This window comes from Euphorbia lathyris, chromosome 3 (assembly GCF_963576675.1).
Source record: "Euphorbia lathyris chromosome 3, ddEupLath1.1, whole genome shotgun sequence".
Taxonomy (NCBI): domain Eukaryota; kingdom Viridiplantae; phylum Streptophyta; class Magnoliopsida; order Malpighiales; family Euphorbiaceae; genus Euphorbia; species Euphorbia lathyris.
The window spans coordinates 10,350,332-10,406,619 of NC_088912.1; the positions used below are offsets into that span (position 1 = coordinate 10,350,332).

General features: G+C 34.7%; 2 protein-coding genes across 2 annotated transcripts; one reads left to right on the plus strand and one right to left on the minus strand.

The window, feature by feature from the left end:
- Positions 1–26,527: 26,527 nt before the first annotated feature.
- Positions 26,528–31,376, minus strand: LOC136221769 (uncharacterized). Its single transcript, XM_066009200.1, has 5 exons — positions 31,087–31,376; positions 30,884–30,990; positions 28,019–28,472; positions 27,011–27,129; positions 26,528–26,926 (listed from the first exon to the last, which is right to left on the minus strand). Exons 1-5 carry the CDS (start codon positions 31,318–31,320, stop codon positions 26,719–26,721), a joined length of 1,122 nt encoding a protein of 373 aa, XP_065865272.1. The 5' UTR covers positions 31,321–31,376; the 3' UTR covers positions 26,528–26,718.
- A 5,696-nt stretch (positions 31,377–37,072) lies between these two features.
- LOC136222090 (protein SUPPRESSOR OF K(+) TRANSPORT GROWTH DEFECT 1) lies at positions 37,073–44,434 on the plus strand. The gene is made up of 8 exons (XM_066009563.1): positions 37,073–37,857; positions 40,433–40,538; positions 40,770–40,968; positions 42,377–42,445; positions 42,521–42,595; positions 42,690–42,788; positions 42,894–43,049; positions 44,091–44,434. The coding sequence occupies exons 1-8, from the start codon at positions 37,389–37,391 to the stop codon at positions 44,214–44,216; spliced, it is 1,299 nt and encodes a 432-aa protein (XP_065865635.1). The 5' UTR covers positions 37,073–37,388; the 3' UTR covers positions 44,217–44,434.
- The last annotated feature ends 11,854 nt before the right edge of the window (positions 44,435–56,288 follow it).

Below are 56,288 nucleotides of genomic sequence, written 5' to 3' on the forward strand. Positions count from 1 at the left end.
ACCGGCTCACGGTGGTCAACTACCCGGACCAAATAGATTTAAAAAGCCTTCAGAGCATGTTATTCGAGAGAATGGTGAATGGGAAGTGGGTCTGGATGTCAGATTTTGTGGAGGCTAAAAAGGTTGAAAGTAGGAAGAGGAAAAATGAGCCAACTGTATCGGTGTCATCCAAGTCTGAGCAAATCGAGCAAGCCAGAGATCTGGGCTTTTACCAGAAATGTGCCAAGCTCTCCAATGAAGACATCCTGTCCAAGCTCAACGCCCTGTTTGCACAAACTCAAGCTTGCAGGGAACAGATCTTTGCTCTGGAACATACAAATGTCGTGCAACAAGGCGAGATTGACTTACTCAAACATCTCTGTGTAGAGGAGCATGGGAAGGAGAGTCCCTCTAGTGCCTCAATCAAGAGTCCGGTAAGAGCTAAAACTGAAACAACTGCCAACGCCGTTGCCTCCTCGAAAGGGGATGGCGCTACTCCTGCTGCGGATAGAGAGGTTGATTCCTCTCTTTCCCCGCCTGTCTGATCATTCAATATGTCGCTATCCTAGCATCTGGTAACACTTATACCCCTTCTTTGCATTTGTTTACACTCGTCTTTTATCATGCTTATGTTGTTTCCCCTATGCTTTTGTTCGTAATAACATTGAGGACAATGTTCCATTCTAATTTGGGGGTGGGAAATTACAAATTACAATATCTGTGTGCATAAACATGATAAAAGCTTGCACAAGTTGTTAGTGTAGTATAATTTTCTGAATAACAGGTTACCCCCCCTATGATCTTTGGTTTGTACAAAAAGAAACCTTTAACTGTCCTTAGTAAATATTCTTCATTTGTGTTCCTTTCCTTGTAAATATTCTAGTGTTTCGATTCTTTAGGTTCTGCAGTAATCACTAAATAGACTGCGCTTGTTTTGATTAAAATGTGTGGTGATAGCCTTGTGTTGATCTTAACTACCCGAGTCTTGAAGTTCCAAAAATTTTGAAGTTCTAAATCAACTTTCACGAGAGGGACCTTTTGCCTTAAATGCATAAAACCCCCAAAATAGTGAGAACTTGAGCCTGCAATTGCATTTAAAATGCATTGTTTCTTTAAAGAGTGGGCCATTACTTACTATCCTTAGGAAGAATTTGCTTTGGTATGCCCTATTGAAATGGAAAAATCTTTGACAAACCTAGAATGATAAAGGCATTAGGCACCTAACTCAACCATGACAAAGACTTAACCCGTGCATTGCACTCACATAATAGGATGAACCATTTGAGCCTTACCCATGTTTTTTCGTTAACATAGCCTGTGAATAACCATAATTCCTTCACTTTGAGCTTAAAGAGCAGAGAATCTGCCTCATGCAAGCAGTACCAGTTGAAAATATAAATTGGATGAGGAAACTCGGGCGCATACTAAAATTAAATGGTGAAATAAAAGAAAATGAGTAAGGGGAAAAAGAAAAATCTGTAAAGAACCTCTTCATTCATGGCACAATATCACAAGGGTGTGCCCAAATCATTGGAATTGGTTGTTTAGTGGTAGGAGTTAATAAAAAGTGTGGGTAAGTCATTTGTTAAAACAAGTTGTGCAAAGTTGTATGTGAAAAATAAAGGATTGGTGGAAAGTGCATGAGGACAGAACTCTTACACACAAAAGCCGTTCACTCCCACACCTGAACCCTAACCTTACTCTACAACCATTAAAATACCTTTGGACTTTGTTTGGAAAATTTTGATCTATAGAAATGGGACCAAAAAGCAAACTCACACCCTACTGGTGTATTTACTGAGCTGAGGAGTGAAGTTGCATTCCATTCTTCATGGCAAAAAGAGCCATATGAGAGTGAGTGAAATGTCCATTCCTTAGTGAGGCATAACAGGCAAACAGGTTGTTCATCTTGAAGGTTGAGGTTTAACTTTAAGCTTTGAGGAATTTCTTGAGTAGGGTTACACGATCAAACACTGGCATAACTTCATTAAAAATCGTGATTTGCGTTTGTATGTTGATATTTTTTGAGAACAAAATGATCTGTTATAACCCCTTCCTCTCCGTGATCTCCTCAAAACCCGTCCTCCGTATTCTTTCATTCCTAACTCTGTCCCTATAGTTAACTTGTTTTCTATCTGTTGTTTACTTGAGGACAAGCAAAGATTCAATTTGGGGGTATTTGTTAGACATGATTTTGACTACAATTTAACATGTTATTTATAATGAATTAAGGGTGTTTTTAGGGTTAAAATACAAGAAAGAAGGTCTTATAAGTGTTTTTGTGCAGATAAGAAGAGATTAAGTCGAACAGATTGGAAGCAGCCTGTTTCGTGCATACCATAAGGAGTTGAGCCTTCTTTGATCCAACGGTCTAACGCTGCAATTTCTGATGATGGATAGCAACAGGACAGAAAGCAGGAGCGGCAGGCAGGAAAGGCGGATAAGAGCAGTTTAAAAGTAACATGATGACATGAAAGTTCGACCCTTGAGTGTTCAATGTTCAAAAGGATTTTAACCATTTCTAGCATTCTAGGATTTGTGAACAATTTGGTTGGTTTTTGTAATATTTTTCTCGGATACTTTATGTAGCGTGTTGACCTTTTCCTTTTCCCTTAAATAGACGTAGTGGGGAAAGGAAAGAGGATTATCATCTTTTGTTGAACTTAAAAAGAAACGCTTTGGTAGAGCGAAGAGCTCTCGAGGAAGATGACTCCATTGATAGAGCTCTGTAGAATAGAAGCAGACTGTTCACTCGGCAGTATGAGTGAGTAGTCATTTTGAATAGGTTCGGCCAGTTAGGGCCGGTTATGTAAGTTCTCTAATTTCTATTTATGAATGAATGGTGTTAATTTATGAAGTGTTTGATGAAGCTTTTTACTCACTGCTTATGCATGTATGCTTGTGTTAGATGAATGATAGGGAACTGCTTTCATCTTCATCGACTGTTTATCAAACATCCAACCCCGAAGCAGGAATGTTAGGAGGTTGTATCAAGGGTTTTCTTTATTGAAATGTTGTTTCGATCGTAATGCAAGAAAGAACCAACCTTAGGGACGCTTATGGTTGTAGTAAGTCTTAGAATCTTAAGAACACACGAGAGTTGACTTAAGTGAGCATTAAATCAGAGACATTGACTTCACTTTGCGTCATTCATGAATAAATAGAGTGTTTAGGGACTTAAGGTAACCTGTTCCACTGTGCCTAGCCTGTTCTACCATTTTATCATTATCAAGTAATCGTTTTTATAAGCTAAATCAGTGACTTTGTTACTTATTCACAATATCTCTCAATATAAAGAATTCACACACACCACAAACGCCCTGTTCTACAAGGTTTTTCTAGTAAAATTTGGTCATCAATCCCTGTGGAGACGATACTCGACTTATCACTTTATTACTTGTATCTAGTGCACTTGCTAGAGTATGTTCAGAAGACAACAGTAGGCTGCTAAACCAAAGATCAAAATTGGATCAATATTTGGATGAGCCAAGACTGGAAATTAATGATTTGGATGTGATGTCCTATTAGAAGGCCAATTCGTTTCGCTATCCTGAAATTGCAGCAATGGCTCGTGATGGTGTTAGCCATTCCGGACTCGACTATTGCATCAAAGAGTGCTTTTAGTGTAGGAGAAAGAATGTTAGCTCAATACAAGAGTTCACTAAAACACGACACAGTTGAGGCCTTGATTTGTACACGAGATTGGTTATTTGGTGACCAAGGTAATATTTAGTAACATGTCTTTGTCCATTTTCAATATGATATGCAATTTTTTTTGATATTTTTCACTTAATAATAATTTCAGAATCGAGCAAAGATTAACTTCTTGAAGATATTATGGAGAAGGATGACACAATTGCTAGTGTTTCTATTGCAGAAACTTCTGGTTCAAGTGTAATTCAATTAGATTGAAATATCTACTTTAATTTTCTATTTAATGAATGTTAAAGCTTTAATATTTTACTTTGAATTTGATAAATGTTTTGGATTTAGTTTAATGAATTTGATGGATATTTTAGAATGTTTGTAGTAGATGTTTTATGGAAAATTCGGAGACTTTTATATTGATTGTTATATGAGTTTTTGGATTTAATTTAGGTGTGGATTTTGTTAGTTGAGTTTTTTTTATTATCCTTTGGATTATTCAGTAGGTCGGATCATGTCAGCATGCTAGGTCGTGTCGTGCCAAATAGGTCAAGTCGTGTCAAATTAACACGTTTATCTATTTTCATGTAAAATTCGTGTTGTTCGTGTCAATAGCAGGTCATGTTCAGGTTTTATATTTTGGCACGAAATCATTTTCGTGTCGTGTTCGTGTTTGGGTTTTTTACACTAACCTGAAATTAGACACATCACGAATACGACACGAACACAAAAATTGCCATCTCTAATACATAGTTCACGTGTTTCCAATTTCTACAACAAACCTTCGAACTGATATCTTGACAAAACCCTCGGCCAAACCTTTATTTCAAGACATCGTATGCAAGTTGGGATTGTTTGTTGGAAAATTTTGAATAAAATTATATATTAATTTAAATACCAACAAACACCTCCTTTCATAAACTTTTGTGTCTGTCGTGAACAGTCGTGTTCGTTCGTGAAAAGACATATCCTTTCAAGTTCTATTTATATAGAATGAATTGTCAAATTCATAAGTTGTTGAAAAACTCTCTGTCTATTAATAATGTTCTTGTTTTCCTACTCCGGTGATAACGAGTCTACACACGATTTGAGTTCGCTTGTGTAATCTGTTGTATCCCGAGAGACGATCGTCAATAACGATGAGATCTGTCTTAAGAAAACTGTTAATACAAACTTCAGATTTGTCTAACTCTTCCCTTTCGATTTCTAGTTTTATAATTCATATGTTTTCTGTGTTCGATTTGTTTTTTGGTTAATCACATCTAACATTTGTTTACTCCATATCCTCTAGCTTGAAGGGAAGATATTAGAGAATAAAATGTTCATTTCAATTAATTCAAATACTTTCAATTGTATCATTTTGATTAGTTTAAGATACTTTCAATTATATATCTATACTAGAAAGATATCCTTGCTTCGCTTCGGGAAAGAAATAACGTATTATTTTTTATTAAATTGATTTGTATTTTAACCACTTGAACCACGTGATTGGTAGTAGTATAGTTATGTTTCTAGTTACAATAGATATATAATAACTAAAAATACAAAGGTTTTCTACACTGAACGCCTACTTAACCAAATCAATATTCGAACTTAAAAACCTGACAGTCCAAAAATTAAAAACAGCTAGCACAAAAATTAAATTATGTAAATAATTTTGTTCTTAGTTGAAGGATTGGGCTGGGCTGAGAAAACTTTTAAAGTAGAAATTTTTAATAAGATCAGAAAACCCGAAGTAGTAATAATAATAAAAAATTCCAATTCGAGTTATAAAATTATGATAAAATTAAGGAGCGCATTTATATAAAAGTAAATTATTAATATTAGTAGTAGTGTTCATTGGATATTGTATAACCAAATAAATAAAATTGGTTATTCATCTTTATACTCTGACTTATTAAATGTAAGTCTTATAATGCTTAGAATTTTCACCTTAAAATTTTAGTAAGTTTGGATCTAATAGTAAATATTCAAAAATAAGATAAAGGCTTAGAATGCGTAACAATATGATTACTGAACTTTACACTTTTTAACATCGGTAGTCACTCAATTTTAACTAACTCCTCAAAATGACCGTTAACGACCACAAAATGAAAATATTTAAGAATTAAAGTTGTTCAGAATGAAATTTACCATCAAATGACATTTTTTTTATCCAAAATCACATTTTTTTGAGCTTTCTCTTTTTAAAAATTTAGTTTCTCTCCTAATCAAACAACACCTAAATGACCTCAAAATAAAAAAAAATTAAGAGCTGAAGTTCCTTTGAATATCATTAACTCTTCGATTTATTTATTTTGAGACCGTCAACAATCGTTTTGAGGTGTTGAGTGACCACTAGTGTTAAAAAGTGTAAAGTTCGGTGGTCATACTGTTAAGAATTGAAATTAACCCTCTTGCAAAGCAAAAAAAACGCGCCGTCGTTTTTTTGTATGTAGGTGGAGATGCTTGTCAAATTAAATGGAAGGGTGAGATAAGAATAAATTTAAAAAAAAATTGGGCAAAATTGGAAAATGAATTGAATGGTACTATAGGAACAAATTGAAAAAAAAATTGGAATTGACACTGTTCATTGTCAAATTAAATGGAAGGGTGAGATAAGAATAAATTTAAAAAAAAATTGGGCAAAATTAGAAAGTGAATTGAAGGGTACTATAGGAACAAATTGAAAAAAAATTGGAATTGGCACTTTTCATTGTCAAATTAAATGGAAGGGTGAGATGAGAATAAATTTAAAAAAATTGGGCAAAATTGGAAAGTGAATTGAAGGGTACTATAGGAACAAATTAAAAAAAATTGGAATTTGCACTGTTCATTGTCAAATTAAATGTAAGGGTGAGATGAGAATAAATTTTAAAAAAATTGGGCAAAATTGGAATGTGAATTGAAGGGTAATAAAGGAACACATTGAAAAAAATTGGAATTGGCACTGTTAATTGTCAAATTAAATGGAAGGGTGAGATGAGAATAAATTTAAAAAAAATTGGGCAAAATTGGAAAGTGAATTGAAGGGTACTATAGGAACAAATTGAAAAAAAATTGGAATTAACACTGTTCATTGTCAAATTAAATGGAATGGTGAGATGGGAATAAATTTTAAAAAAATTTGGGCAAAATTAGAAAGTGAATTGAAGGGTACTATAGGAACAAATTGAAAAAAAATTGGAATTGACACTGTTTATTGTCAAATTAAATGGAAGGATGAGATGAGAATAAATTTAAAAAAAATTGGGCAAAATTGGAAAGTGAATTGAAGGGTACTATAGGAACAAATTGAAAAAAAATTGGAATTGGCACTGTTCATTGTCAAATTAAATAGTATGGTGAGATGAAAATAAATTCAAAAAAAAATTGGGCAAAATTGTAAAGTGAATTGAAGGGTGCTATAGGAACAAATTGAAAAAAAATTGGAATTGACACTGTTCATTGTCAAATTAAATGGAAGGGTGAGATTGGAATAAATTTAAAAAAAATTGGGCAAAATTGGAAAGTGAATTGAAGGGTACTATAAAAACAAATTGAAAAAAAAATTGGAATTGGCACCGTTCATTTCTTCCACTTTTATTTATAAGTATATATAATGTTACACGTGTATTATTAATTAGCTTAGGTTTGTTAGTTTTTGGTTAATTAATTAATTAATTAACCATATAATAAGATTAGATTGGTTAATTCAAGTTAGTTAAGTGAGTCTTTTCCTTTTTCCTTATAAAGAAAAGAAAATGAGCTGTATAGGTAAGATCCATTCCAACCCTACCTTCAATTATATAGAGTCTAGCCTTAATGTCATTTGTAGTTTTTGCCTATTATTTTATGGGACAATTACAAAACTAGCACCTTTTAAGGGGTAGTTTTCTTTTCTAACTCATTTTGAGAAACTCACCAAAACTAACACATTTCATTAACAAAATTCCAACATTGCCCTCCTCTCTAACACTCCGCTCCCGCTCTTTAACATTCGAACTTCCATCTCTCTAACCTAACACCCTGCTATTCATCTCTCTAACTTTCCGGCGATTCATTGCCCGATTCTGTACATTTCATCCGACGAATCTCTGTTACTTCGAGTGGACATGGCGAGAACACGAAGCTCAGACAACGAATCGAATTCAGAAGGAAGGACGAAAAAGAGGGTAAATAACTTGACTTTACATTTGCGTTTCTCTCTTGTATTGTATGTACATTTGTTGTGTTTGAGAAGGAATATTTCGTTTCGTTTCGTTTCGTTTACTTCTTCTGGTGTTAGGGTTTATCTGGGTTCGTCTGGTGTTAGGAAATCAATCGGTTTGGTTGAAATTCGTCGATGTGTATGTTCATTGGCAACCTAATTGTAGATAATACATAGATATAGACAGACTAATGGCTGATAGAACATCCATATCGACGATATATTGCCGATAGAACATTCATATCATCGAGCTAATTGCTGATAGAACATTCATATCGACGATCTATTGCCGATAGAACATTCATATCGACGATATATTGCCGATAGAACATTCATATCGTTGAGCTAATTGTCGATAACTCTCTTATTTTAGCATACGCTAGCTCATTCTAGCTCAATGTTATAATTAGCTTAATTGTATGTTCCCTAATGATATGTCTACAACATTTTTCAGCATGATCGTGTAGACAAGAGGAAGAGAGATGAGCATGGCTCTCCTTCGAAGAAGAAAGCCAAGAAGAAATCTGAATATAAATGCAAAAAAGCATTTGGAACGGAAAGCGTCATCACAGTTAGGTGTAACCTAGAAGCAGGAAAACATATAAAGGATTGTTTAACACCAAACCAAGTAAATCTATTTAGGAAGAGTTGCTTCGGGCAGTATTTGGATATGACTAATACAGTATTTGCAGGAGTCCTCTGTCATACCCTTTTAACAAGGGAGATCATACGTGAAGACCTCAAACCCAGGGAGCTTTGCTTCAAAGTTAGAGGTGTTGAGTTAAGATTTGTGGATTGGGAGTTTGGACTCCTAAGTGGGTTACGGTTTGGAGACATGGAAGCATTTACCGAAAGGTTTAGTGCGATAAATAAGCCATATAGATTTAGGAATAAGTTTTTTCCAGGCATCCCTACACCAACCTTTAAAGACGTGGAAACAATTATGCTGCAAACTGTTTGGAATGATGAATCTGATCAGGATGCAGTTTCATTTGCCATGTTGTATTTTGCCATTGGCTGTGTGTTGGATAACCCTGCCACGAAAAAAGCTCTTCCTTGGGTGTTGGAACTTGCTGGATTTCCAAGATTGTTTAACGAGTTCCCGTGGGGTGTTTGTGCCTGGGATGTGACCTACAGGTCTCTTGTTAATGGGATAATTGGTGGAAATAGTTGTCCACCCCTATCATAAGTGTGACTGTCCATACTGTCAATTCTCCGGAGCATGAACATATCTGAACCTAGTATGACTCCACCTCTAGCCCGCCACTTGCATGTGTCAACATGCTTGCATCGGACCTCAAACAAAGACTTAGTTGATCTATGCACCTTCCATTCGAACATATTATCAATTGAATATCTCCCAAGTGCATTTTGCAGTTCTCGTTTGTTTTTGAACATATCATGCGCCTTCAAACCACCATCCCCCGAAGATTCTGTAGTTTTCATCAGAATGTCTCCCTCCTCTGGTACTTGTGGAACAAACCGAAATGGATCCGTTCTCCTTCTCATTCTTTCTTCATCATCAATCTCATTCAAACTTGGTTGAACATTATCAACCGAAATGGATCTTTGGCGATCATCATTATCATATACGTGATCATCATTGTCATATCCATTGTAATCGTTATCATATCCATGATCATCGTTATCACATCCATTACCATATCCCTGATCATCCCTGTTCACTACATTATCATACCCACAATTGTGATCCAATGTAATATCGTCTAGCCCAAGAGGAGATGGGGTATATGGATTCATGACATGTTTTGCCGAAGCACGAGTCTCAATTGCTATGTTGGGAACACAAGAACTTATTCTGGCTGCCTCTACTTCAGCAACATTTTGTGGCCATAATTCAGCAACAATTGGTCGTCTTACTTCGGCAACAATTGGTCGTCTTACTTCCGCAACACTTGATCGTCGTACTTCAGCAACCATTGGTCGCCTTACTTCCATAACACTTGTTCGAGGAGTCATGGTAACATATAATGGCATCACATCGGGTTTATTCCATCGATAAAACTCAACGAATCTAGCAATATCACTGTCATCCACTATGTGTGCTAATCTTCCAAAAAGTTTATTTGGACCGTATGTTGTGTGCATTTCCATTTGTATGTCAAAACAGGCTGCATCAACGTTCAACGAAGCGTGAATTCTATCTCTCAAAGTTTGATAATCAGTTGGCGTTGAAAAATGGAGCACCTTCGATTGACCACCAACGTATATCATTGTGTCCATGGGCCCTTTTTTTTTCCATTCTCCATCCCACGAAAGCATACACAGACAATTATTCAGGATGGACATATTTCTGCATTATCATAAAAACAGAAGTAAATTATATATTATTTGTAACTTAACGAAGAAAGCTACCAAAGCATATCATGGTATACACATTTCAAACTATAAGATACATCGATATATGTCGATACAACATGAATATCGACACCTATTGGCACATATCGACACATAAAATTGGCTACTCCGTCGATATTTGACCTATATCTACGATGCATTCTCGATATAGCTGTCGATAGTGATCATATATCGACTGATATCGACGGAAGATCAAAAGATGTTTTTCTAGAATGATCTGTTAATGAGCATTAAATGCAGGTAATGATCACTTTGACTTTCACTCTTCTTTGAATATCACTCTAAGCATTAAATATGAGGCTTGTCTGTTGAGATTCCCCATGAACAATACGGTTCTTTCTCCTATAAATAGACGTTTTGTCTGTTCATAGTATATTCATTCTAGTAAACTCTCAAACACTCTAGTTTATCCAAAAATGGAAGCGCCATCACCACCACCTCCTCTGCCTGAGTTCGAAGAATTAATAGCTACATTCGGCGAATCCTTCCGTGAAGGTGACACGGACGAAATAGTCCGATTCATGAGGGGCATGGCGCACACCATGTCTTTTGCTGCTGAGGCCATGGCTGACCATCTGGAGTCAGTTATGAAAAAAAACAGGCGGCTCAGGAGGACAATTAGGCGCCTCAAAAGGCAGTTGGAGAAGTCCAAGATAGACCACGCTGACGCCCTTTTGGGTCCTGAGTACCTGAATGTTTAGTTTATGTATTTTTTGTCTTTAATGTTTATGTACTTTTGTTGTTTTGTGTTTGTTTCTCTTTTCTTTATGTGTTTTGTGTTTGTCTATTATGTTTTATTGTGTTTTTTTCCGTTTTTTTTTTCGTTTTGTGTATTTTTTTCTTTATTTTAATATAAAAATATTGTTCTCATCTATGTTTTATGTGTTTTGTGTTTGAATATTATGATTTAGAATGGAAAATCTCATTTAACCGAGGTCGATATACGTCGATATTCTTCATCTATCGACGCCGATATGTCTGTCGATATTAATAAGATATCCACCTTTTCGGTAAAAAATCGATGAGTGAAGTTCCAAACGAAATGCATCTTCCTACAATAATGTCACTGTTTTTAGGGATTCGCACGAACAGGAAAAACATGAAAATGCAACAACAACAATATACATTGGGTTTTAGAGAAACAAAATGCTACATCTTAACCATGAATATGACGAAGCTTTAAATATTGTAAATAAATGAAAAACTTACATGATTGTGTATAAAATCTTAAAGCACAAACTGTGGGTTGGATTGATTGTTGTTCGTTGTCTGTAAATTGATTTGTTCTTTAGAGAGAGAGAGAGTGAGTGAGAGCGAGGGCGCAAGAAAAAAGAGGAAAATGGGGGAAAAGACAACGTTATAAAAGGATAGAGAGGAGGGTAAGGTTGGAATTTTGTTAATGAAATGTGTTAGTTTTGGTGAGTTTCTCAAAATGAGTTAGAAAAGAAAACTAGCCCCTTAAAAGGTGTTAGTTTTGTAATTGTCCCTTATTTTATAGATGTTAAATATTGATGTTATTGTAGAATTTGTTTAATACGTTGTAATGCAATGTAATGAAATCAAGGTTGTAATTTAATCAATTGTATAATATAATGGAACGGAATAATTATTCCACTACCATGTTCGGTTGATAAATTTTAATAAAATTGATAAAGGGCAATTATCTTTACAATACATATGTTTATTTAATTAAAAGTAATTTTCATGTTTTTCATATTTTCTCTTTTTTTTCGTTTTCATATTTTTTTTTTCGTGTTTTCATGTTTTTTCCCTTTTTTTCGTTTTTCGTTTTTCGTTTTTTCCATTTTTCTCATTTTTCGTGGTTTTCATTTTTTTCTCATTTTCATGTTTTTTCGCCTTTTCCCGTTTTTCGATTTTCAAGTTTTTTCATTTTTCTATTTTTTCTCATTTTGGTTTTTTCACATTTTTTTCTTTTTCGATTTTTATGTTTTCATATGTTTTTTTTCATATTTTGCTATTAGTAATAAAAATACAAGGGTTAATCGTAATATGGATTCATGTCTCTTTTGTTCTTAATGCCCATTATATAAATTTGCAAATAAAAATTAAATAATGTAGTTATGATTTCATTATGAAAAAATGATATGATTAACCAAACATGGTAATGAACCACTATTATAATGGACCAGTAGCATTTACCTGGACCTTGAATGACTAAATGAATTTGGTCATTCTTATAATCCTACGGTAGATATCCAAAGTATCATAGGGTGTAGATTTAATGAGCATAGATCTTATGATGAATACGGTCCTGGTGAATGCTACTGTGGAATGAACATTCCATTATAACGTACCGTTAGTAATTAATTACTTTAAGTAGTCATCCAACTATTCCAAACTCAATTGAAAGTTAATGGCGAGGTTTGGCTAGCGCTTTTGCAAAAAAAGTCATCATAGTTGAATTTAATTTTTTTTCTTGCAAAACGCATCATTTGATCATTTGATCTATTCAAAATTTATGTATTTGACCCTAATCTATTATTTGGTCATATATGGTCCCACTTATTTTGTTTAGTAAAATCACACTTAAAATGGATAGAAAGTTAACTTGGGTTAATTCTGTTGATTTTGTTAGTGATATAGCAATAAAAACCAATGAGAAAATGATATGTGGCTAAACAAGAAAACTTAACTACCAAATGGACAATCTGATGTGGCATTAGTAAAAAATTTCAAACCCCATTGAGTCTAAAACGACGCATTACATCCGAACCCACCCAGTTGAGTCTTCATATGCGATTCTGCAACCACTTCAGTCGTCTTTTGTGATTCCTTCTTTCCCGACGTCTTCTTTTCCATGTTTCCTTCGTTCCCGTCGTGTCCTTAATGAGCATCATGTTAATTTGCAGTACTTCATTCAAAACGGAGGAAAAGCAATTAGACAGACTTATGTTTAGTTTTTGTATCAATTGAAACGTCAGCATTGTATGAAAGAAGTTCTCATAATGTTACTACTTTCTAGAATTAGGGACAGTTCCAAAATTTTTGAGATCCTAGGCAACTCACATACTCCTTTTTTATATAAATTTAAATTTTATATATATATATATATATATATATATATATATATATATATAATATAATTAATTTTTGACTCAACCAAAAAGAACCAATTGAAAATCAAATTTTTTGGTAATTTGCAAAGAACGAAGCAATTAACCGTTATATTATTGTTAAATAAGGTACAATTTTATCCATATGGGGAGAAAACAAATTTAATCTCGTATACAAAACCATGTAATTTCAAAACTTATTAATGAAATATGAGTTTTTTTCCTATATACAATTTTATGTTCTGACGATCCTCCAAACTCTAGCATTTTGGCCATCCAGTAATCCTTGAAAATGCACATATCTTTTAATGAAAAAACTCATCTTCCGTTAATGAGGTCGAACATTACCCTCTAGTAGGGGCGGATCCAGCCTAGAGCCTGGGGGGCCCAAGCCCCCCCGGCCATCGGCTCCGTCCTTGAGTACCGTTATTTTTATCCCGTGTAGCCCCCCCCCCCAATGTTAGTATATATTTAACCTATGTAGTATTATCTCTAATGCTTAAAGTAGCTGAGTTGGTTAAGAGCCTTGTTTTAAGGCGAAAGGTTATGGGTTCAAACCACACCAAACTCATTTTTTGTTTTATATGAAGTTATTTTTATTATATCTCTTTTTTTTAAGAATTTATTATCTCTTTTCTATAAAAAAAAAAAAATCAATTTCTTACTTTTGAGATTCAATTAACTTAATTTCTAAATTTTTTTTGATTAAAGATCGGTTAGCGAGGAAGGGTAAGCGGCGGACATCCCAGCTATACTGGCACCCCCAGCACAGACCCAAAAAAGCCCCGAACCAAATTTATTAAAAGAGTAAATAAATGTCATAATACAAAAAGAATAAAGAATAAAATGAAGCCAAATAATTAGAAAAAGCGATAAACGCAACGTCCTCACGATCATGAGAAAAGACCGATCCACAAAAATCTGGGACAACATCCCACCAAGTCGAAGCTGTTGTCGTCCGTCCATAATTTGCAAGCGAATCCGCAACATGATTTCCTTCACGAAAAATATGAGACACCACAAAAGCCACAGAATCGATCTGATTTAAAGAATTGAACCATTTTTGTCTAAGCAACCAAGGAACCGAACAAGATTTAGATTTGAACATCTGCACAACATACATTGAGTCGCTTTCAAGCCAAATTTTCCGCCAACCTTTGCTGATAGCCATGTCAATGGCGTAAATAGCAGTAGATAGTTCAACAAGATAAGCAAAGGAACTTTCAATCGGAAAGGCAAACGCACCAAGGCATATGCTAGTATGCGAGCGATAAATACCTCCGCAACCCGTAGGACCAGAAGCACCCGTGACATACGCATCAGTATTGATCTTAATCCAATCCCTCGGAGGTGGTTGCCAAAAAATCGGAGTAATGTGCGGAGCCTTAGCAAGACGCTTTTCAATCCCGAGCTCACCTAAGATTTGAAGTTCAACTAGCGAATTCCAAACGGAGCCCCGTCCAGTGTGAGCAGATTCACGAACAGCTCCCCAAATCCATCTCAGCGTGACGGAAGTATCAATCCTCTCATCCTAAAAAATGGACCTATTCTGAGCAAGCCATAGAGCCCAAATTGTATTAACAATTGCTGCCGCCCATAAATCAACGATTTGAGTACTGAAACATTGAATAACAGCATGATCAATTAGATTCTTAAGAGTTGAGTCTATGTTAATTCGTCTTCCAAATAATGAGCTAACACCATGCCAAATAAATTTGGAAAACCGACAGGAGACAAAAAGGTGGTCCAACGTTTCAGAATCTAACGAGCACAAACTGCAACGAGAAACAACTTGACAGCCGTGCAACTGAAGCTGATCATATGTTGGCAAATACCCAAGATAAGACCGCCATCCAATAAGCGAGTGTGCAGGAGGAACACTCTGACACCTTAAAAAATGACTCCAAGGCTGTTGAGTAGGAGGAGATCTAAGCCAAGCGTACAGGAGCTTAACAGTTAAAACCCCACTCGTAGCAAGCTTCCAAACACAAATATCAACATCGTCCCTATCCCGTCTAATATTCCGCAATCTATTCTCCACATTTGCAGGTAACACGGGCAGATTATGCCAATTATTACCATCCAAATAATCCTCCACCAAATCAAAACAACGACGCTGTTGACTAGCAGATAGGCCAACATGTGCAGCCAGTGAAGGACACATCCAGGCCCCATTCCAAAAATTAAGTTCAGAGTGCTGACCAATCCACCAAAAACAGTGATGCTCAACTTCAGAATAAATGGATTTTATCGAGCCCCAAATAGAAGAATTCATGATATAATGTCGTGACTGTCTCGCTTTATTGAGAAAACGAGTTCTAAGTAAGTTAAAGCAGGGAGACTTTTCTTGAAGAAGACCCCAAGCCATCTTTCAATTCAATGCCTTGTTTAGAATAGACAGATTCTTGATTCCAAGACCTCCATCCTTGAAGTTTTGACAACAAATTTTCCAAGGGACAGTGACAAGCTTCTTGCAATTAATGGACCCAAACCAAATAAAATTCCTCATATGCCTAGTCATACGTGTAAGCAGCGCAGAGGGGCACTTATAAATGCTAAAAGAGTGAATGAAGCTACCAGTAATTACAGAATTTACCAAAGCCACTCTCCCAGCCATAGACAAACAATGCCCTTTCCATTTAGCAAAGTGAGCAAGCACCCTATCCATCAAACTAGTCAGATGTCGTGTCTTTGGTAAACTAAAAAATAAAGGGACTCCAAGATAGAGAAATGGAACAGACCCTTGACGAATACCAATAATATCAGCAAGACGATTGCCACGTTGAGAAGAAACAAAGGAGCCTAGAAATAATTCAGATTTTTCCAACTAACACACTGACCCGAGATAGATCCATACAACTCAAATACACCCTTAATAACATCTAGATTACCCGAAGAGGCCATGCAGAAGAGAAGAATGTCATCAACATAAAATAAATGAGTCGGAAACACCTTTGCAGAAGTATATTGCATTGGAGCAAGTCACCCAGTATCCACGAGGTGAAGCAACCAACGGCTAAGAAAGTCCTCGGCAATACCAAACAATATAGGAGACAATGGATTGCCTTGTCGAACCCCTCTTGAACATCTGAAATATCCACTAATGGCTCCATTGTTCAAAATTGAAATCCGAGATGCAGATAAAACATTCAGAATCCAGTCTCTGAATTGAATAGAGAAACTAAAAGCGTCCATCACGGCAAGTAAAAAATTCCAATTTAAAGTGTCAAAAGATTTCCCGATGTCAACCTTCAAGGCTAAGTTCCCTCCAAAACACTTTTTACGAATCATATTAGTGCCTTCAGAAGCAAGCGAAATGCATTGGTGAATACTTCGTCCAGGAATAAATCCAAATTGATTCTAAGAAACAATGCGAGATGCAATAGAAGCGAGTCTATCAGCCAAAATTTTTGCAATTATTTTATAACTAAAGTTGCTCATTGCAATAGGCCTATACTGATCAAGAGATATCGCACCCTCCACCTTCGGGATAAGGACCATAATACTGGAGCACAGGCCAGGATGTATCATGCCACTCATAAAGAAGCTTTTGACAACAGCAAACACATCAGCACCAACAATATCCCAGAAAAATTGAAAAAAGACCCCAGAAAACCCATCAGGTCTAGGAGAACTACTGCTATCCATTGCAAAGACTGTCATACGAACTTCATTCATATCCGGGCAACGAGTAAGCAAATTATTAAATTTTATGAAAATTATAAAAAAATTATAGCTAAAAATAAAAAAAAATGTGAAAATGTTACAATTTTTAGCTAACATACAAAAACCTAAGTGTGCTAGAAGAAGGTAAAAAAAATTTGTCCAGTCCTAACAATCTGGACTTCGAAAAATTAAAAATCGGACTAAAATTAGCCCCCCCGAACGTCAACTCCTGGATCCGCCACTGCCCTCTAGTAAATGTTAGACTTAAAATTATATTGTTTTGTACGTAAAGTCTAAATCTGCTCTCCCCAATAACCATATGGCTACATTTATAACTTATTTTTATTATTGTTAAGAGAAAAATTGTGAAATAAATTTTGGAGTCTTTTGTTATGCTACTATTGTTAAGAGACGATAATTAATAATAATAATAAAAGACAATGTGTATTATTGTTGTCGATTGTTGATTCCATTTAGCACAATGTATTCTTGTTTTCTATATATAGTTATTATTAAATTTAGATACGGTATAATAATTATTTATGAGAATAATTTTTAACAATTGAGATCTCGATAATTATTATATTATAATTGAAATTAGTTTTATATTTTATAAAAAAAGGACCGGAGACCCTAAACAGGAGGCCTTAGGCGAAATATATATACTTTAGCTGAACAGAATCGTAAATCAATTTAAGAAATCAGACTAAATTACTATCAAACACAAAATTATTAAATGTTGAGAAATTTGAAACTTGGAGAAGCTTAGAATCTGGCTCAAGGATGTCTGAGGATTCGAACAAGTTAGGTTTGGCTTGGGATTCAAACAATTTCAGACTGTGAGGTTTAGGACGACGCGAAAGAAGGAAGGTCTGAGAATTCAAAGACGGTTGAAAGGATTGCTCGTGGACGACATGAACAAGTGAAGTGGAAGACAATAGGAAGGATTTCTCGTAGGAATTGCAGACGAAGACTCAATTGGATTGGGATGTAATGTATCGTTTTAGACTCAATGGTTTTGGGGAATTTTTACTAATGCCACGTCAGATTTTCTAGGTGTTAATTAAGTTTTATTGTTCAGCCATATGTCATTTTCTGATTGGTTATTATTGACATATCACTAACTCTTCATTCATTGTGGGTGTGATGTTACTATTTCGAATAAATGAGAGACCAAATATAACCAAATAATAAATTAGGAACCCATTTCATAAATTTTTAATATATCAGGAGCCAAATGGTGCGTTTTGTCTTTTTATTTTTTAAAGCATAGTTGAATTTAATTAATTAAGCTAGTCCACGGTAATGGTAGGGGGTAGGGGTAAGGGTAGTAGGTTACGCTTTGGGACATGGAACATAGGTTCTTTGACAGGAAGATTAGTTGAAATTATAGAAGTTATGAAGAGGAGGAGAATAAATATAACGTGCCTACAAGAAACCAAGTGGGTTGGAGCCAAGGCTAGAGAGATAGCTCATTGGGGTTATAAGCTTTGGTACTCAGGAAAGGATAAAGGTAGAAATGGAGTAGGTATTCTTATTGATCGGGAGTATACTGATGATGTAGTAGTGAAGAGCGATAGAATTATGAGTGTTAAGCAAGTGATAGGGGATGAGGTTGTGAATGTCATCAGTGCATATGTGCCACAAATAGGATTAGATGTCTCTATAAGACAAACTTTTTGGGAGGACTTAGAGGAAGTGGTGCAACAGGTTCCTAGGGATGAAAAGATGGTACTGGGGGGCGATCTCAATGGACACATGGGTTCTAGGCGAGATGGGTTTGAGAGTGTTCATGGAGGGTATGGTTTTGGAGATAAGAATGAAGTAGGAAATGATATTTTGGAATTCGCATCAGCCTATGACTTGAGTATCATGAACAAATGGTTTATGAAGAGAACATCCCACTTAGTGACTTATCGGAGTGGCGGTAATGCGAGCCAAATTGACTTCTTCTTAGTAAGGAGTGCTTGGAGAAAGAGTTATATTGATTGTAAGGTGATCCTTGGTGAGAGTACGACAACCCAACATAGAGTAGTGGTGCTTGATTTTCGAAGTAGGAAATGTATAAGAAAACGAACACCACAAGTGGAGACTAAGATTAAGTGGTGGAAATTGCAAGGGGAGAATCAACAAAAATTTGTGGATGAGATGACCAAAAAAGACATTTGGACTTGTAATATGGATTTAGATATAGATTCGATATGGACTAAGATGGAGCATAGTATAAAGGAAGTAGCGAAGGAAGTTCTAGGGGAATCTAAAGGTAGCATGCCACCGGGTAAGGGCACATCTTGGTGGACAGAAGAAGTACGACAATCAGTAAAGAGTAAGCGAGAATCCTATAAAATATTGGGGAAATGTAGGAGTGACGAGAACTACGAAAAATACAAAGAGGCTAAAAAGGAAGTAAAGAAGGTCATACGAGATGCTAGAGCAAAGATGAATCGGGATCTGTACACAAGATTGGATACGAAAGAAGGGGAAAGAGACATATATAGAATTGCTCGGATGAGAGATAGGAAGACGCGAGATCTCGGAAAAGTTAAATGTGTGAAGGATGTGGACCAGAATGTCCTAGTTGGAGATAAGGATATCAAGGAACGATGGAGGTCATATTTTCATGACTTATTTAATGGAGATCACAGACAAGATGTTGGAGATATAAGTATCCCTCATGATATGATAAATCATGAATGCCTGCGGAGAATTCAAAAGGGTGAAGTCAAAATGGCATTAAATAAGATGAGGTTGAAGAAAGCAGTAGGACCTGATGGCATCCCTATTGAGATTTGGAGATGTTTAGGAAAGAGAGTAATCGAATGGTTGACGACGTTCTTTAACAAAATTTGGAGAAACAATAAGATGCCATCAAAATGGAGGAAAAGTATCTTAATCCCTTTGTATAAGAACAAAGGCGATGTCCAAGATTGTGCCAACTACCGAGGAATCAAATTAATGAGTCACACTATGAAACTTTGGGAGCGAGTGATCGAACAAAGGCTAAGGAGGATGGTGAAGATCTCGGAAAACCAGTTTGGCTTTATGCCGGGAAGATCAACTATGGATGTCATCCATCTAATGAGACAATTAATGGAGCATTATCGAAATAAGAAGAAAGACTTGCATATGGTTTTCATTGACTTGGAGAAAGCATATGATAAGGTACCAATGGTGGGCCTTGATAAGGAAAGGCATTTCGCGGAAATATATTGACATCATAAAGGACATGTATGAGGGAGCATGTACGAGTGTACGTACTAGTGTTGGGAAGACTAAAGAGTTCCCTATTATGATTGGAGTGCATCAAGGTTCCGCACTAAGCCCATTTCTTTTTGCCATCGTTATGGATGAACTAACAAGTTCACTTCAAGATGGTATACCATGGTGCATGTTGTTTGCAGATGATATTATATTGGTTGATGAGACAAAAGAAGGAGTGGAGAGGAAGTTGGAACTATGGAGACAAACTCTAGAATCTAGAGGCTTTAAGTTGAGCCGAAGTAAGACAGAATATTTGGAGTGTAAGTTTAGCGGCCATAGGAGTAGGGAGGTAGGGACAATCACCCTAGATGGGAGAGTTGTTCAGGCCTCAGATTGATTCCGGTATTTAGGATCTATTATCCAAACGGATGGAGAAGTAGATAGAGATGTTGCTCATATGATTAAATCTGGTTGGTCGAAGTGGAAGAGTGCTACGGGTTTCCTTTGTGACCCCGACATGCCTAATAGATTGAAGGGAAAAGTCTACCGCACGGCAATCAGACCAGCATTGTTATATGGTATAGAGTGTTGGGCAGTCAAACACTATCACATCCATAAGATGTCGGTGGCGGAGATGCGTATGTTGAGATGGATGTGTGGTCATACGAGAAAGGATCAGGTGAGTAATGAAATAATTAGGACAAAAGTAGTGGTTACATCTATTGAGAATAAAATGAGAGAAAACCGACTAAGGTGGTTTGGCCATGTGAGACGTAGAGCGCTTGATGCGCCGGTTAGGAGGACCGAAAAGTGGCAAAGGGATGTAGTAGTGAGGGGTAGGGGAAGACCTAAGCAAACTTGGAGGAGAGTGATCGAGAGTGATATGAGTTTACTGGGAATTGAGGAAAATATGGTAGTGGATAGGACGGAGTGGAGGGAGCGAATTTGTGTCGCTGACACGACTTGATTTCACGGTTTTATATAATGGTTCATGTTAGCCGACCCCAAATCATCTCGGGACTAAGGCTTTGTTGTTGTTGTTGTTGCTGCTTGTTTAATCTGAAAAATAAAAATGGCTTTTTACATGAACACGGTTACAAAATTGCGATTAAATAATATCATCAAAATTAATTATTAATATGTCATTATTTTCTATATTTAATAAATAAAGTATACTTTTATATTCTAATTTAAAAATCTTAAACTTCAATTTATAAATTTTAAACCTTATAAAATCTATCATAGACTCTTAATTTATAAACCATAATCGTTAAAATATATTAAAAATAATGATTTTACTAACCTAATTTAAATTATACATGACATAATTATAGATAAGTTTTTGAAAGTGAATTTCCATATAAATTTCTCAAATAAGAAATCAATAATTTTATAATTAATTATTAGAATTTGTACTAAATCTGCGAACAATAAATTGAGATAAACACATCAAAAGAACTTAAATGGCTGAAATTTATTGGATTGAAATTGAAATTGATGAACTAAAAGCTAATAATACAGGGTAGTAAATTATACCAATGGTATCTGCATTTTACTATAGTTCATATTTTGGTACCTAAATTACATTTTATCCTAAAAATATACCTAAAGTAATGATGACCGGGTAATTTAGTGTATTTTACCGATAAATGACCGGTCAGTACGAGTTTCACGAGTTAATTATACCAATGGTATCTGAACTTAACCATAATTCACACTTTGGTACCTGAATTTTATTTTATCCTAAAAATTTAACTCAAGTAAAGGTGACTGAATAATTTAGTAAATGTGATCGGTTAGTGCCGGTTAACGTGAGTTTGATCATTTTGAACTAAACATTTACACTCACCATACACTCAATTAACATAAAATGGGTAGTATCGTAATTTTATGTTAATGATGTGTATGATGGATCTTAATTTTTAATTTAAAATGGTCAAATGCACGTTGATCGGTCAAATGTACTAAATTATTGAGTCATTTTACTTGAACTGTATTTTTTGGACAAAATGAAATCTAGGTACCAAAATATGAACTATGATAAAATTTAGGTATCATTGTGTAATTTACTTGCCAAATCGCATTGACCGGTAAAACATACTAAATTGTCCGGCCATCGTTACTTCAGTTATATTTTTAGGACAAAATGTAATCTAGGTATCAAAGTGTGAACTAGATTAAAGTTCAGGTACCATTGGTGTAATTTATCCCAAGATTTTAGAACTGTAGATTTTACAAGAAAATACTTATCGAATATGGTTTTGATGTGATGCGAGGTAATTTAACTGAGCTTTATGGGGGTCGTTCCAATATTTAAGATAAGACGAAAAAATGAGCAAGGGGATGGAGACCGACGACCCCCATTTTGATACTTAGTCATTAAAGTTAAAAGGAGAAAAATACTAAAAAAAAAAATATAGCTGAAATATGCAAGTAGAATGTTACCTTTTGATGCATTGTATATCTTTCTATTTATAGGATGATATGATTGTGTGCTCTAAATGAACTGGATTTCACGTGACAACTGTTTAATGGAGGAGGCTTGTTGTCAACTTAAAACGGTTGCACCAACCGTAACCGTTGTCCACAAATTAAGACGGGAGTTAAATATGTGTGACCCTTCGATCTTCATTGATTGGCCCACGTGACGATGGAGGTTAGTACTTTAGGAGAGACTATCCTATTGGGAAACGTATAACGTGATTATTATGTGATGATATTAGATGTCTCCTGAAAGTCGATAGGTCGAAGTGTTTTAGAGCTTCGTTATTATGGAGGGTAAATTTCATCAATGGTATACAACATTTACTCTATTTCACACTTTGGTGTATAACCTTCAATTTGTCTCACTAACATGTACGAACTTACATGTGACTTCCCACTTTAGTGTATAGCCAGTTAAAATGACCGGTCAACCTAAAGTCAACCCGATAGCTCATCATTTTTTTCTTACCCATTGTTTATAAAAGATCCACACATTATATAATTACAAAAATACCCTTATTTCTAAATAAAAAAATACTATCTCTCTTCATCTTTCCTTTTTTTCTCTCTATCTTTCCTTTTTGTTTTGCCCGTAAATGCTTTCTCTCTCTAACTCCTCTCTCTTTCTTCTAACCTTGAATTACCAATTGAGTATAATTTTATTTTCTTAGACCTGTAATTAATAAGTAATAAAAATCTAAATTGAATTCAAAACACAAGATGAGCCATAAAATAAAATCCTGAAAATAAACAACAAAGCATCTTCACTGTTTCTTCTATAAAAAAAAAAAGGCGGTCCGGTCGCATTACGCGTCCCCGCTGAGCGAGGGTCCGGGGAGGGGTCCCACCACAAGGGTGTATTGGGGGCAAGCCTTCCCTTGCCAATTTAATTGGCAAGAGGCCGCTCCTAAGACTCGAACCCGTGAGCTCTGGTCACACGGCAAGAACGTTTTACCTCTGGTCACTGTTTCTTCTATCAAAAAAAAAAAATCAACAATGGTTGATTTCCAAGCCTACGTCATGCTCTTTCTTGTGTGGTTAATCTCAACCTTGCTATTTCGAGCAATCATATCCAAAACACGACCAAAATCTAAACTCCCACCTTCTCCAACCTTGCTATGGCGAAAGAATTCCTGAAAACGCAAGTCATTCTGCAGTCCGCCGTCGACGGTGGCCTCCCGGTGGTTGACTTATGACGGGGATTTAGACTTCAATTTTTGTTCTTATTGGGCTTATTGGAAAAGTTCATGAAATAGATATGAATGACACATCTTCTAGGGCAGAAAATGGTGGAGATGAATTGAAGGAAGAAGTGATAAAGGATTTCTTGAAATTGATGTTAGTAACAGGGGGGGCGTGGGGGTGGCCGGCCCCCTCCGGCCACCGGAACCACCATGGTCACGGCTAGTTTTGGTCCCCTCAAATATTAGTGTATATACATTACCTGTAGTAATATTTTATTGTTTAAAGGTAGATGAGATGGTTAAAACACTTGCTTTTTTTTAAAATGTCCTAGGTTCAATTCCCCCTAACCTCAATTTATTTTAGAAAGTGTTTATTTACTTAAATTTTAAATATAAAAATGTTATAAATTTTTTTTGAAACTAGTATTGAACTAATAAAAAAAATTAAATATATTCCATTACGTGTTTGGCTTGTCCAAAATTCAAAATTTCTAATTTTTTTTCGGTCTGTTAGGCATTTCTAACTCCAAATTTCTAATTTTTGTTGGCTTGTTAGGTCTCTATAAATCTAAATTTCTAATATTTTTTTTTTTTTTGCTTGTTAGGCCTTTCTAAATCCAAATTTTTAATTTTTTTGGCTTGTTAGGCCTTCATAAATCCAAATTTCTAATTTTTTTTTGGCCTCTTAGGTCTCCTTAAAATTGGTTCTTGATCATTCAAATTATAACACGTATATATACAAAAAAAAAAAATTAAGCAAGTTCGAATTAGCAAAAAAAAATTTCCCGAACACACGTGTAAAATCGGCCCCCCAACCGACTAATCCTGTATTCGCCACTGGATGTTACTCCACATTTTCTTCTTTTCTCACGATTTCTTTACTAAAAGTGCAGAAACTTGAAGGAAAATCCTAAATTTCCTCATGTTTACAAGTTACTCTCTATTGGTCATAAAATTGTAATGGAGATCATTAATTACCTCTAATTTCAAACAGTGAATCATTCTGTGTGTTACCAATTTGAAATTGAACTACAATGAGGTTCTTCTTCTCAGTTCTCACAAAAATCAGCCCCCCAAATCCACACTTAACCCTAAACCAGTTTTTGGATTCGACAGTTCAAAGGAATACAATGACGCTGCAAAACAATATGTCACTCAATTTAATCCTTCATCCAATGTAATCCCACCCAAATGGGATTATTGCTTCAAGATCTTCATTTTTTTTTGTATAATCATGAAAGCTGGCAGTGCTTTTATTTTATGGCTCATCTTGTGCTTTGAATTCAGTTTTTATTACTTATTACATGTCTAAAAAAATAAAATTATACTCAAGGTAATTCAACATTTGAAGATAGAGAGAGGAACTATAGAGAGAGAGAGAATTTGAAGACTACAAAAAAGAGAGAAAGAAATAGTGTTTTTTCATTTAGGAAAGAGGGTATTTTTATAATTATACCATGTGTGGGTCCCATTTTATAAATGGGTAAGGAAAAAATGATGAGCTGTCACGTTGACTTTGGGTTGACCAGTCATTTTAACCGGTCATACACCAAAGTGGGAAGTCACCTATATGTTCGTACATATTAGTGAGACAAATTGAAAGTTGTACACCAAAGTGTGAAATAGGACAAAGGTTATACACCATGGATGAAATTTACTCTTATTATGGATGATCGAAGAAGAGAGGTTCTTATTGGAGCTTCAATCTATGCTAGATCAAAGTGAGCCTTCGGTGTTTGTATGAGATGAAAACATCCTTCGATTGGATTGTCTTTGTTGTTGTGTTGGTGTGTGCTTTTTTAATTCTTAGGTAAAGTATGTAAGGTAAATGATGGAGGCGTGGGAGAGTGGTACTAATACTGACACATCATGTGAAGCTGAAGCGTGATATCACCCTTTTTACTTTGACAACTACCATTTTGAATTCCTCAGATGTCAAATCGAACGTACCTTTTCCCTTTGATCAATGTTGTTAACGAGTTTATTTCAAATGTCGTTTCGACTTTTGGATGTCCTTGAAACGATGTGAAGATTACTAACCATATTTTTAATTGCAATGTCTCTACATCTTCTTTCTGAAGCTTATAAAACGATGTCAAATCGGGCGTGACTGTCAACATGTGACACATAACACATATTGCTCCTCAAATCTTAACCGTCTTCTACAATCTGGCCATATATAAATTGAGTAAGCAAAGTCCAATGTACCCTACTTCATTCATTAACTTTAGATCTTAGGTTTGATTTATTGTTGTGTTCATTTTCAAGTCTACGCCTTACACTTTTAATAACTATTTCCGTAAAAATACATACTGATATTCAAGTTCACAAGTTACCTTGGTCGGGAAAACCCGATAGGGCAAATGGGCAGATTTTCAATGCGGGCAATCTAGATGATAAAGTTTCAGTTAAAAAACCCGGTACACATGTTGTTTCTGAAGAAGATAACTTTTTAAGGATGTAAATCATGTTGTTATATCCGAAATCAACAGTCCTAATCCTCTTTAGCGAATCTTTCGTTAATGCATAAAAGATTTCAATGAAGGTATATGCAAGAGTTTCAGGCGAGTCCATCGCTAATCTGTCGACAATTGATGTAAGATCCGAGGAATTTTATCGCGGAGGCTACAATGACAGCGACTGACACATCCCCGACATGACTATTATCAACAGGCAGCTTGGTAAGCAATGCTATATCACATTTTAGTTTCATTATTTAGACAGAAACATATTCCAACTCATTCAAGTAAGAAGTCTCAAATTCAATCTTCTTCATACACATAATAAACAGTTAGAATTAGAAGTAGTGTTTGTAAAAAGTGGAATCATTATAGCCATTTTACGAAGCCCGACAGATCGAAAATCGAAGGAATTCGTCTTGCTTCGGTTCTTTCTTCAACAATGTACAGCATAACAAGACTTACTTGAGAAATTGAAGTCAGTTTTTGTTTGCAACAGCTACAACGTAAGCATTCCAAGAATCTTGTTGTTCAAAAGTTTTAACTTCCTCATACTTTATGTCTCGGCCTACTCCGAATCCCTCTGTTGATTGGTTATCTTCGCTGTCTGGCGTCTGCCGAAGCCAGAAGTGAATTGATTGAAATCCAGCCTCTTCTAAGCAGTCTCTAATCTCCGGCAAAGACCACCTGAACACGAGCATTCATAAGTGAAGCATAGTATAGTATACAACGTATTGAGCCAAAAATTTGATACGAAAACACACAACTTACAGCCTCCAGCTATACGAAAATGCATGTCGGAGTTTTTTCTGCTGCTTCTGGAGATGGAAGTGGAGACTTATCCTTGTTTTCCGCTCGATTATGTCGAATTCAGCTTGCTCCCAAATATACTGCACATCATAGAAAGTTTAATCATTGTTGGGTGGTAATGGTGCGGGGCGGAGACGGAAATGCATTTCCCACTCCGTCCCCAATACTTACAAGGACGGTTCCCCATTAAATGATTCGGGATTTTTTCATCCCCTTCCCATGCGGATCCCAAGGGTAACGAGGAATCCCCATACCCAATAAAATAATAACATTAATTAAAAAATACATTTAAAACAGTAACAATTCATATAAATCAAACATATCTTCAACTTATCACAACTAAACTATTCTAATCAATTTAACTTGAGCCTCAATTTCTGAAAAACTTGAGAATAAATCATTATTAAAGAAAGTCAATAAATTTGCGTAAATTAATCCCTATTAAATTTCAGAATCCGTTAAAAAACTAAAAAATGTATGTATCAAAGTTTTATGAATTGGGACCAAAACTCAGCAAAAACATCTACCTGGGATGAGAAGAACCTCATAAATTATCAAACTTTGCTCTATATTAGTAATTAACCTGAGAAACGAGTATAATATAGTCAAAACTGTGAGTGACCAGCAGAAATAGAGTAAATGATACTTAAATTTATATTAATAATTTAACCTTTTTTATTTAAAAATATATACCCACCTTTTTTTATTTTAAAATTAAGAAGTTTATTTGTGGATTTATACAGTAATGGGGCGGAGGTCCCCACGGGACGGGGCGGATATAGCTATCCCCATCCCCATTCTTATTTAGGTTTCAGGGAAAATTTGCCTCCCGTCCCCACCCTCATCCCCACTTATTAGGGTTATTCCCCGTTCCCGTCGGTTCGGATGCCTGCGGTTTTCGGAAAATCCCTTCCCCATTTGCCACCCTAATCATTGAAGACAACTTTGAACAAGTGACTAACAATGTACCGTGAAATTCGGAAATCTTCTCTGCAGTCTTAGCTTGCCCTCTGATGATGTTCCGCCATACAAATCTATCGCGAATATACCACCCTTTTTCGACAAGGCTTCGAGCACGTGTTTGAAATATGAAACCAGCTCTGCTCGTTTGTGGAGACAGCAGCAGCTGAAGTTAAACGCGCATACAATGTCTCTTGAAGGTAGTGGAATGTTTCTCTTCGAGTACTTGGCTGGATCGTCTTTCTGCTCTTGCAATGTAATGTTATCGATCAGTTCTTGCGGCTCGAATCTGAGTAATTTAGCCTCAGAAGGTTGCAAGACATTCCCATGAAAGAGAAATATTCTGGAACTACAATCAGCTCCAATTTTATTTATGTTGTTCTCCATGCACCAATTTAGTGCCTCGAGATCCAAATCTACTCCTACAGCAGTTCGCCTCGAGTCACTTCGCAGCCATTCAGTGCTGTCAAAGACATAAAGACTTCTTATATTAGTAGGTATTCACAATGCAGTTCAAAATCAGTATCAGCTAACTTCTACTGTCTACAAATTAAGAGATAACCATAAATCATAAAAAAGCTCTAGAAAGACGGCTCCAAAGGACTACTCGACTCGACCATTCCAACGAAAAAGCTAAATGTCTCAGCTAATCGATTGCGCTTAGCATCCATTGTAAGTTAAACTAAATAGCATCATGAAAGAAAATACAAAAATAGCATAAAGTACTCTTGATTTCAGACAGGCCATGGAAAGAAGATGATCACTATTACAGGATGAAAACATCTAAGTTGCACGGACACGGAAATGGATATGGACACAGAAATCGGTAACCTTATTTCTAAAACATAACCTTCATAAGATAGCCTTCAAACGAAAACAGACACGGACGTGAAACGAACATGGACACGAAACGCAGAAACACTACTAAAGAAGAGTGTCCGTGCACTATAGGTAAATATGACTATAGCTGTCATCCTGATTATAGAAATCAGTTCCCTTAATTATTTGAATTAGAGTAAATATGATTAATTCCTTTCCTAGTTTCGCATTCTATGATGTATATATATGTATGGCTTCTTAATATAATATAAAAGTATTCTCTGGTTCTCTTTCTGTTACATCGTATTGTAGCTTTTATTGCAGTATTTGACATCTGCAAGTGACCCAACACTAGACCATGAGGCTCCAATGCCGTTTTTAAATGTGGACCTAACTCGTCGCTAAAAGTAAAGGCACCTTAAAGGAATTCCTTTGTAGCTAGCAAACGTTGGATACTTAATATACCTTCTCATGCCTCTCACGCCCAAGACTAGACATATGGAGTGCAAAGTTTGCCCGTGGGTGACCTAAGACTAGACTAGGAGGCTTGATGGTTGATACCATCTTAAGTTCAAGTTTGGACCTAACTTGCCCTTAAATGCTAACATGCACTTTGAAGGGGAGCATTAATTTACACTTATAAACGACACATTCCTTTATACCTAGCGAATATAGGATACTTAACACTCCCCTCACGCTTAGGACTGGACATTTGAAGTTTGTAGTGCTTGACATCTACGGGAACACTACACTAAGAGGTTCTAACTCGGCCCTAAATGTCGAAAGGCATCTAGTGTTTGTGTCGTATTAATTATAAGGTTAGTTGCCAATAAGTGAACTCTAATCGTACCAAAAAAATTGGTGTCATATATCATGTCAATATGATTGGGTTCGTATTTTAATACATATGTTAATGGTGACATATATATTTTAAATATATAGGAATATATATGTTTGCATCAAAAAATAAAGTTTTCTAATGCATATCCTGATATACACTTTGTATGAGAGAAACTTTTCCTTTTAGGCAACTTTTACTTAAAACTGTTTAGGAAACTTTTACTTAGAACTGTTTAGGAAACTTTTCAGTCTAGGAATTTTTTTATGTCTTCCTGGTACGTCGCTCACTTAGAATTTCCAAGAGTGAACCTCAGGAGAAACCAACTTCCAAAGGTGTACGTGTACCTAGTGGGAAACCAACTTTCTACAGTGTACCTCGTGGGAAACCAACTTCATATAGTGTACTTCAAGGGAAACCAACTTCCCATAGTGTACCTCAAGGGAAACCAACTTCCTATAGTGAACATCAGAGGATACTTGAGGTAAACCTAGGGGATCATGAGGTCATTTAATATTTGTAACTTGTATTTTGTGAGCCAATTAAAAAGCACAAAAATTAGAAAGTGTCATTAACGTGAAATGTGGATTGGTGGAAACAACATGAAGTTACTCCCAACATCTACAAAAAGAAGAAATCACGATGAAAAGAGAACTCAACACATCTCAACATACACCCATGCAAAACTCTAGCAAATTATCTCTAGACTTCAGCAATTTAGAATTCTCAGTTTTAGTTTTTCCTTTTTAATTTTGTTTCTCAGTCGGTAGACATTCAGCTTAATTTCAATCCAAGCACATCATTTCCTTTCAATTTTATTTTGTTTGTTTCTATAAGTTCGGTATCGTTCTGATAATCGAATCCTTTGAAATTTTAGGTCTCTTTATTCCTTAAAGTCGTTTGATATTTAGAAGTTAGAAAGTGCACTCACTCAATTCAATTTCATAGTCCGAGAATTCTATAATTCTAAATATTTATGTCAATATTATTGGATTTGTGTAATGTTTTCGAAGTATATGCATAACAAACTCTGCCTTGAAGGTAGGAGTGGAAATTTCTCACACAGAAAACATGACTTACAGAATCTGACTGACACCAGGACTCAAGCGACACTATTAACAGGAAAACCAGAAATTTCCACAGGGAGAATTGGATGTTCCTTTACAGCTATAGACAATGTGATATGCTTAATAAAACATAGAAGCAGAGTATTTTACCTAAGAAGAGCAGTACCACAGAAATCTTCCTGGAAATGAAGAGGAACCCTACCGCCAATATACATCAGAAAGAACTTCAGCAAATAGCTTATATCTCCTTTCGGCGACTGCAACCAATTACAAGTCAACATAATACGGATTGAAATACGGATTTTATCGGCAATGAAACAAACAATCAATTCAGTTATTTTCCAGATTGCTACCTGTACGGATTGTTGGTAGAGAAGAAATTTTGAAGGAATGTTGTGCGATGTCTCTGCATCATTATCCTCCACCGCCTCTTCCTCCTTCTCCTCCTCTTCTTCTTCTTCATCGGAATCAGCTACTGGTTCGGGGTGCGGAAAAGAAGAAGAAGAAGAGTCGTCTTCTTCATTGTTGTGGAGGTAGTACGAAGCTCCTCGGCCTCTCTGCCTCTGTTTCTTCTCCCTCTTCCCCATTTCTTTCCTCACTCTGGCGGCGCTCAGTTAACAGACGCTTTTCGTTTCTCAAAACCCGTTAAATGAAAATTTAAAAATATATTCAAATATTTTATATTTATATACAGAATAAATATATAAAAAAGAATTATCTTTTTTTTTCTGAATGAAAAGAAAATATCTATTTAATAAAACTTCAATTGTTAATTTTAAACTTTTTTGTTTGATTTTTAGAAACAGCTACTCAACAGGGCCGGCCCTAGATATAGGTGGCCGCTTAGGTCCAAAAATAAAAGGGAAAACCGTTTTATTTTTACTGAATATATAATAATTTTTTTATTTTAAATATAGTTATAATACTTATTCAGACTTAAAAATGACCTATTTTACATTTAAAATGAGTCCAAATTTTTATATTATATTTTTAAATTTAATTTTTTTTTATTAAAGTCTCTTATCTCATTCACCACTGCTCCTGATTGTCTATGCACTCTCCCCGCTTTACATCCACACTCTTCCCCATTTACATATATTCACTCTCCCACATTACAAAGCTTGATATTACAACATTTTTCCTCCATCACACTCTCTCCCCTTACAAAAAGCACCAACAAGCAGAGAAATGGAGGAGATTTTAGCATAAACGGCAGTCTTAACAAATCGACGTTCTTACAAATAGTACCTCGTCAAGTGGAGGGCGCAAGGAGATGAAGAAATCAACTAGGAGAAAGAATCAGATCTCTAACCCTTCAAACAATATATTGAAGACTTCATCAAAGTCCATTTGACGGAGACGTCAAACCTCTGACTGGGGAAGAGTGTAAAGGAGAGAGTGTGATGGGGGAAAACTGTTGTAATATCAATCTTTGTAACGGGGGAGAGTGTGGATGTAAAGTTAGAGAGAGTGCCTAGGCAATTAGGGGCAATAGTGAATGAGCCATTGTAATGTCTACTGCTCTTAGACCTCGACTTGGCGTAATAAACATATAGAGGGAGTGACTAGTCTCCTCAAAACTTGTCACTAGGATTGGTCTAGGTTCTTCCCATCTAAAGTAGTGGCTCCCCTACTACTATTGATGTAGCATTGTGGGTGTATTATTGGCGTTTTAAGATTAATAAAATCATTCGTACATTATTCATATCTCTTGTCTCTCTCTATGTTGTTATTGCTTGTTGATATATGTGTGACCAATGTGGACTATCTATATGCTATTAATATAAACGTTTGCCCGTTTAGTTTGTCTGGTTTATGACTTGTCCCTAATCCACATCTGTGCCTCTTGCAGATATTGTGAAACATAACTCTTGGTTGGCTTACCTTTAGAGAGAGAAAAATATTCTGATTTTTTTGTCCTACTCGTGCTATATACAACATATTTTTATTTTTTTTTAAATGTTTCACGTCTAATCATATGTTTATGATATGTTACTAATGCGTGATAAAAATGACTCAAATGTGAAGTGTAGATGACAAGATTTATTATTGAGAAGACAGTTTGATGAATTGTTTCTCAAATTAACCCAACTTGATAATGTTATTGGTAAAATTCAATGTTATCAAGCTGTGATCGGACCAGAAACATGCAAGGAACCTAGTCCGTGCTTGACTGGTTAATAGACATTGGCAAACTCGGTGTGAACTAGAGTTGAACCAGCGATCGGATGTCGAACTGGAAACCGGTGCAACTCCGGTTCAGTGCCATTACTTAAGAAATCTATAAACAATAACCATAAAAGAGCCTGAAACATCAGAAAATGGGAATAACGGAGAAAAATCAAAAAATAGGTGTAGGTGTCGCGGCCTCGCCCGGAAGACCCGGGGGGTGGACACCGTTGACGACAGATGCTGTGATTGGCGCCGAAAGCAACCAATCGCTGAATCAAACTGCTCGGCAGGGCCGGAGCTCGGAGTATGGAAGAGTCGCCACCCACAAATGGGAAATGAACACCGATCCCTTGCGGGAGACCGGTGAGGGTTCGAGAAATTTGGGTAAGAGCCGAGAAGGCTAGCTCCTTTCCGGAAAAAGGCTACTAGGCACCCCGACATCGCCCGGTTCTGAACCACCAGCCTCCTACTTAGCATGTTAGGCGCTAACGGACTAATCGCATATTTCTTTAAGTTTAAAATTCATTTGAAACCTTTTCTTTCTCGTTTTGAAAACCGTTTTAAGCATATATTATGGAAAACCATTTTAGTAAAGAATCACCCATTTACATGAATTAGAATATGTAGAAGAAAGAGGGAGACGGAAGAATTGATTTGTTTACAACGTGAATTATGCCTTAAGTTGTACATTAAATCTAAATTAATCTCACTCCCCGAAAGAAGGTTTATTTACATAGTTCGTACCTTAATTGCCGTTGGAACGACTTAGATACGTTTCAAAACCCCGTTAATTTACATGATTTTCACTCGAATCGCCGTTGGAACGACTCGAGTATTTGAAAACGTGAAATAAGAAGCTTTAACAAAAAAAAAACGTGATTAAGTATACAAGTCCATTTATTTTTGTACAAAACCGTTTAAATAAGAAAACGATTCAAAACTCTATCATTTGCCGAAAAGCGATTTTAATTACAAGGCTCGCTTAATTCGTCGTTGGAACGGATTAAGGTTTCAAAACGTGATATTTTAGGAAGTCGTTTGAAAATGATAACGAACTAAAACCCTTTTATTTACATTAGGAACCTCTAAAAACCCTTAGTTTAAATAACCAATTTGAAATCTCTTTTTGTGATTTATTTTTCCCTTTTTCACTCAATTAATCCTTACTTGAACATAATTACAACAATTAACAAATTTAATCCCAAAATCCACCCAATCAAACACATTTGAAATAGATACATTTTGGTAAAAATGGTATTTACACCTATAGATTAAAAATGAAGTAATGAAATAGTACATACTATAATTATTTACATGTACTAATGATAATGAAAATAATACTAGATATAGTACACCTTTAATTTTAATTAGAAAACATGTAAAAAGAATGAATAAGGTTCACAAATAGAAAAATAACATTTAATCCCCAAAATAGTTTTCACATAATAAGTGTATAGAAAATAACCTACCCAAATGTACATTTAACATCAAAATAACATCTACTTATCCCAAAACATTTACTAATTAATTTCCTCAAAATACCCAAGTAAATAATCCCCTAGAAGAATACCCAATATAGTTTTAAATGAACTTGAAGAAAACATATATATAATTTTACAAAACCAAATTGATGTAGATGATACCTAAATGTAAAATAAATAGATACTTAATAATTAATTATTAGTCATATAACCCCAAAATAATTGTAATAGATAGATTATATAATTATACATATATGGATACAAGTATAAATGTCAAAAAGTTAAGAAAAAGGTTAAAAAGGCATTTTTCGGATTCCAGCAGCTTTACCGACGGAAAATCCGTCGCTAAACTTTTTTAGGACAGAAAAGATAGATTTACAGAAACAGTCCTTATACTTTCCAGATTTATTAAAAAGTTTTAGATCTACTCTATTCTATCATTTTGGTCCCCGAACTACCCAAATCGGGTCATAGTCTATAGCGGAGCCTCCCAAAACGATGTTTTATTGAAAATAACGGTTCAAAACATTTATAAATACACAGATCTACGACGTTTAAACCCCGGACTACCCATAAATCGGGTCACGGTTCGTATTGGGATTTAAAACGAAGTTTTCATTTCAAAATCAAAACCAAATACTTATTCAAATGCAAAATGGAAAATTAATTTAACAAATCTAAACAATAAAAGTGTAAGAATAAATAAATAAATAAAGAGATCTAAATAACAAAGATACAATGAAAGAGTAAATGAGTCTAGTTCCTCGGATTATTACCTCTCAATCGGTAATGGGAATTCCAAATCAAGTCGATCGATAGTATCTTAGAGTCGTTTTTTGAGATTTTGGGAGAATTCAGGTCTCGCCAAAATTTTCCAGGGGTTCGGGTCTAATTTTTTCCTCCTTAATGCCTTGGGCTCCATCCTATTTATAGGCATATGGAGTCCCAAACTTAGTTTATTTTTGGCTCCAAACCAACTTAGAGCTAAAGACAAGCTAAATTAGTTTAGGAAATTTCGTAGAAATTTTTTTTTTCTTCATCATCATCATCATTATTATTATTATTATTATTATTATTTTGTATTTTTTTTAATAATAACTAAAGAATGCACTTGGCATTCGGACAAGTGCAGCAAAATGCACTTGGCCGAATGCCAAGTGCAGGGGGCTGGGCCTGGGTGGCCCAGCCCCCGTCACGGGCCGTCCAACGGCCCGTGACGTAAATACCGACTCCCAACGGGACCGCGTTTAAATATATACTAAAAAAATAAAAATATTTAACTAAACAAAATATATCTAAAATTAACCAAAATCGATAACGATTTTCATCGAAAATGATTTTTGTCAAAACCGATTTTATAAAATTAGCTTTTATAAAAATCGATCTTTTTACAAAACCATGTATATTTTTTGGATTGCTCGAATACCAAAACATAAACCTCATCGACCCGAGATTTTATTAATAATAAAATTAATAAGAAAAGGGCGTGAAATACCCCGAACTCGGCGAGACGATTTAAGATTTCATTCGCGGAACCGATTCGCCCGTCGCTCGATTTAATTTCCGAATTCAATCAAGCCGGCCTCCACGGTTCCTTCGAACAACGTTTTTACTTATTATTTTTATTGACTCGTAGTTTATTTTGATCGACTGATTTGGATCCCTTTTGTAATTTTTCTTCATCAGTCTTCCGATCTCGGTATCTGCAATAGGAATAACAAAGAGAAAGAAAGAGACAAAAGAATAGCGGAGAGAGAGAAAGAGAGTTGGAAGAATTTATAAGATGAAGTGGAAGAATTTATAAGGATAAAAATTAGCTTTCTTAAGACTGATGGGCTAGGTTAGCCTCATTGGTCCAAATAATTTTGATTACCCAAATAATTTTAAAGGTCTAAATAACTTGTGCATTAATAAAATATATAATTTATTATATTATTCATATTCAACGGTTTTCATAGAAATGAGTTTTAAATTAATTATATATAAATAATATTTATTTATTTATTTAATTCGAGCCATTCGATCTGACCAAGTGATCCATGATCCAGTTATAAATTCGATTTGATGTTCCGTCCGATTGTGATAACATTGGTAAAATTGTTATTGACCACCAACGTTAAGAGTAAAATTGCAACATTTTAAACATTAGAGGTAAATTTGCTTTTGAAGATAAACGTTAGAGATTTTTTTTTTCACCTTATCCCTATATTTTTTTTATATTAAAATTTAAACTTATTTATTATATTTAAAATATATTACAATTTGTGAAAAGTATTTAAATTATGGCCCTATTTGGTAAAGAGCGTTTTGGGATAAAAAAAGCGGTTTTGACCAACTTTAGAGGTTTGATCACTGAAACCGCTAATTGGAGTGTTTGGTGGAGAGAAGTTTGTGAGAGAGTTTTGGGATGAAAACGCTAATTTAGAAAAAGCTCTTAAAATGAGCTTTTTCAATTAGCGTTTTACAATATTAAAATTAATGGACTTCTTTAACCTTAATAGATAGACTCCCTCTTCTTCTACGCCAAAATTAATACCCTTATTCGTCTTTTTATACAAACCGCTATTATCAATCAGCTAAATTTTTACCAAACAAGTCTACACAAACAGCTAATCAAATCAACTAATGTAATTAGCTGACCTATATATATAAATCAATAAGATCTTTTTTTATCAAAAAGAAATAAAAGTAATAAGAACTTTCCTCTAGCATCACGCGCTTGACGCTTGCTTACATTGAAATGGCTTCTTCATCGTCTTAGCCCAAAATTTCCAAAACTACCTTCTTTTTCTTCCTTTCCCTTCTCTTACCCCTTTCTTCTTCCTCTTCTTCCTCAATTTCAATCCAAGGAATCTCTTCAGAATCTCAATTTCACCATTAACCTATCAATTGACACACCAATCAATCAGAAGATTCTAGGGTTTTCTAATCTCCAAATTTCACATGCGATCTTCTGTTGATTGATCGAGCAGCCGTGAAAACATTCCTGATTTCGCAAAGAGATGTATAGCAATTTTAAGGAGCAAGCTATAGAGTACGTGAGGCAAGCCGTTCAAGAAGATAATGCCGGGAACTATGCCAAAGCCTTTCCGTTGTACATGAACGCGCTCGAGTACTTTAAGACCCACTTGAAGTATGAGAAGAATAATAAGATTAGGGAAGCTATAACTCAGAAATTCACCGAGTATCTTCGTCGGGCTGAGGAGATCCGTGCTGTGCTTGATGAAGGTGGTCCTGGGCCTGCGTCTAATGGAGATGCTGCTGTTGCTACACGACCTAATAAGACCAAGCCTAAGGATGGAGAAGATGGAGAGGATCCTGAGCAGACCAAATTGAGAGCTGGATTGAATTCTGCGATTATTAGGGAAAAGCCTAATGTCAAGTGGAATGATGTGGCTGGACTTGAAAGTGCAAAACAGTCACTACAGGAAGCTGTGATTTTGCCTGTTAAGTTTCCCCAGTTTTTTACAGGTATTTTCTTCCCAGCTGACGACTTATGGCTTTGTTCTGAGCTCTTAGCTTTGGTTTTGATTTTGTGAAACAAATTAGATTAACGGATAGCTGTTGAAGGAATTTATGGAATGTTTTGGTTATATAGTGTGTGATTGTGTTTTTATTTGCTGTGATATGATTCTGAATATGCACTGGTGCAACAATTTTGGTAATTTTTGGTCTCATATTTGCCTTGTATTGTCATCTTGAGTTCGTTGAACTTGTACTCAGTCGCATATGCAGAGCGATTTCAGCTGCTTTTTTAGGTCGTTTGGTGAGCAGAATATGCCATTATTTTGGTATTTATGCTCCATGGATCATAGTTATTAAAGGCCATGGCGCACTAAGGCGCTAGGGGTCCTGGAGCCTTTGTCGCACGGGGATGGCACGCCCCATAGCGAGACAAGGCGCACTTAAGAAAACAAAAATTATAAAACTATAAAACTAACATTAAAATGCAATGAATACTAAATCATGACAATGTTAAGCATAGATAAGTTTTAAAATGAAAAATAAACCCCATGTTAGAATGCTAAAGTTGAATACTAAATCCTAAGTTCTACTCCTCATCAAAACTCTCCAAATTAATCACTCATGTTGAATTTGAATTCCCTTGGCTGCTTTGTTTCTGTTTGAATTCGTTTTCTGTGTTTTGTTCTACTAAACTTCTTCCTCTTATAATAAGATTTTGTCGTTGCCTCTTCTAATTAATTCAAATGTATAATCTCTCTCTTCCTTTTTAATATTTGTAACTTTTTTTCTCATTTTGGACCCTTCAGAACACTTGTTCCATATACGTAACTGTCAAAACAACCCATAAAACTGCCCCTAATTCACCAAGGCGCGCCTTAGTGCGCCTTTGGCACTGCCCCTTGGCGCAAAATGGCGCACCAGGCGTGCGCCATGCCATGGGGGTGTCATGGCGCTAAGGCCTGCGCCTGGTGCGCCATGCGCCATAGGCGCGCCTTTAATAACTATGCCTTGGATTCGTGAAATCCATCAGGAAATTCAAATTCATGCATTGGCATTGAATGAGGGTTATAGGCAGATGCACCTCTTCCTTAGATGGATGATCATCTTTTTACTAATGGCAACTCATTCAGAGAGCTTTTGGGAACTGCAAATTTGTCTTAATTTTTCATTAGTTGGTTATATTAGACCAACATCTGTGTGCTTCCCACTTGATATTTAAGACATAAGAAATGGGAAATGCTCTAAAGAGAACTTATCATTCTTCCATCACCAGATATTAAGCTTCTTAATTTACATAATTGTCTGCTTCACAACCATTGAATTTTTTTTTCTCCTCTACCAAGAATGCGCATAGCACTGTTACCTTTATATGCACGTTAAATTAACTTATTCCTCATTCTTCCAATGATACCACTGAGGCACTGTCATTGGTTTTTCCTCCCTCCTTAATTTAAATCTGTGTTGCCTCTTGATATCTAGTTCTCATTTTTCACTTAATATGGCGTTCAATCATTTGAATTAATCTTTTTGACTTGATAATTTAGATCATATCGTTATCCTTTCGATCGAAAGGATTTTGGTAAGACTGAATTTAAACTTACATTCCAAATAGAAAGTAATTGAAGTTGGTGTATTTGAAAATTGTTGTGGTTTAGTTGTGAGTCGATAGGCTTGTATGCTTAAAAGCCAGGCAAGAACAGTTAAAAGGGATAAGGTACCAAAATAGGTCTATGGTTTTTGGGAAAGTATCAATTTAGGCTCCATATACAAAATAGCACCAATGTGGGTTTAACGTTGAAAAAAGGTACCAATTTAGGTCTCGATAATGGAACGTGACACGTCATTCATATTACTCAGTTACATTGGTGCTATTTTGTACGTGGACCCTAAATTAATACTTCCCCAAAAATCATAAGCCTATTTTGGACCTTATCCCTAGTAAAAATATAGAAATTTTAGAGAAAATGTTTGTCATTTAACCTCACATGCGGTGACCTTTGTTTTTACTGAAAAGGTTTCCTGCTTGTTGGTTTAGGTGGTCTAGGTTTATGCCTCAGCAAGTAGTTAATTTGTTGATAATTTTCAGTAGTTAAAGAATACATATTCAACTTTGTACAAGGTTAATAGGTTACCTGTTAGTCTCTTCTATAACTGACCTTTACCTATGGCACAAACTTATCTTGTCTGAACTGCTGCAGTTTCCCTAGAGTTCACTGAAGTGTAGGTTTTTTCATGAAAAAAACATCAGCACAACATTTTTTGTTGTGTTGTGGTACCACTATTTATCTTGATTTATGAAATAGGAAAGCAGCATAAGTTGATCTGCATGGTAATGAAACGGCAGCATATGTTTATTTACTTTGTAATCGGTTGATTTCTTGTTATTTTTGCAAGTAATAATAGAGACATAGAGTGAGAATGCTATTGTCATTAATATAGCTGTAATGTATTTGGAGACCGAACTCAGTCACTTTTGCTGCAATTCCAACTTCCATTTAACTTCTCTCTTATTATTTTGATAAAAATATTTATTATTTATACTGTTCTAAAACCAAAGTGTACTCCACTTGTTTACTTTTAGGGAAGAGGCGACCTTGGAGGGCTTTTCTTTTGTATGGGCCACCTGGAACTGGAAAGTCTTACTTGGCTAAGGCAGTTGCAACTGAAGCAGACTCGACATTTTTCAGGTAAATGTTCTGTACCAGATAAAATTCTTGTTTATCTATTAATTTCTCTTAGATCTCTTCCTTGAGTTCTTGGCATCTCGCAAATTTTATATCTTTGTTGCCGGACATTTATTTTTTGTATATTTTTCTCAGTTATGTACTATTATCTCTTTGGTTTGCTTATATTGAGGTCATTCATGCGTAAAATTATGCTTCATGCTGCTGAATTTTATTTTTGTTTTGTTCCAATAGTATTTCTTCTTCAGACTTGGTTTCAAAGTGGATGGGGGAGAGTGAAAAGCTTGTTTCAAATCTTTTTCAAATGGCACGTGAAAGTCAGCCTTCAATTATTTTTGTTGATGAAATAGACTCCTTGTGTGGCCAACGTGGAGAAGGCAATGAGAGTGAAGCCTCAAGAAGAATTAAGACAGAACTTCTTGTGCAGATGCAGGTATCTTTTTTCCTTCATTGGCATGAGATGAAGAAGAATGGAATTCTTTAGTTAACCTTCTGGCTATTCCTCTGGAAGGAATCTAATTCAATTTACTAAAAAACATTGATGCTGAAATAAGAAGCTTATGAAGATATTTGATTTTTTTGCAAAGTCTATCAAGATGTGTGGTAGCCTGCCAGGGTAGTGAAACTTGTTTGCTCTTGAATTATATGCATGTTTCTCTCATCCGATCAGGAAATATACTACTCAACTTTACGCAGATCGTATTTTTTTCTATGCCTCTGCCATTTTATTCACTTGGGACTGTTCCTCTAGGTGAGATTATTGATGACCCGAAGGATTGCTGGAGCTCTCTTTATCTATTAATGTGTAAATCACGTAATGACTCAATTTGCATGAGACAGAATTACTGGGTTTCTGTATTTCTTTACATAATTATGAATTTATAGTGTCAAAGAATGCCGGGTTATTGATTCTGCAATATGTTTTCTCATCCTGAATAACATGCGCAAAGTAACACCTAGAGGTTTGGTTCAATTGCTGTTGTTACGTATGAGGTCTATGTACTTTTCTGACGACCTTAATGGATATATTAAACTAGGAATTCCCGTCATGATGCTGCAGTGAAATTTCATTGTTAGCAAATATTATAATTGATGTTACAGTCCGTTTCCGTTTCTATTAGTATGCACGACTTGAATTATGATTGCAGGTTGGTATTTCTGGCGATGTTATGTGTATGCTTTATTTATTATGTTTCTTAATCATTAATGCAATGTGAAATGGTTTGTTGGCAGTTTTGTAGATAATTCTTTTTCATTCTAGAAGGCCCTATAAATACTCTATTACAGTAAGTGCTTACGTTTGAAATAAATCCTTGAACTTTTTTCACAGTTCAAACAAAAAGCCTTGATTATTGAATGTTGCTTTGCTTGATATCTATGTTGCACGGAAACTCTTCTTCATTAGCGTTTTTATGTTTCATGTCCGTTTCCATTTCCATTACCATTTAGCTAAATTTTCTTAGAAATAACGTTTCCTGTTTTCTGTTTCAGTTTCCAACTCTGCTTCTGTGCAACATAGCTTGATATCAATGTTATGATCTTGTGACTTGCTGTCAAACTACGTATTCTATTATCCAACATGGGTTCTGACATATGTTTTTATCTTTATTTGTTGATGTCTATGTAGTCGATGTCAAATTAAAATAAGTGCAAAAAGTTCGTTTCTTTCGCCAATTTATGTCTCTGTTTTACGCAGTCCTATTTGATTCACTGTGGACAATAAATTGTATTAATTCTAATTCTATTGCTACCTTGAATTCAAGAGTTGAAAACATCTCGGTAATGGATTGATGAATATTCTTATTTGAGTTGACGTGGGCCTTATTTTTCTTATATTTTAGGGTGTAGGGAACAATGAGCAGAAAGTTCTTGTTCTTGCAGCAACGAACACACCGTATGCTCTAGATCAGGTAGGCATATCATGGAACCATTTTTTCAAATTTAATTTTCAATGAAGACTTTGCTGATAAAATTATGAACTACAGGCTATCAGGAGACGTTTTGACAAGCGTATATATATTCCTCTACCCGATTTGAAGGCTCGTCAACATATGTTCAAAGTATTAGCATTTGATCTTTGAAATATTTTGTGCAAAAATTATTTGGCCAGGTCATTTTATTTTGTTTTGCTGAGCCGCATAAATTTATGGGCAGGTGCATCTTGGAGATACTCCTCACAACTTGACTGAAAGTGATTTTGAACACTTAGCTCGCAAGACCGAGGGGTTTTCTGGTTCAGATGTTGCTGTTTGTGTAAGCACATTTGTTGACTGAGATTCAGCTTTCAATTTATTAGCTTTCGTTCAACATCAGAAGCATGCTTGACTCGATATTCGTTCTGTATTTTGATCTTGACAGGTGAAGGATGTCCTCTTCGAGCCAGTTCGTAAGACACAGGATGCCATGTTTTTTGTCAATACTCCAAATGATATGTGGGTGCCATGTGGACCGAAGCAGCCGGGTGCTGTCCAAACTACCATGCAAGAGCTAGCTGCACAAGGGCTTGCAGAGAAGGTAAAGGCGTCAATGACTATTTATAACCTATATATGAGTTGGTGATTAAATAAAATAAATATGTTGATTGTGTGAATGCGAGATATGTTGCAAGAAAGCTTTGATTATCAAGCGTTTCATGTTTCTGTATCTGTTTCAGAAACAAAAACTCTCAGAAACTTGTACGAATAGTTTCAGGTCATGTTTCGGTAATTTTAAAAAGGGACAAGTTACAAAAGTTGTTTTTGGAGAAGAACCAATTTAGCCCCCACATACAAAACAACACAATTTCAGTCTCAACGTTTGTCAAAAGGCACAATTAAAGCCATCACTAACAAAAAATTGACACATCATATGATTGTACTGTAAATCAATGTAACTCCCTGGGTTACTTATCTGCAATTCATTCGCATACCCTTCAAGAGGGGTTAACGGCACGGTCATTTGATGTATCAATTTCTGTTAGTGAGGGCCTTAATTGTGTCATTTGACAAACGTAGAGGCTTTAATTATGTTATTTGGCAAAAGTCGAGACTGAAATTGTGCCATTTGACAAACATTGGGATTGGAATTGTACTGTTTTTTTACGTGGGGGTTAATTTGGCTCTTCTCCAAACACCTCGAGAGGCTTTTTTGGTACCTTATCCCTTTTAAAAAATCGGAAACTCATTTCCTAGGACGTAATGTGTTATCACGTTTCAGTAAATCTCTAATATTTTCTATAAGCTATCAAAATGAAAAAAAATCTCTTTTTCCCTATTTCTTTTGAATTGTATGTAGTTTTTTTAATGTGTATATATATATATATATATATATATAAAATAGATGTAAATTCTTATAAATTGAAAAATTTATGGATATATCCATATATTTTTTATTATTTACATGTTTCCCTCACTTATCTGTTTCCTAAATCTTTTAGAAATACCGTTTCTTGGTTTCTGTTTCCGATTCTGTTTCCATGTAACATAATTGAACGTTTCTACAATAAGAGAATGCTTTTTAGATGTATCTTGTTATTATTTATGCAATCGAATTTTTCTTGGTGTACTTTTTCTGTAGATCCTTCCCCCTCCTATCAATAGAACGGATTTTGATAAGGTCCTTGCAAGACAAAGGCCAACCGTGAGCAAATCCGATTTGGAAGTTCATGAGAGATTCACAAAGGAGTTTGGAGAGGAAGGTTAATCAAAATATCTTGATATTATCGATCCGCACTTGTGAGTTTCAACTGCCATTATTTGTATTTTAGATGTTGCTGTTGGATCTAATGAATTATTTTACTTCATCGAAAAGGAAAAGCTGACTTCGCTATCCCTTTGTATTGAGATGAAAAAGTTTTAAATTGCTTGTTTGAAATTGTGTAAAGAAGAAGTTTAGAAATATCATGGCAGAATATTTGTCGACGTTTTCTCCCTTTTTGCTTCGTGACTAATTATCTTCGAGTTTCAGGCATACCGGACTTGAGTTCAAAGTCATGATAAAAAGAAAAGTTTATATTAACTTCGTTGCTTGTTTGAAATTGTGTAAAGAAGTTTAGAAATATGATGGCAGAATCTTAGATTTTCGGTTATGAGCTCGTTTAACCCTTCGCCTCTCTTCTTATCCCGTTTTTTTAGTATTTGTTTGCATTCTGACCCCTGTAGATCCCGGGAAATTGCTTTCCGGGCGGACTTTATGTGTTTTTGCAGCCATTGTATTAGCAGAATACTAACTGTTTGGTGTACTTGAAAAGATATGGTTTTGGCACAATGGTAAAGATTGTTTTTTCAAGTATTTGTAGGTTTTATTTTGGGCCTAATACATATGTTGCCCCTGTACTTGGCTCAAAACTTCGATTGCCCCATTGAACTTTCAAAAGTTCCAAATGGCCCATATTCTTGTCCAATTGTATTTAATAACTTCTTATTTTTCAATAGAATTTGTTGGATGTAGAAAATGGGAGACACGTTCTGCCACGTGTCAAAAAGAAATGCCAAATAATAGATAAATAATCATGAATTTTTGAAAATTCTCAGGGCAGTTGAAGTTTTGAGTCAATTGTACAAGTGTTTGAGTTTGTTGAATGCAATTGGACAAAAATAGAGAGCAATTGGACAAAAATAGAGAGCTATTGAATGCAATTGGACAAGAATAGGTCATTTGGAATTTTTGGAAGTTTGTGGCAGTTCAAGTTGTAGACTAAGTACATGAGTAAATGATGTATTAAGCTTTTTATTTTGTGTGTATGAATGTACTGCTGAAATTATTGTTTCTGTGTTTCATTTGAATTGTATTCGTTATTTGTAATTCTTCATTTATAATTTTTCGAGCTTAGCAAAATTATAAAGGTTTTATTTTGTTTATAGATTATTCAATCTACGTGGTTGCAGTAAAAAACTCAGATTCGAATGTTTGGAATGTTCTAAGGTCTCGTTTGTTTGCCAAACAATATTATATTTTGAAAAATAATGGGTAGAGGGAAAAATAAAATATTTTTTTAGTGTTTGACTACAACATTGAGAAACGAGTAAAAGTTATGAGTGATTACTATTTTTAAAAGGTAAAAATAGAAGAAATAAAATAAGGTCTCAAAATTAGAAAAATGTTTTAGTTTTTTTGAAAAGCAAAAATATTTTCGTCACTTTTTGCGTATATATTTTTGTTGATTGATCTAAAGTTTTTTTTTATTATTTATTTTCTTGAGTAAACAAATATTGAAGAATCTGAAATATTTTCTGACAAATAAATGGAGTCTAAACATATCTAAATAATGAAAACTGGATTGCGGATATGGATAGGATTTATGAAAGTGATTTATAATATTTTTTTTTTGTTTTAGGATTTTCTTTTATGATTTTTACTGTATTTTATAGTTTTTTATTCATTGCGCTGATTTTAGTTTGTATTTACGTGGGTTTTATTTTTTACTTCCATGTTGTATTTTTTTCTTGAAATAATAATATATTTGTTTATAAAAAAATAAATAAAAAAAATGCAATTATAAGGGAATTATCAAGTCAGAGATAGAGAAGCAGTGGATACGAGGGAAGCGCTGAATTGGTTAAAAACTAATGGTTTGGGAAGATGTGAGATTGAATTGAATGTTGCTACGGTAGTTAATCTTTGGGAAAGACCTTTTAGGTCTACTTATGGTTTTATATTATCGTTAATTGTTCTGTGAATAGTATAGTCCATGAGCTTTCTCGGGTTGTTTACTTTATGTCAGGATTGATGGAATGACCCTTAAGACCTCTCCTGATTCTATTTGTTCGATGTTATATTCTGACTTTCATTAATGAGATTTTCTTTTTGTTTCAAAAAATAATAATTATACACATGTACATATATATCTACGTATATACACATTTGATTGATCATTATTTTGAAATGAAAATTATTCGGTTCGGTTTATAAATATTATTCGGTTAGGTTCGGTTTTCATTTTATATGTTATTTGGTTTTGGTTATTTCGATTCGGTTTGGTTTTCAGACCCAACCAACCGTTGAACACCTGTACTAATATCAGTAGCAACAGTAAACGATAATTGATGAACTAAATAAGCTTTAGAAAGAAACATCACGAGGCTCATGATGATTTCAATTTTGATGTATTGTGCTCATAATCTTTCATTTCAACATATTAAGTTTTGATCTTTTAAGTCTTTAACTGCTAAATTAGTTAGTTGTGGACATAAAACTCGGTTAACAAAACATTACTCATTCCATTTGTGTTTGAAATTGTATATTTTACAATTTGAACTAAAATTTAAATATGGATGAAATAAATAATGTTATATTCATCGAGTTTTATGTTAACGATGATTTTTTTTTTATAATTTTAATGTGTTGAAATAAAATATTATGGCTCAACAAAATCAGTATAATTAGAGACCTTAAAAATGTTTTTTCAATGAGTCCAACCATATACATAGAAATATTATTGTTGGTATTCAATTGTAGTGAAGCCATTTCTACCAAAAACAAAAGTATTCTTGGATAAATAAAGCTTAATACATTACTGTCCTCTAAATATGTCAAAATTATCCGATTGACCCCTGAACTTTAGAGATATCTCATTAGTCTCCTTAAACTGACATATTAGAGCTTCTAAACTTGTTTAAATTGAGATATTGAAGTTGATATTAATCTATTAATTCATGAACTTGCTGAAAGTGATATAAGTTTTAGCTTATCCAAATCTCTTCTTATTCCGCCATATGAACTTTGGGAGCTAATAAGATTTTTTAAACAAGTTCATCGGTGGTTAATAAGATATCTCCAAAATTTTCAGGATGTCAATCGGATAATCTGGACAAGCACAAGAGGACCTTAATGTATTAATCCATAAAAAAATTATATAACCTGCAAGATTAGCAAGACTAATCTTAATTAGAGTCCAAAAAATGGTCCTGGCTATATAGACATAAACAAATTAAGAATCTTGAATCTTAAATTAACAGAAGCCGGACAATATAGAATATGTCAAAGAGTTTTTGCCAAATATTAGGAAGTAACTAAATTTTAAATTTAGAACTAATATAAATTTTTCTGGAGTAAATTACATCCATGGCCACTAAATTTTATCTATTTTAACATTGTGGCAACTGAATTTCAATTCTTAACGATATTGTCACTGAACTTCACACTTTTTAACACCGGTGGCCACTCAACTTTAACTAACCCCTCAAAATGGCTATTAACGAATTAAAGAATTAAAGTTGTTCAGAAGGACATTTATCATGAAACCACATTTTTTATTTTCCAAAATCACATTTTTTGGAACTTTCTCTCTCCTAACCAAATAACACCTAAATGACCTCAAAACGAAAATTTTCAAGAATTAAAGTTTCTTAGAATATCATTAAATCTTTGATTTTTTTTTATTTTTTGAGGGATTAAGTGGCCACCAGTGTTAAAAAATGTAAAGTTCGGTGGTCATACCATTAAGAATTGAAATTCAATGGCCACAATGTTAAAATGGATAAAGTTCAGTAGTCATGGGTGTAATTTATCCAATTTTTCTGTTATATAATTAGGCTTACAATAAGAAAAATGTCATCTATAACAACAACAACAAAGTTTTAGTCTCGAAATGATTCGGGATCGGCTAACATTAACCATCATATAAAACCGTGAAATCAAGTCGTGTCAGCGACATAATAAAACGGGTAGCACTAATTAAATTCTTTTAAAGTTAGATATACGTCATTCAAAAAAAATATTTTTCATTTATTTTTAGTTTAGCACGAGTAAAAGAAATTTATCTAAATAATTATTGATTACCGTATTATAGATTTATAAATTTATATGATTTCAATAGGATCTATTCAGATTTTTTTAGACAATTTTTTTTTTTTAATTAAGAGATTGAAAACCATCGCGGATGTGAAGCCTAAACATCCTAACCAGGTTAGCACTCTTAGGACCAAGTTGGATGTGCTCAAGATATTATTAATAAGAGAAAAGAGTACAGAAAGATAAAGGAAAACAAAAAAAATACAATCTAACTAACTAAACTTATATTGAGAGGGACAAAAAGAGCATGAAAAGGAGCAACCAAGTCGGCATAGTTTCGGAGAGTTTTTTTTTTTGAGTAAAAGAGAGTTTCAGGGGAGGGTCGGAGGGAGAGTGATCCTAACTAGATTGGCACCACCCAAACAACCGAACCTGCAACCAAGAAACCAAGAATTTATTAAAAATGGAAAAAATAATAAAGAATACAAAAAATTAGGCCGTAGCCGGATTACAAAACCTAAACAGTTCTGTTCTATTGGCATCTATTGGTTGCTCCTTTTCATGCTCATTTTTGCCTTTTCACTTCAAAAGGGAGAGTTTTAGGTGTTTGGTTAGTGATCTCTTGTTTGTCTTTTACATCTGAAAAGCAGCATTAGGTGTTTGGTTAGTGATCTCCTGTTTGCCTTTTAGACCCGAAAAACAGCTTTTTACAAAAGCAAAGAATCTCTGCTTTTTGGTCTAACAAACAGCAACAGCAAACAGCAACAGCAACAGCAACAGCAACAGCAACAGCAAACAGCAAACCGTAACAGCAAACAGTAAACAGCAACAGCAAACAGTAGGTAAAACAAACAGGCCCTAAGTCATTCGAAACTATGGAAGCGCAAAAGAAGGGACAAAAGTCCCAAGTTAGAGGGCTTTACGCTTAAAGAATCTGCAACTCTATTACCTTCCCTGTAAATATGAGACATAATAAATAGCGTTTGAGCAACGAGGAAAAGGTAATACGGAACCTGAGACGATTTAGAAGATAGCAGATGGACAATATAACCGGAATCGGCTTCTAACCAAAGACGTCTCCAACCCTTGGACCAAGCTATGTGAATTGCGAACATTACACCCTGTAATTCAGCTTCGAAGGGAAAACAGAGGGTCAATGGAACTACAAAGGCACTGTGAGGGGATCCTCGAAAATTCTTAAAAATACCGCCAACTACTGAACTGCCAGCCACTGAACCGTCTATATTTACCTTGTTTTACTTTGGGTCAATTCAACTGTTGTTGTTTACTGCAAGCTATGTTGCCCGGACACGGACACGGACACGCGACACGGTATCCGACACGGACACGGACACGGGAAACGTCATTTTTATAAAACACAGGACACGGATACGTGGGGGATACGTGTAAATAATAAAAATATTGGGGCACATTTATAAATATTAAAAATATATTTTTATATATGATTTTTTATAATATAACTAAATAAATACATATAAACGAAATTATAAAACTCTTAATGGAGAAGTTTGAGAGTTTTTTGCATTAATGGCTTTAAATTAGAATCGATAAGTTTTTGGCTTACCAGGGAATAAGAATCGATAAGTTTCTGTATTACCAGGGAATTAGAATCGATAAGTTTTTGGCTTACCAGGGAATAAGAAACTTTCTGATTCTTCAAATACCTGTGGAATAACAATCGATCGATCGGAGTTTATACAGCAGCGAAGCAAATCGGAGTTTTTTTCTCCGGGACACGCGTATCCGTGAAGGATACGCGTGTCCAATTTTTCCAATTTACGGAAACGGCCCCGACACGGTGTCCCTGGCGTGTCCGGCCGTTTCCGTGTCGGAACCGTATCCGACACCGGATACGTTAGGGTTCAGGCGTGTCCGTGCTTCAGAGACTGCTAGTGCTAATTACCTATTTATTGTTGCTGATAACTTATAGATGTTTTAATTGATTTTTCTTTCTAAAATAGCTATTTGGAGTTATTTCTCAATCTTAAAAAATATTTTTATATCTACTGTTTAAAAAGAAGCCACAAAAAGAGAACTAAACGTATACGTAACGTGCATTTACGCTGTATTTTTTCGTTTTTGGTCTAACTATCTGGTATCTTAAGCCGATAGTTCTGACTAATCCAGATTCAGACCGAGTAGGTATTTCTTGGGAAGCAAAGCTCTCCCACCAATTACGGGGCGTTTGGTATTCTATTGGGATAGAGATAGGGATAAATGTTGGGATAGGGATAAGGATAAAAATATGATAGTCGAGAATTATTATTCAATGTTTGGTATGTGGGATAGGGATGAGGATAAAATAATACATTTTACTATTTTAACCTTATTTAAACTACATAACATTAATTTGAGGGATAAGATGAACTTTTTCATCCTATTAAAATCGCAGGAGCTTATCCCACCTCCTTATACCACCCCCCTCCTCGGTATAGGATTTGAGGGATAAGAAGCTTATCCCTCGTCCGTCTCACTCTTCTATCTCCCAAAGAAACACGGGATAACTTATCTCGTATTTTTTATCCCTATCCCACCTCCTATATCCCTTCTAACAAACACCCCGTTATTTCAATCATAGCTGCATTCCCATCTCCGGGATGGAACCCTGATTAGATGGTTAAGCCTATTTTCACGGTTTAAAATGCTCCATTTTTGCTCGCCGTTACTATGTGATTCGCTTTTACTTTCTTTAATGCCGTACTTTAACCGCTTGGACCACATACTTGGTGATATTGTATTTTTTCCTTTAATTTGTACATTCTTAATAAATTGACTATATGCATATAAAAAAAGCCGGCAATTGCAAAACTCAAAAAAGAAAAGCCGGCATTTGGAATTATTTTTGGTAAGGTTATATAAAAGGGGTTATGAGTTCATCACTATAATTTATAGACCTTATCTTTGTGCATCTAATCATGAAAATTTCTAATTTTCTCATTCTTCTAATTTTCTCTACACTTGCAATATTAGTCTATGGAGCCACATCCAATAAAAAGGTACATAATCTATAGTCTAATAGGTATAATTAGACTTGTCTATGGGTTCGGATACATTCCCGGCCCGTCCAAGCCCGTGTCCCTTGACCGGGTTTGGACAAGAAAAATTAACCTTGTTGATTTAGGTCCGTTAAAATCCGTCTATTTTTTGAGGCATGTTTGGGATTGATAAAAGTAGCACTGGTCTGACCCACCCTATTAATATTAATTAGTGAATTTAGATATTTATTTTTAAGTATAATTTTATTTTTTAAAATTAAAAATTATGTATATATTTTTAAGTGGATTTATATAGGTCAGGTTTGAAATTTGATTTTTAAGCCCGAACCCAACTTATCTAAATTAACAATGGGCTGGCTATTTTAGGTAACAGTCCGTTAGATCCACCTCGAGCCCGCCTTATAAACAAGTCTAGGTTCAATTTGAATCGAAGGTTATTGTAGAATTCAATTTTATTTTTTTTATCGTGCAAAACGGTTCAATTTTAATATTTTTAAAATAATAGCCCACACTAATTTTTGTTGGCATTTAATTTTCTATTACGGGAGTAAAACTGAATTAATGTTTCTACTATTGGGGCAATATAACACTATTTTATATAAAAAGGGTAAAATTGATATTTTCTAATAATTTTATGGACAAACTTAACTCTTATCCCAATCTCTTGTATACATTCTCATATTTTCATATTCTAAGTAAACATTGCACAAATTTTCCGTTTTGGCGCCAACCTTACTTCTTAGGTCTCACGGTTTTAAAACGAACTACATACATTAGAGACATATCTTACTAATAAAGTTCGGTCTCTCTTTCTCTCTCCATTCCCAATATAGAATTTTATTTATTTATGTCCCATCGTCATCATTTACGGCTACTACTTACTTAAGTATTACACTCTAAGGCCCCTAACACCCAGGGCGGGACTTCAGGGGTCACGGAGGTCCGCCGAACCCCGACTCAAGGGAGAAATATCTACTTTTTTCCGTTATAAACATAAAATTTCTGTCGGTAGCTTCATTATTTCCACAATAGGTGGCATATTTGACGCCAATTGTGGATTGGGCGACAAACATTTCCGTCACTGATTGTTAAGCCCCCAACAAAAGCTATGTTTTTTTTACTAAATTTTGTCCATTAACCTCCCGAATATTTGCCTCCATTTCCACCCCTCGTAACGCCACCCCCTCAAGGTTGAATCTTTATAAATATATATTATAAAGTTTTAATTTTATTTTTCATCTTAAAATTTCAAATATTGCTTTCTGTGAAATATGCAGCAATACATTGTTTATATGGGAGAGCACTCTCACCCCAACTCAGAATCTGTTATCAATGCTAACCATATGATCCTTTCTTCAGTCACTGCAAGGCAAGTATTTTTTTTTTTTTTTTAACTTTCTTTTATATATATATAAAATATAGTGGCGAATGCGGGATTTGGTCGATTGGGAGGCCGATTTTACATGTGCGTGCCTATTTTTTGTTTTTTTTTCTGCTAAATCAAACTTGTTTCAAATTTTTTTCGTATATATATGCGTTATAATCTAAGTGGTCAAGAACCAATTTTTAAGTATCAATTTAAAACTTGTAAAAAAATAGGATTTAGAGAGGACCTAGCAGGCAAAAAAAAATTGGATTTAGTGAGAGCTTAACAGGTTAACAAAAATTAAAAATTTAAATTTAACAGGCAAAGAAAAATTAGAAATTTGGATTTAAGGAGGGCCTTGGGCCAATTTTGGGTGCTAATGCAGTTGGATAAATTACATCCATGACCACTGAACTTTACCTATTTTAACATTGTGGCAACTGAACTTCAATTCTTAACGGTATGGCCACTGAACTTTACGCTTTTTAACACCCATGGCCACTCAACGCCTCAAAACGACCATTGACGGCCTCAAAATAAAAAATTTGAAGAGTTAATGATATTCTAAAGAACTTTAATTCTTGAAAATTTTCGTTTTGAGATCATTTAGGTATGGTTTGGTTCAGGGGCGAATCCAGGATTTCTCTCCCATGGGGGAAAACAATACGACTAAACTAATTTTTATCCAAAAAATAATAATTATAGAAAACCAGAGATCAAAGCTCAAGGTCAAGTAAAATAGTAGCAGAAATATCAAATCAAAATTCAAGTATGAGCAAAAAAAATACCAAAGTAGAGAGGCAAAGATCGGAGATGGAGTGTCGGACCAACAATCCAACTACTAAGGGATTGGTTGCCAATTTTGATTTAATCTTAGTTAGGATTAGTGATTTCAATTTAGGCTTAAGAAGAAAGAGGAATTGAGGAAGAAGAACTAAGGAAATCAAAGAGAGTAAGAGAGACTCATGGTTTGTTATAGGACCTACAGTAAAATCTCTATAAATTAATAATGTTGGGACCATGGAATTTTATTAATTTAGAGAGTTATTAATTAATCAATAAATTAATAATTATTAATTTATAGAGTGATTTTAAATTTTTTTAAAATAAAGTTTAAATTAATAATTTAAATAAAGTTTTTCTCTAAAATCAATGAACAAACAAGATTAAATGTGCATTATATAAGTTAATTGAACTTGGAAGTTCATTGTATTTATGTTAAAAATATTCAATGTATCATAGTTAATGAATTACTATATAAATTTATATGGAATGTTGTTTTAAATCATACCAAAAATAGACTTCTTATGAATCTGTCACAACGAATTTAGAGGAAGCAACCACTGAAGACATTCATAAACTTGAAAGAATGATTGGTCAGTTTGGTTACCGCAATCCAATGGATGTCAATCAAATATTGTATTATCCAAGTGAAAACAATGAATGCTCAAGTTTAGAAGAAATTGTGTCGAGCGTTAAGCAAAATTCAATTGAGGATGAAGCTGAGGATGATTCGGTACCTTTGAAACCAGTCACAAGAAAGGAAGCAATTATAGCATCATCAACTCTTTACAATTTTTTTTGTTACAATTTGATAAGGATATGCTGGAACTTTTGAATGCAATGAGAATAGTTAGAGATGAAATTCAACTAATTTAAATTTTAAAAAAAACAAAATACTATAGATTCATATTTTTGCTAAATTATCCTAAGTATGTATATCTATATATATTTCGCATATGTATTTGAGAAATTATTAATTTATAGAGGTAATAATACAATGTATTTATAAAGGGTTGTTCCAGAAAATTATTATCTTATTTTTTTGGTAGGAAAAAGAAAACAAAAGCAAACAAAACAAAAACTAACCCGGGATTAACCTGGAAAAGCTAACCCCCACCATATCCTCCAGAAGGATCGAGGAGAGAAAGGCCGGAGGAGAAGGATAATTAGTGACTCCCAAACTTCCTTCATGACCTGCAGCCGCCAGACGATCCGCCACCCTGTTCTGCTCTCTAAAGATATGACAGAAAGTGATAGAAGCAAAGGAAAGTGATATGACAGAAAATTATTATCTTATTAATTTATTAAAATTGATCATTTTTTGAACTGGTCCAAGTCGGGACCAGAAGAAATTATTATTTTAAAGAATTTATTAATTTATCGAGTATTAATTTATAGAGGTTTTACTGTATTTAGTTTTACATTTAAATATTTACTTTTTTTTGTTGTAAACAAAACGAAATAGTTCTAATTAAATAAAACAATGTCTTTTTGCTTTAAAACAGAATTAAAAAAATAAAAAGAAAATATTAAATTGAAAACCATTCTTCATCCTCAATTATAGAACCAGTAAACCCTAAACCTCCATTGATGAAGGGGGGCAAAGCTCTAAAACTTCAAAATTAATATCCGTGTTTTTTTAAAAAATACAAATGTCAGTGGGGGCAACTGCCTCAGTGCCCCCATACTGGATTCGCCCCTGGTTTGGTTAGGAGAGAGAGTGAATTTTTAGAGAGAGAAAGCTCCAAAAAAGGTGATTTTGGAAAATAAAAATGTGGTTTCATGGTAAATGTCGTTCTGAATAACTTTAATTCTTGAATATTTTCATTTTGATGTCGTTAATGGTCATTTTGAGGAGTTAGTGAGTGCCAACAGGTGTTAAAAAGTGTAAAGTTCAGTGACTATACCGTTAAGAATTGAAATTCAGTGGCCACAATGTTAAAATATATAAAGTTCAGTGGCCATGGGTGTAATTTATCCTAATCAGCACCCTATCAGTATTTCTTGGAGACATGAGCCGAAACCACCCCTGATCAAGGTGATTTTTTATATGATGTAACATTTAGGTGCGTTGGGCTCTCGATCCATAATCGCACACATTAGGTCCTGATTGACTAGGTTAATTAGCTATAATCATTTAACTCGGTTATAAATGCACGAGTCATTTCCCCTAGGTCTGATGATGTATTTACAGTTCGAAATTAAAATTTTACAGTTGTCTTATAACACATTAAATATATAAAAAATTGTTTTTCAATTGCAAAAGATGCAATTTTAACCGAGTTTTGTAGGTTTTTTTTTTTTTTTTTAACTAAGAGTTTAATGTGTGCAATTATAATTGATCCATAAAACGCATGTTACCAATTGGAAATTTGCAGTTTGGAAGAAGCAAAAGATGTTGCATTACACCATTATACTAAAAGCTTTAGGGGTTTCTCAGCCATGCTTACACAACAACAAGTTCACAAACTTTCAGGTTTGCATTTTGTTTTTTTTTATACAAAATCAATGTTGTTTCTATTTATATGTCACAGTTTCTGACACGATAAAACGATTTTACAGAATTAATCTAATTAACGCTATCTTTTTTATATAGTTATTACTTTTATTGTATTTATATATTATATATAAAGAATAAGGTACAAAACTGCTCATATCGTTATCAGCTTAACATCTTTTACCTCTTAAGTTATAAATAGTACAATTGCGGATTTAACATAAGCAAGTTGAGCCCATTTCAGAAATTATTAATGGAACTCTATCCTCAATCATGATTCGTGTTATTTCATCCACATGTTTGTCACGTTATTACTTTTTTTTTTTTGAAGAAATAGAAACTTAAATTACTCAATAGGGACACGTACACTAACCAACTAG

Coding starts and splice junctions, on each gene's coding strand:
- LOC136221769 (XM_066009200.1), bottom strand. CDS start 31,320: ATGGGGAAGAGGGAGAAGAAACAGAGGCAGAGAGGCCGAGGAGCTTCG. Junction 30,991..31,086: donor TCTACCAACAATCCGTACAG/GTAGCAATCTGG, acceptor AATTGGTTGCAG/TCGCCGAAAGGAGATATAAG. Junction 28,473..30,883: donor TGTGGTACTGCTCTTCTTAG/GTAAAATACTCT, acceptor TGTCTTTGACAG/CACTGAATGGCTGCGAAGTG.
- LOC136222090 (XM_066009563.1), top strand. CDS start 37,389: ATGTATAGCAATTTTAAGGAGCAAGCTATAGAGTACGTGAGGCAAGCC. Junction 42,596..42,689: donor CTCGTCAACATATGTTCAAA/GTATTAGCATTT, acceptor ATTTATGGGCAG/GTGCATCTTGGAGATACTCC. Junction 43,050..44,090: donor CACAAGGGCTTGCAGAGAAG/GTAAAGGCGTCA, acceptor CTTTTTCTGTAG/ATCCTTCCCCCTCCTATCAA.